Source organism: Ostrea edulis, chromosome 7, assembly GCF_947568905.1.
Source record: "Ostrea edulis chromosome 7, xbOstEdul1.1, whole genome shotgun sequence".
Taxonomy (NCBI): domain Eukaryota; kingdom Metazoa; phylum Mollusca; class Bivalvia; order Ostreida; family Ostreidae; genus Ostrea; species Ostrea edulis.
In genome coordinates this window covers 79,611,545-79,666,048 of record NC_079170.1, presented here as the reverse complement: position 1 = coordinate 79,666,048, position 54,504 = coordinate 79,611,545, and the positions used below count along the sequence as shown (strand labels likewise).

General features: G+C 37.0%; 5 protein-coding genes across 5 annotated transcripts; 1 reads left to right on the top strand and 4 right to left on the bottom strand.

Moving 5' to 3' along the window:
- Nucleotides 1-2,337: 2,337 nt before the first annotated feature.
- On the bottom strand, nt 2,338-4,344 carry LOC125654396 (E3 ubiquitin-protein ligase TRIM71-like). Its single transcript, XM_056145438.1, has 2 exons — nt 4,322-4,344; nt 2,338-4,173 (listed from the first exon to the last, which is right to left on the bottom strand). Exons 1-2 carry the CDS (start codon nt 4,322-4,324, stop codon nt 2,503-2,505), a joined length of 1,674 nt encoding a protein of 557 aa, XP_056001413.1. The 5' UTR covers nt 4,325-4,344; the 3' UTR covers nt 2,338-2,502.
- A 6,840-nt stretch (nt 4,345-11,184) lies between these two features.
- LOC125654403 (collagen EMF1-alpha-like) lies at nt 11,185-19,335 on the top strand. The gene is made up of 8 exons (XM_048884362.2): nt 11,185-12,466; nt 13,055-13,141; nt 13,886-13,937; nt 14,262-14,297; nt 15,633-15,847; nt 16,165-16,345; nt 17,690-17,977; nt 19,021-19,335. The coding sequence occupies exons 1-8, from the start codon at nt 12,305-12,307 to the stop codon at nt 19,296-19,298; spliced, it is 1,299 nt and encodes a 432-aa protein (XP_048740319.2). The 5' UTR covers nt 11,185-12,304; the 3' UTR covers nt 19,299-19,335.
- A 2,528-nt stretch (nt 19,336-21,863) lies between these two features.
- Nucleotides 21,864-25,521, bottom strand: LOC125654399 (LIM domain and actin-binding protein 1-like). Its single transcript, XM_048884359.2, has one exon. The coding sequence runs from the start codon at nt 24,519-24,521 to the stop codon at nt 22,941-22,943; it is 1,581 nt and encodes a 526-aa protein (XP_048740316.2). The 5' UTR covers nt 24,522-25,521; the 3' UTR covers nt 21,864-22,940.
- A 4,908-nt stretch (nt 25,522-30,429) lies between these two features.
- Nucleotides 30,430-30,789, bottom strand: LOC130048799 (uncharacterized). The gene has a single exon (XM_056145858.1). The coding sequence runs from the start codon at nt 30,787-30,789 to the stop codon at nt 30,430-30,432; it is 360 nt and encodes a 119-aa protein (XP_056001833.1).
- Nucleotides 30,790-31,327: 538 nt separating this feature from the next.
- On the bottom strand, nt 31,328-42,589 carry LOC125654404 (testis-expressed protein 264 homolog). The gene is made up of 4 exons (XM_048884363.2): nt 42,290-42,589; nt 40,412-40,633; nt 38,294-38,468; nt 31,328-34,121 (listed from the first exon to the last, which is right to left on the bottom strand). The coding sequence occupies exons 1-4, from the start codon at nt 42,548-42,550 to the stop codon at nt 33,748-33,750; spliced, it is 1,032 nt and encodes a 343-aa protein (XP_048740320.2). The 5' UTR covers nt 42,551-42,589; the 3' UTR covers nt 31,328-33,747.
- Between the last annotated feature and the right edge of the window lie 11,915 nt (nt 42,590-54,504).

Below are 54,504 nucleotides of genomic sequence, written 5' to 3'. Positions count from 1 at the left end.
CGCAATATTAAATTTTGTGACATTTTACACGTGAAGGTATGCAAGCAATTTGCAGTAATTGATATTTAAGAATACAATTTTATCTTTTAAGAAGAGTATCGCAAACGGTACAACATACCCCCGTCGGACAGTCAAATTCAACCTGCAGGCACATTATGCACTCTGAATTGGTATCACACACATTATGAATAGAAGCAGGTCATGGTGCGCAAATCTATCTGACATGTGAACTAATTATGTATTTCTCCGAGAGGGAGGTCAATATCTGTATCCATGATGAGAAAAAGTCCAGGAAATTCTTTGACCTATTTTTAGTCCTAAAGTAGGTCACGATGCATCAATCAAATTGAACTGTAAACTGATTATATATTTCTCAAAGAGGATACCTTACAAAACAAAAGACCCAAGGGCCACATCGTTCACCTGAGTCACCTTGACCCATATCTAAAAATTTTCCCTGTATATATATTCGCATTTAAAACTTTGATCCCCTATTGTGGCCCCAACCTACCCCGGGGGCCATGATGTTTACAATCTTGAATCTGCACTGTCAGAAAGCTTTCATGTAAATTTAAACTATTCTGGCCTAGTGGTTCTGGAGAAGATCTTATGATTTTCTCTAAATATTAATATATATATTAATGGCACCATGATTTCTACAAACTTGGATCTCCACTATGTCAGGAAGCTATCAAGTAAATTTTTGCTTTCCTAGTCCATTGGTTCTTGAGAAGACTTTTAAGATTTTCTCTATTTATTTGTATGCAAAACTTTGGTCCCTATTGTGGACCCATCCTACCCCAGGGGGCCATGACTTTAACTAACTTGAATCTGCACTATATAAGAAAGCTGTCATGTAAATTTGTACTTTCCTGGCCCATTGGTTCTTGAGAAAATTTCTACATGTACCTATATATTCGCATGTAAAAGTTTGATCCCATATTGTGGCCCCAACCTACCCCCAAGAACCATAATTGTAGTAAACTTGAATCTGCGGTATGTAAGGAAACTTTCATTTTTCGAGGTCTGTTGCACTCGCGCAGGCGAGCTGTTCCTAAATATTGTGTTTGAGTTTATAAATAATTTATGTTCGTTTGAAAAGGTGAATTAGAACATAAATTAAAATTTGTACTTTCCTAGCCCAGTGCTTCTTGAGAAGATTTTCTCTATATGTTTGTATATAAAAATTTGATCCCCTATTGTGGCTCAATCCCGAACCCGGGGTTCATAATTTTAACACATATGAATCTGGACTATGTCAGGAATCTTTCATGTAAATTGCAGCTCTTACATGGCTCAGTGATTCTGGAGAAGATTTTTAAATGACCCCATCCTATTTTTGAGATGATCTCCGCTTTGAAGGAGGTATGACCCTTCACATGAAAGACCTTCACCCAAGGATGCGTTTGCTTGAAAATGGTCCAGTGATTCTGGAAAAGAAGAAAAAAATGTGAAAATTTTACAGACAAACGATCGGAAAAGCTCACCTGAGCTTTCAGCATAGGTGAGCTAAAAAGTCCCGTCTCACGAAGGGCTATAAAAAATACATAAGCAGGCCCGTAAGCAGGATTTTTCAAGGGGGGGAGGGTACATAGACTCGCAACGCGAGTCAATCACCTCGCACCGCGAGGTGCCCCTACGGCAGGGGGTCTGGGGTATTTGGTGCAAAATCCTGCAATCTAGCAATTTCCTGGCACTTAATTTGAATTTTGGAATCATGCCTTTTTTACTATGAATTTTCATAAAAAATCCCGACTTTAATAGTCACAATTCAAACAAAATGCCGACTTTAATAGTGCTTAGTAGTTGTTCGTACGAACCCCCCTGGCTACGGGTGTGATAAGGACTGCAACACTTCATGAAGTGCAGGGTGTTTCCTGCAAAGTATGCTGGCGTGAAGCGTTGCTGATCATACCCTCATGGTTTTTTTTTTTACAAAAAATATTTTTTTTTATATTTACATTCTACTTTCATTTCCGTCGCAATATTCCAAGCCATTGAAATAGTCGTACTATATTTATCAAGATATTTATCAAGATTCATACGCACATTGCTGACGTTTATGATGAAATGGCTATAATTTGATTGGTAAAGATCATTGGGAATGCAAGTATTCAAAAACTGCCACATCTGGAAAACCTAAATAATGCGTTGACCTGAATGTAAAGCACAACTTTTACACAATGTTAAATGTATGAGTTCGACACAAATGCCCCTCATCCGGTGGCCAAGTTAAATGTGGGTAAAATTTCACCGAGTCAATATAATTGTAAAACTGCGCCCTATCTCAAATTCACTTGAATATCATTCATCATCTGTTAAAAATTTTAAAAATCAGACAGATCAATATTGTTTTAATAAAAGTGTATCAATCTAAACACAATAATGAAACCATGTTGTAAAATGAAATGGTGGTTGCGTAAATATCACTAAAACATGTATGTATCAAGAGCACTGTGTGAACTCTGTCATTATCTGATGTTTGTATGTGATATCATGTGTTTATTTCATGTACTGAATCACTTTCACTTCTCCTGATTGAAATAACCCTACCCACAACCTCCCCTCACTGTCCACACTCAGTCCTACAGGTTTATCTAGTCCACAATTGTCCACACATCTCAGGAACTGTCCGTTCTGATCCAGGATGTGTAGACAGTCATTGTTGATATCTGCCACAATGATCTGACTCATGGAGTCTGTCACTATATGTCTAGGATAAAATGACTTCTTCCTCCTAGCTGGTGTACCGTCGTATCGGAATCGGACTCTTCCTGACTTGTCCACCACGACCACGGCCTTAGCATTGTTATCAGAGGCCACGATGTCTCCATTGTTGTTCTCCACCACATACAGTGGGTATTTCCCTCTTTTATAGATTGGTTCTCCATCTTCATCTCTCTCTATTTCCTGTTTCTCTGTGTGTCCCTGATAACGGACAATTTTATATTGGCTATCATCAGTAGTAAACATACTGACCAGGATGTCCCCTGACTTAGTACAGCATAGTCTGTCTGGATGCCAGCCCTGTGGTGTGGTTATCAGTGTCTCTGTTCTCCCGTGTCTGACAATGTTCACAGTACTATTGGGGACATCACTGTATACCAGTTCTCCCTGTCTGGTCACTGTGATGTCATTAGGCCAGGTTTTACATGTGGTGGTGACAGTGTCCCGTACAGACCTGTGTATGTCAACACGTCTTATGGTTTTATCTTTACCACTAACCCAGGCTTCATCCACTCCCACACAGGCAACATGGTATAGAGGATTAACTCCAGTAGGAATGGTTGTAATTGATTTGGCTTGCTCTAACAGCTTTTGTAAAGATAAATAGGAGACTTCCTCTGCTAGACTGGACAGTGTTGTCTGTGTCAGGCTAGCCTTGTATTCTTCTAATTCCAGGCTGAGTTCTCTCCCTTGGACTGTGTTGGATTTGAGTGATGGCAGTTTGACATCAATATCAGTAGGCATGCTTTTGTATTCCTCGAGTTTGGATTTGTAGTTAGTGACTGCAGACACTCTGTTTGACTTCAGAATTTCTTTGTTTTGTTGAACTGTTTGGGTCATATCTGGTATTTGATTTTTTATTTTGGATTGGTGAGAGTTTAGAGCAGCCAAAATATTCTCTTTCATGGACTTCAACAATGAACCGAACTTATTGAAAATGGTGTCTACTTCTTGGTGCCAGAATTTTCTATGCATTTCTTCTTCTTTTTTGAGTTCATCAAATTTGGCCATTGTAATGGATATTTTGCTTTCTATTTCTTCATTTTTCTTCTTGTACTGTGGAATAATGGTGGATTCAATTTCTTTGGTTTCCTTTTCAAGTTCCTTTTTCTTGTCACTAAAAATTTCCGGAATATCTTCAATTTTGTGTCCATTATGGGGACCACGCATGCATTTCAGGCAAACTGGAACATCACATTGCTGGCAGTGGGCCTCACATCTCTGGTTGGAGTGAAATTCACACTCCGGAAAAGCCACCTTTCTATCTTTGAAATGAACGATGTCATGTGGTTGGTACTTGAGCTTGTCCACGTGTTTACTAACACAGTCCACACACAAACTGAGTTGACAGCTGTTACAGAACTGCTGGGTAGGCTTGACACAAAGGTCACAGGTGATGACCTCCTGTGCCTGGGACGTGGGCTCGGCCATCATCAGAAGCTGAAACTGTAAGAAATCTCAGATAATTATATGAATTCATGAAGATGATAAAGTTTATCTCTACAATAAACGTGAAAAACAGATTATTATGTAGGGGGTGGGTGGTGGTCAAGGGGGTGTAAACATCTACAGTCCCTGAAACGTTCTACTTTACCATTTTCCCGTTCGCTCGCCGTTCGTTCACCGTTCGCTCAGCGTGCGTTCACCGTTCGTTCAGCGTGCGTTTACCGTGCACTCTCCATTCACAGTTTTGCGTTCAGCGTGCGCTCACCGTTCGTTCACCGTTCACAAAACGTTCAGCGTGCGCTCACCGTTCGTTCATCGTTCCGTCTTTTCATTCTCATTCGGAACACCAAAGTGAAAGGACCAATCTTGATAGCAAGGCGAAAATGAAAATTGAACGTGTGCGTAAGAGTGGAAGGATACTTTCTTACTATATCAGAAATTTAATTTTGAAGTACAAAAGGTCAGGATTATCCACTGTGAATGCCGAAAGGTTCATTTGAGCTTTTGTTAAAGAAATTCTAAATGAGAGACGAATATAAGAGTTTGTCGTTATGAATTTAACCCAAGTACAAAAAATAAGGCAGTTTCAGGTAATGAAAACCCCTTCCCCTGTATTGACAATATAGCATTTGCAAGTTCGGGCAAAAGCACAAATTATTATAATTATTTTGCATTGCTTGACACGAGTTTTAAACAATTCAACCCACCTATTTTGAAAAATAAAAACAAACAAACGATCCTACATAATGTACATTGTACCGTATGTACATGTCAGAATGTCAAATTGATATAGCTATTTTACGCCTATATTTATGAAAGACATTGTCAATAAAATGATATTTACTACGCTTGCCAAATTCGAAACTTTTGTAACATTTGTCCTTAATGCAAAGATGTAATTGTTTATCTGGTACGTTTCTGCATTAGCCTTTAAACATTATACAGATATTGCTCGATCTAAATGCAATCTATGGTCACATTAATAATAAAAATAGTAAGTTTTGTACTTGCATGTGCATAAATTCTTGGATTATCTCCTCGGGTCGATGTAGCTGCGACAAATGAATGACAGAAAATGTAAGTAGGAATATTTAATACTGTTAGAAGTGTTGAGGTGTTGACACAGGGTGTACCGTCCATTGTTTGTTTACTGCACATCTATCTTGACTCCTTTCGGGGGTGTTTGTTAATTACAGGTATCCCAAACGATTGAGCTGATTGAGCTCGTAAAGTTTGAAGCCATACATGAACACCTGTTAATTCTGGATGTCACTACACTTGTAGACTATAGTGTTTTCCTTTTCACACGCATTATTTATATATTATACCCATGCATTAAATGTATCTGTACATGTAATGGTATACACAATGTACATACAAAATTTGCTTTTGTTTGTGTATGACTGTTGCGTGTATCAATATACAATTTGCGATAATTTCATGAAATATATACACAAACGTATACTCGGTACTTGTACAAAAATATATTACATTGAATATATCCAGAACTGTAAAATACGCTGTCCGGTTTATTTTATTTTTTATTAATTGATGAAATATACATGTACATGTATTTTATTACTTGATTATGAAATAAGTAAAATCCCAGGGGAAAATCCGAAACATTCCGAGTAACTAGATCATTTTGCGTTCAGCGTGCGATCAGCGTTCATTCACCGTTCACTTTGCGCTCTGCATTCGCTCACCGTTCACCAAATTGCGTTCACCGTTCACTCTGTGTTCGTTCACCGTTCGCTCTGCGTTCGTTCACCGTTCAAGTGGGAAAGAAGAACGTTTCAGGAACTATAAATGTCCTTACAGTTCTCGTACTCCACCTCCACCCCCTTTGTTCTCCCCAATCGTCTCACTCTCTCTCTCCCATAGCTCCTTCCTTTGCTACCCACCGCTTTCAGCACAATATCCCCTCTCATATAAAGTACACTGTGGACTCGTGTTTGGTCAATGAAACTGAACTGACCTACACTTACCACTACCAATGGCGGATTTCCGAAAAGTGGGGGACATGTGAAAGTCAAGTATTAAAACAAGATGTGTTTGTGAAACACAAATGCCCCCGATAATGGCCAATTCCGAAGATGGCCAAGGTCACAAGGGCAAATATCTTGGTACCAGTAGAAAGATCTTGTCAAAAGAAATGCTCATGTACAATATGAAAGCTCAAATATTAACCATTTAGAAGTTATGACAAATGTATAAAAAAAAAAAAAAAAAAAAAAAAAAAAAAAGTAGGTCAAATGTAAAGGTCAAAAGGTTCAATACCCACGGAAAGGTATTGTCACAAGAAATACTCATGTGAAATATCAAAGCTCTATCACTTATTATTCAAAAGTTATTAGCAAGGTTAAAGTTTTCAAAAAGTAGGTCAAACTTTTATCAGCAAAGTTATTAGCATTCAGAATGACAGAATGATAGACAGGACAAAAACAATATGCCCCCCGATCTTCGATCTCGGGGGCATAAACATACTCGGACATTTGGAGTTTTCACTGTGGCGAAAAGGGGGAACACACCCTTCTTTCGAAATCCGTCACTGTTTGTCCTTTGTTACACCTTTAATCAAGTTTATCCACTGTCAATTTCTCTTGATCTATTCTTAAGTAGTATACGGTCAATCTTAAAAATTGAGGACTTATACCTTTTAGTAAACTTTGGCTTACCGTATATAACCTGTTTGAAGAAATCCAGGACGATCATGGTCATACGACCACCCTGATATTCACTTGGCTGGAAAGTACTTTCGGTTTGATTTCTAACTTCCGGGTTGATATGGTTCGACCTGTTGGCGCTTTTTAAGTGGCGGATCCAGGATTTGTTAAAAGGGGATCCCGTAGGCTCCAGGATTTTGAGTTGTTTATTTTCAGATTACTTATGGGGGTTCTACCTTTATTTTATATTTTAATAAAATCAATATTTTTTATCCTTATACATGAACCTGTTTGTATATACAGTGTATGTATGTATCGTGCATGTTGGTCTACTACTTTGTTTATCACAAGAGGGGGGGGGGGGTAGTTGTTGTTACAAAACGGGCTGTTGTTGTTGTGTTTATAGACCCCTTTTAAAATCCGCCACTGTTTTATCAGTGTGCAATGCCTATCAGCGCTAAAATAAAAACTAATTTATAAGTTTGATGCATGTTGAGTTTTCTTGGTCGTGACCTTATACATACTTGTAAAATCAAAAAGAACATTTTTTTTTCGCTTTCATTAATTTTCTCAGGGATCATTGATGCATTTATTTATGTGAACAAAAAATATGAAGAACAATCTTTAATTTGCACTTGTTCTTTTAACATTGCTTTCCCCTGTACGTTTAATATTAAGGATTTTCTTCTGGGTGGGGGGTGGGGGTTACAGTAAACGCGAATAACATTGATAAAATGTATGGCCATGTATTCTGTATAATGTTGCATCAATGTGCATTTGATAATAACCATGGTCTCATTAATTAGTGCGTGTATGAAAAATGTCATATACGGACATCATGCAGCTCTCCATTTTTATTCATGGAGGGCGTCTCAGAAAATGGTTATTGATAGGATCAACCAACACAGGAAATTCTTATATCCCATCAGAATTGTGAGATTATATAAATCGCTAATCTCTAACGGGATAATCTGGGGTTGTACAAGTAACCTCCCGTTGTTGTTATGTGTGTGTGTGTGTGTGTGTGTGTGTGTGTGTGTGTGTGTGTGTGTGTGTGTGTGTGTGTGTGTGTGTGTGTTTTGTTGTGTTTTTTTTTTATCCCAATATCATTGACAAGGAAAATTAAACTTTTGTAAAGATATTAAATAAAACAAACGTTCATGTATAGGTAATTAGTAACGATAAATGATAATATTAGAAATGTAACACTTGTCCAACAACAGTATCTTTGAGGTGAAGAAAAATGAATTAGGATTAATGAATATCTTAATATATAGATATATATAAAAAAAAAAGAATCCTCCAATTTATGAATTAATTTCTAAAATTAAAGTCACATAGCTAATTGTCAGCTCATCAGGACGTAAGTCATGCGTATACAGAAATTCAACACACGGAATTTAATGCAATTAGAGAAAGGTAATAAATGTCTACACTGTTATATATACAGCTATTGTCAGTTTGACGAGATTCCCCGAGAAGAGCACAACTCTCACGATGATGTCTCTCCGCTTCTTCTCTCTTATCCTCGTCTTCATCGTGTTTCTGAGTGTGTTGGATTGTTCGGCGGCAAAAGGACTCGGATTCCATAGTAAGAAGACTACAATCATTATATTCATTTAATTAGATACAATGTACAATATTCTGCTGAATCTCTGATCTGCCGATTACTACTATAACAGAAAATTTGAGATTGCTTACATGTATGTTTTAAGTATTGGTAATTCATTTAAAGGGGTTGTGTTCAACTGTTGTAGAAGTTTGTAAACAAGTTTGGGAAGATTCTGGAAATGGTTTAAGATATAGATATATTCATACGTTAGAGAAATAATATCAAGCTAGAAATATAATCTTAGGGTAGATGCATCAAATATAATCTTAATCTAGAAATGTAAACGTAATTACTTTTACCTTATCATTGTAAAGGAGAGAGAGAGAGAGAGAGAGAGAGAGAGAGAGAGAATTAACTCGAATTTATTAAATCACAATTTGTATTACAATTACCATTATTATTGCAGGCCTTGGTCAAAGAACAAAAGGCGGTGTTACGTCACAACAGAGCTGGCAGGAGCTAGAAGATCAAGCGCAAAAAAGAGGCTTGAGAAAGCTCAAAGATACGTTCCTTAAGCTGGGGAAAATATACAAAGGCAAACACAGGAATGAGATTGAAAGGGCTCTTAGGGCCCTGACAGCGGTGTCCAAAGATTTGTAAACTCTATACAAGAGACAAACAGAACCCTGCCAGTTATATCCAAAGAATGGCAAGTTGTAAATCTATACAAGAAACAAGCAAGAACAAGCAAGGCTGTGATAAGGATCTACCTCTCTCCGTGTTATCGTGATGTCACGTGATCATCTGTGTGAACTGTGTCGGTACAACACATGCATATTTTGTACAGTATTTTAAATATTGTTTTGAATATGTAAACTGTATGTTATGTATATAATTGAATATATTTTGCTTGAATTAAAAATATGCAAAGATTGCCAATGTATTAGCTTTTGATAAACACGTCATGAGTGATGTTGCATTAAGCAAACAATGCAACATGTTTTTAAAAAAAGAATAATTAACTAAAAGACCCACATTAAAACAATATCCCAACTTGTAAGAGTAGATTAACTGTAGCTTTTCGGGGGGGGGGGGGGGGGGGGGGGGTATGATAAAGCAGAGAGCTATAGATCCACCTTTTCGATTTACTGCGCATTTATTTCTGTGCAAGATCCGGGTCTTCTATATCCGTATATTTTCACGTCACTACTTTAAGATTTTAAATGAAATGTTCACATATCCCCCCTCTACACTTGTGTCACGCCATACCTCCAAACATTTCTCAAAATCTCAGTATGGAATTAGACGCTCTATTGTTTGTCTCGAACATCTCCCAAAGAAATGCAGTTCTGCATAAAAGGTGAAGATAACGAACAGTGATCAACCTCACATCTGATTAATATCAAAATTTATTCAGAAAGCAATATAATATCTATCCTCCTTAAAAATCATAGTAGAAAGCTGCTTTCCATGTATCCGTGCGTGCTGCTCGCTCGAAATACTTTTATCTAAAAGCAACATTACGTGAAAAGATGTAAATAATTATTATGATGATGCAAATAATATAATAATAATTTCCTATTCAATCAAAGTATTGACTGGGAGGATATACTTGTTATGTACCCATTTTATCGACCAAGGTACTGTGGGCAGTATAAATGTACTGATGATAATGCAGATTGAAGTGTTTGTACTGATAACAGGCCTAAACACAAGTACCTGCTCTGAAACACAATAACACGGACGGGATTTTTATTTTTGTCAATCTTCAGACTGAATCAAAGTGTAATTAAATATTAATTATGCAAATATATTTTGAAGGATACATGCTATTTGACACCGTGTTCTCTATATAGAATGTTTCCGGAATCATTGTGACAGATTTTAGTGTTCATCGACCACCAGAAAGCATGAATCTCACCTAGCGAGACCCGAAAACTCCCGAATTATTATACAATTACTAGTAATTAAGATTGAAGTTCATTCGTGAAGGAATTTTTTTTCCGCATTAATTAAAGTATTAATGACTTTCTAATATATTAATAGAAATCAACATTGATAATAGAGCAAATTACCATCAATAGGAAATTAAAAATATATTTGAAACGCGTGAGTGGAATGCATCGCCAGTGGAGACACTTATTAATTTTCCTGTGAAATAATTGGATGAAATGGACAATTAGCTGGTCTGTTAAAACGATGACAAACGATATTCTAATGTTAAGAATTGATCACATTCAACCTGCCAAGTCCACGTTCCTAATCAGTGCCGTATATGTAATAGTGATTTATGGTATACATACATCATAACAATGTGCGCAAAATCCGCCTCACTTTTTACTTGCATACGGTCCAGCGGTCGTGAGTTCAAATTCGGACTGGAGCGAAGGTGGGTATCCACGAAGAGTGGGAATAAATTATTGTACGCACGCATGCAAATACGTATACAGTAAGAACCCATAACACGTGCAATATTCTTGCAATCCCATATTCATAAAAAAGAGGTGGGTGGGTGTTTGTTTCTTTTTTTCGTCAAAACTTCTCGTGCATTTTCGCCCTTTTTCAATGGAGCTATATATAATCTATAAAAAAGAATTCTTTGGATGAAATTGTTGAAAATTACAGCTGGATGTGTCTATCTGGCGACTTCAATCAATCTACTTTAAAAAGGAATAACTCCAGGGGGTTAAACATATCACCGCCATTTTAACGATGTTTCTGAGGGTGAAGATCTTCCAAAAATGTTTTTAAACGATAGGCAGAGTGAATGAAAATACAAATGTTCACTTTACAGAGTTCTACAACATTTTATTTGTGATTTATATCATACATATATTTTTGGTAATTAATTCACTGGCATATAAAACTCGCGCTTGCAAAAAAAAAAAAAAAAAAAAAAAATGCTGGTTATCAAGGGAAAAAACTGAATGCTTGAAAATTCCGGATAGATTATTTTCTAGAAGTTTCTCCGCTTAATTCGTTCGGTTTTTTTTTTATTCTTGTTTGCAGACACGAAATCCATAATGTCGACGTTGAAAATGGAAACTAAATTCAAAATCTTTCTATTCTTACACTTTTGCGTTTTTCTTGAAAATTGTCAGAAATGTCAAGATTTCAGTCAAATATTCGAACAGAAAAAATTGCCCACATACGTCGATCAAAACTAAATACAAATTAACATATAAAGATTTACATGTGTCAATCTAATGTGTCAATATAATGCATCAATCTAATTCTGATGTACAAAAATATGGTTCATACTTTCTAAAACCAGAAACATTTACTGACATAAATACTGAAAATACGTGTGTTTGTGGCAACTGCTGTCTGACGTGCTTTATACAGATTGTTAGGCCGTTATTGGCATTCTGATTTTGACTACGGATACCTCCGTTTACCTGATCAAGATATAGGGCTCACGGCGGGTGTGACCGGTCGACAGGGGATGCTTACTCCTTCTAGGCACCTGATCACACCTCTGGTATATCCAGGAGTCCCTATTTGCCCAACTCTCTATTTCGTATTGCTTAAATAGGAGTTATGAAATCGATCACTGTTCGTTATTTTCACTTTTCATATCAATTAATTTCACGTGCTTCAGTTCAGGCGGCTATCTTTAACAGAATGTCTGTATGAAATACTGTTATTGGTGAAACGTTCTTTTAAAGATAATTTTTTAAGGAATAGTGTGTTCAAATCACAGAATGACAAAACCATGTCGCCAAATCTAAAGTTATGGCCATTTAAGAAAGATCTTACTCTTCCACTAGAAAACAAATTTCAGTCAATTTTCTCTTTCTGACAGAAACATTGCTCACTAACAACGTTCACTATTCTTATCAAAGAGTCGTTCTGTGGTTTAATGAGGCCAACAGACCAAAGATAAAGACTGGAATCGAAATCTACCGAGGAAATGGAGGCGAGGCGCGATCCTTCCCCGTGGCTGCGGTTCTTGTTGTTGATCACGGTGGTTCAGACAGCGTTGTTTGCGGTGGTCATTTTCTATCAATATGGCAACACGAAGGTTCTCCAAAACTCGGACGAGAATCTGGAGAACAAAATCAAACGGCTACAGGTAAACTCTCTGGCCATGTTGTCACTTCCAGATAATAAAGGTATCGCCGAAATTACAAGGTATTCAAAACACCTGTAAATATGCAAATTCAAATATGTCATCTATGCATACCTAACTGTGATCTAAGCATGGCGATGTCGACAAGAAATGCAATACAAAGCAATTAATTGATGCACGAGGGAAAGAAATATCACGGAGTGTTCCCTTAGAATACGTCCTCAGTAACCCTTGCTTGTCGTAAGAGGCGATTTAATGGGGCGGACCGCAAAAACTGAGTCCCCGTGTCACAGCAGGTGTGGCACGATAAAGATCCCTTCCCGCTCAAAGGCCGTAAGTGCCGAGCATAGGCAATGGTGACGTCTCCATCTCGAGCGTTAAACATTATACAACCAACCAATCTTTGCTGTTGCGTATATTGCGCAAATTCTTACCTAGAAAGATTGAACCACCATATTTTCGGACGTTCATTACAGCATGCATCCAGGGGTATTTGAACAAATCTTTCAGAAAAGTTGGTCTTTGCCTACAATGACTATCTGTAGGAACTTGGTATAATGTTTGGTTTTAATGAGATTAAGATCTTTTTAGATGTTGTTGAACTCCAGCGGAGAGAGGCTACATTCACATGTCCAGAAAAGGGCAGGCAACTTCATAGCAGATCTTCTCGCGGCCCAGGTACAGTTCTGAATAAGCTATGAATTGTTTGTGTTTGTATATGTCTATACATAAGTATTTTTCTATACGTATATTTCTTTATGCACATATTTGTATTTGAAGGATGTATAACATTATTATGTTTTATTTATGCATGTACATTTGTTAATGTACACGTGCATTTGTATATATTATATGCAATAGACTAGTCTAGATATATGGCATTATTATGTTTGTCTTTATACATGTACATTTATTAATCTACACGTGCATTTGTATATATATGCATTAAACTAGTCTATACGTGTATATTTGTCTAAACCTGTATTTTTCCTATACGCGTATGTTTGCTATACGTGCATTTGTATAAACATGTGTTTCTCTATACGTGCATTTTCTGTTTTGAATCATCAGTTATATCATTTGCACACCACTCTCCCCATTCTTGTCATACATACAGGTAATTATGGAAATGTGACATGCAGTAGGAGAGGGCGAGGGGTGAACGGGGGATTGAATGGTATTGCCATGTCCTTTTTTGTTAAAAAGTTTTGGTTTTTTGTTGTTGTTTTTTTATTTCATTTTGGATCTGATACCCCTATTTTGGATCTGATACCCCTGTTTTGGCGGAAAAGATGCACAAGTCTTAATCATTTTCCTTGAGATTGTATTGGATCCGCCCCTGACATTAGAAACATTTACTGCACTGACTACATGTCGATGTAAGAATGAACATGATGAAAGTGATTTTCTTTATCTTGGAAGGAAGAGGTGATTGCGCGGCACTGTATTGAGAAGAATGAAACCTGTACCAAAGGTAAGCATTCATGTGTTACAATTATTTTCTGTGTATCCTATTTCATTTCTGTCAGCTCTTATTGTCATTAAAATACAATTATCAGTATTCTGTTAAATTAATGCTTGTGGTTTACTAAGACAAGCTTGTCATTTTCTTATAAATCATTTTTTTCTTTAAATAAATATAGTTCTCCGAAACGTAGCCCTTATTATTTATCTAGATGAGATATTTAATCAACGTAGAAAAATGTATGTAATAATCTGAACATCAGGTATAGACACGTGTTTGTGACTGAGAAGGAAATTGTAATAATGAATCAAACGTAACTATTTCTGTTTTCAGGAGAGGCAGGTTCTCCAGGTTTACCAGGTGTCAAAGGTAAATTCCACTTGCCAACAACAAAAACAATTTAGAACAACAAAAACAAAAACAACAACAAATGTATAAACTTTAATACCGGATATTTACGTACACTTATTCAGAGGATAGATAGATCTAAATGTTCTCTGGATATAGTTTTATCCTGGGTCTACTGTATCGGTGTGGTGTAGATTTAATGTAAAAGTTCTCTGGACGTCATTGTATCCTGGGTCTACTGTATCGGTGTGATGTAGATTTAATGTAAACGTTCTCTGGACGTCATTGTATCCTGGGTCTACTGTATCGGTGTGATGTAGATTTAATGTAAACGTTCTCTGGACGTCATTGTATCCTGGTTCTACTGTGTTGGTGTGATGTGGATTTAATGTAAACGTTCTCTGGACGTCACTAGTCGTACTGTAGCCAATTATCAAAATAGTTATATATATATAAAGCACAAACAAACAATTATAACACCCAACCTTACGTTTACCCCTAGGATCTAAACGATACATGTGAAAATCAATTAATTAATATTTAAAGCACTAAATAATCACAACTAGGTACTGAAAATTTTCGCCCCAGCCCGGGGTCGAACCAGCGACCTACGGCACCCACCGCCTAGCAAGATTGTCAAACCAGTGCGTAAGTCCACTCGGCCACAACGACTTCCCTAAAAAGGAAGCTTTGTTATGCTCCTAAAGCGCTACTTATACACTTATACATATATTATATATATATATATATATATATATAAAGCACAAACAAACAATTATAACACCCAACCTTACGTTTACCCCTAGGATCTAAACGATACATGTGATAATCAATTAATTAATATATAAAGCACTAAATAATCACAACTAGGTACTGAAAATTTTCGCCCCAGCCCAGGGTCGAACCAGCGACTTACGGCACCCACCGCCTAGCAAGATTGTCAAACCAGTGCGTAAGTCCACTCGGCCACAACGAGACTAATGTATTATGATAAGATATTTATATTGTGATTTGCTGCACGTTCAACCCAAGAGCAAAATAATGAACATAGAAAGAACAGCAACATCACAATTTATAAATAACCCCTTATCTTGAAAATACGTCAGTGATGGTATGAACAGCGAACCTATAAGAAAAGTATTCCAGTGTGTAGAGGTGCAGTTCATTTCTTCATATATTTTCAACTATAATTTTAATTTACTTGTATTTTACCTATAACGGACCGATAAATTATTTCTATTTAACCTGTATTTTGATTATAACGGACTCCGATAACTGAGTTTAAATCAAGCTGTATTTTATCTATAAGGGACCGATGAAGGATTTTTAATCAACTTGCATTCAACATACTTTCAGGTAACAAGGGGGAGAAAGGTCTCCCTGGGGATGCCGGACTTCCGGGAAGAAATGGCACTAAAGGTCAACCTGGTCCCCGAGGGGAGACAGGGCAGCCTGGAATGAAAGGGGATCCTGGTCCCAAAGGATTCAAAGGAGCCCAGGGTGACTCAGGTCCGAAGGGGCCGAAAGGGGATCAAGGACCAAGGGGTCCCAAAGGGGACCCAGGAATGAAGGCATGTGTCTTTCTTGTTTGCATAGTAAAAGGGGCTCTTTATAATTTCTATATTTGATATGATATTAAATCCCACAGAATGTACAAATTTATATACATAGTGTACATGTATATAAGTATTTTTAGGCTGTGGAGGATTCTAACAAACCTGTTGTACATTGTATGTTTCTTACTACATTTTAATTCATAAAACACGCATTAAAAAAACCACAAAGATATAAAAATTTATAAAATAATATAATAATGATAATTTTTAGATTTTTTTTTATTTTTATCGTATGATCTTTCGCTATGAATTCGTCAATGTGGCTCATATAGGGACAAAGAGGAGCATTAGGAGAAAAAGGAAACCAGGGACCGAAAGGGGATGATGGAGTGAAAGGGGAGAAAGGCGACCCCGGAGAGATCGGAGGGCGTGGTCAGAAAGGAGATGAAGGGGGTCCTGGACCCCAGGGACCGGATGGACGGGACATCACAAAAGATGGGTGTGCCTGTATTCGTACGTAAAGATCTACATGTATCATCACGTTATATCGAGATTTTACCGGTGTGTACGATTTGTTCTTGTCAAATTCTGCGGAATCAATATGACAGCCATTTTGATTGGTGTCTTTTGGGGGCTGGGGTGGGGGGGGTGTTACATTAATTTTTCATTATTACATATCAATTAGTTTGAAAGGTCATTACCGGAGCCATATTATGCCATTCTAATTAAAGATAACTTAAAGACAGATTGCAGAATGAGCTTACCTCAGTCTATAACCACAATAGACAATCAGATAAGAAGTGCAAGATCAAGTGAAACTAAATAAAAACATTTTTTTCTGTTTAAGTATCCTGTGAGCTGTGTTTACAGTATGTGCAGGAAAATATCCGACAGGACACAAATAGCATATAGTGAAATCAAAAATAGAAGAATTGATCGTTTTATAGTTTAGAAACTCGCTTCATGAAATGTATGTAATAGAGACATCTAAATGAAATACATCAAGTTTTTATTCAGTGGCAGATTTAAGGGGGGGGGGGTGGACAGTCGGTGCCCCCCCCCCCCCCCTAAAATTTTCAAATTTAAGGTAAATCGTGGTATCTTGTTAAAAAAATGTACTAAACGATAAAAGAAGCAATAATTTCTTCCACTCCCGGAGAAATGAATAACAAAATCTTTTGATTTCTTGAAATACTTTATTGGGAGAACTTAATTTTTTCCAAAAACCCTTAAAATTTACGTCATTTGTATTAATTTCACCTTATAAAAAATGATAGAAAATAGTACAATTGACTAAATAGGAGACATATTTCAAGCTCTATAAAACTTGTAAAATCCAGGAGCTTCCGGGGGCTTCGCCCCATGGGTCCCAACCAGGGCTTCGTCCTGGACCCACTGGGGGCCTAAAGGCTCTCCCCAGACCCCCTGCCTCATAAAGTGGCGCCCCCCGTAACCACAATTCCTGGATCCGTCCCTGATACTCGTGTGAAATTTCTATACTAAAGGTATATATTTCTTATATACATGTATATTTAATTCTGACAGTTAGAATTTCATGTAGATTATCATGTTTCGATGTTACCTCATTTATGAATTGACTCTATTCTATGTAGACTGTTTAGAGCTGTGCTATAGCTTAATTTTAGACCAGTTATCAATTCGTTATACCCCATGTTGACTGTTTAGAGCTGTGTTATAGTTTAATGTTAGCCCAGTTATAAATTCGTTCTATTTCATGTTGAATTTTACAGCTGCGTTATTGTTTAATGTTAATAATATCATTAAAAGAAAAAGTTTTAGATTTAGAAATATTTTGCTTGGGAATAACTGCCGAGTGTGCAGGGATCGATTTTATAGAGTACCCCGTGTTCGAGGACCCCACCCCATCAACAACTATCTACATGGCTGTGGGGGAAACTCGGAACCTGAACTGTAATGCAACTGGAAGTCCGTCTCCCACCATTACACTCACTAAACAGACGACAACACGCAGAGGCGTGGGATCACGTGACGAACGAAACCTACTGCAATTAAATGGGAAGTACTCGCTTGTAAATGCAGCGGCTTCAGATTTCGGGACATATGTCTGTACAGCTAAAAACGGACTGGGGACCGTGAAAAAACAAATAAAAGTGGTCAGAGGAGGTATATTTATTGTTTACATGATTTGTAAAAGGTTCCGTCTTTATTGTGTGTGTGTTTCTTATCCCGTTTTTTAAAACAAATATTTATCCTCAGGTTTTGATATATGATCGCAAGCAAATTTCCAGATTGCCACGCATCACTTCGTCAACTTGTGATGATAAAGTAGAATGGCATAGCCAGGAGTTAGTTGTAGAAGGAATAATTGTCTTTGTTTTATGATTACTAGTAAAAGATTTCGAGCTTTCTTACTCGCCGTGATCCTAAAAAACTAGTATAAATTGATACAACGTTTTATTCACTTCCGCTTGCTTTCGGGGTGAATATGAGATTAGATTTTTTCAACATCGGACCAAAATAGAATTGGGAACTCTGCATCTGATACGAATGGCTATCGGTATTTGTCGTTCAATGTAAACTCTCGTAATTTCCAATCACATTTCAAAAGATCCTGCACTCTATTTGTAAACAAAGAAGACCAACTGAGTATCGTTTCATAGGCTCTAGTAGCCGGTTTCGATGATTTGATCCCGTGGGGATCCGGGTTAAAATAGGTTCTCAGTACCCCTTGCTTGTCGGACGAGACCGCAAAAACTGAGGTCCCGTGTCACAGCAGGTGTGGCACGATAAAGACACCCCCCTCCTGCTCAAAGGCCGTAAGCGCCGAGCATAGACCTAAATTTTGCAGCCCTTCACCGGCAGTGGTGACGACTCCATATGAGTGAAATATTCTCCAGAGGGACGTTAAACAATATACAATCAATCAGTATTTAATCAATCAATCAATCAATCGATGATCTGAAGTATTCAGTCATCCCGGACTCGGTGAATATCGCATATTGAATATTTATAACATGAATGTGGTATTCCGCTACATATAGTGCATCATGTTGACCTAAGGAATGTCATTGTTTGTATGATGTTTTATCCTAGACTAATGGTATGTCTCCTGGAAGCTCTGTGGTTGACCCATATTCACAAGTACTGATATATTTACTCTTTTTCCCCATTTTCCTTTAAGATTATACAGATATATCCTGTTTCAGTTACACCAAACATAGCGAAGCAACCCCGAAGTTCTAGCAACAACGTCGGGACATCGGCGGAGTTCAGATGCGTCAATTCCGGTATTCCAACACCAACAGTCACGTGGTACAAAGATGGAAAACCATTGGTTGTTGATTCTCGTCATCAGGTTTCCAGTAATGGTGAAATTTTAACCATCACAAACATTAGAAGATCGGACGCTGGTAACATTGAGTGCCGGGCGGCCAATGCTGTCGGCATTACTTCCTCCCGAGAAGCAGTGTTGACTGTTGTTTGAAATTTTGAAATTAAATGTTATTTGTAAATCACCTATATACATGTGTATGCATGCAAAGCGGGTTCAGAAGTAAAAGAATATGGGAACGTGTGTAAATATAATTATAATATCACCACCACCCCCCAATTTTTTTTTTTATATCTAAATGCACTTTGGTCATATTCATGGATTATAAGTTTTATTCAACATCCTCTAGCTATCTTCCCAGAAAGCCGAACTGCGTAACTCGTCACGCGCTTGTTTCCAAATTCTCATTCATTTATTGAATGAAAAATAATTATTCCTTTTATTCTTTTGATTAATGAAAAATAATTATTGTTGAAACGAAAATGCACATAAGATTTGGTAAACTTGTATAAATGAAAATGTTCCACTTATTGTGAAATGTGAGTGATGCTGAAGAGAATGGCGAGTGTCTGGCCGTTATCACGGGCTGTCTAGAGAAGTGAACTGTTTGGCTGTTCCACTGATTGTCCAGACAAGTGAACTGGGGTAGGGGGTGGCACTATTAAACACGTAATATTTATTTCTAGTTGTTTGTATAGCCGTGGTATAAACTTTGGGAGTAATAAGTACATTGATACTGATCGTGTACAATGGAAAATAGACAAGTCGATTTAATGGTCTGGTGCTAATATTATTGTGTATCGTAGTCCGGGGTTATCTCGCTTACAGCTCGAACTATGTATAGAAAATCTCAAGACACGAAAGGAACCTAAAACTTATACAAGATAGGAACTTAGTTCATTTAGATCGAGGTCTTTTCTTTCTCAATTCTACAGATCACTAAAGATAAGATGTTTCAATATGCAGACTACAGTGTTATTTCAAAATACATTTTAGCGAGCGTATCATGATACGCAAGAGAACCGTTACGTTTTCATGAATAAAACGATTCCCCGCCCTCTTCAATAGTAACCCATCCACACAATGTATGTTACGTGCATGTAACCACAAAACCTTGAAGCGGATGATATGTAACCATGATGCTGTCATCAGCGACTCATAACGTTAACCCCCACCCCCTCCCAAATTAAAAACAACACCCCCTCCAAAAATAAAAATAATAATAAAACCAAACACCCCAACACCCCCACAGAATAATGCTTCAAATATCTGTATAGAATAATTTTGTCAATGACTCGCCAATCTATACAGGGTTTGCACCAGCTTATTTCTATAAACGGTGCCCGCATCAAGTTAACTCTGTACATTGGATTTCCTATCACAGAATCGTCTATAGACTTCCGTCTTGTTTTAAGCGTCATGTGGTACACATTTTCGGTATTGGAAACTGTCGGTATCCTGTCCCTAGCATCGTAGGACGAAGATGTACATTTAAGATATACTGACGTTATAATGATAAAGTTTAAATCAATTTGAGATGCAGCTTCAAAAATTCTGCTTTTAATTTTAGGGTTGCTAGAGACTGGAGATTTTTATGACTTTTCTTTCTTATTTCGAGACGTGTTGCAACATAAACTTTGAAAATGAGCCTGATGTACATGTATGATTAATCATCTAGTCCTAAGATGCCCTGGATTGCATGCCTGTTGGTATTGAAAGAACTAGACGGGAGAAAGCGAAAGATAAATACAAATAATAAAACGGTTGACAAGTTTAGCACTTAAAGATTAAATATCGGAACAGTTTAACAACAAAGAAGTCAGATTTTAACGTCTGATCCTGTGTGTCATTTATCTGTCTGTAATGATATATATTTTGATTTTTAAAAATATATTTAATCCATTGCAGCCACACCCATATTGAGCACAATATAAATCGTTGGGGAAAGTGGATTCAAATTCCTCAAAAGACAGAGAAAAGTTAAATAACTGAAAAAAGTTGGGGTCTCTTTGATTTTCGTCATCGCTTTGCTTTTGAGAACAAGCGTAAAAATATGATCACGTATAGCATTCACACAATATGAAATATAAACCTTGAAATTTAAGACGGAACGAAAACTGATCCGGTTTGCAGAGAAATGAAATAATCTGGAGGGAATTCGAAGTGTTTCAGTCGCCAAATAGGACGGGGTCAAGAAGCAAAGGACACCACTGCAAATCTTATGTAAATTCACGTTCGAGAAATTTTCCCCGTACCTACTGCGTGGCCTGGATAAAACCCCACAGCTTTCTACACGAATATACCGAGGAAATATCTAGCTTTTGTTACTCCTCAGTCCTCATGAAACGGCTATAATTCCTCATTCTGCTAGCACCGCCAGTGTAGACTAGCGAATAACCAAAAGCAGTGCCACCTAGTGGGGACTAGTGAGTCTCTGGTACTGTTTCGAGAGAAGTTGTTAATTACATTTTAATATTTCGGACAAAGCAGTTCTAACATATAGCTGATGATTTCTATTTTTAAAAGTGACGCTGATTGTAAACTCATGGATTCCGACGTAGCTGTTCCTCTGCTTCGATCGACACTAACCCTATATTCATTGTAAAGACAGAAACCAGGCATAAAACTGTATGGTTAAATTCCAGGATTGTGGTAGTACAAAGTTGTAACCGGAAATGGACTTTATGTGGATTGAAAAAGAAAAAAACACAAAACAGCCGTGGTACATACAACAATAATAGGATTTATTTCAGTAATTTTTGTATAAATATATACGTATATCTTAGTAAGTAGTGGAAATGAAACGTCATTGAGTTTAAGCAAGTAACAGGACTGATTTGCCCGAGATAATACGCTTATAAACACTGCACATTGGTGGTATATTCACACTATTGTATTAATTGGGGGTGTTAGCATGGAGTAAACACACATATAATATGTACATGTTTTCACATCAGTGTTTTGATCATAGCAGGGGGATTTCAAGCAACAGGGGCATAATTAGGATGTTGTACAATTTCAAACAATGTATTTCCGTTTTATTCATTTTTGGTTAAATCACATTTCTTTAGCTCGTGAAAATGAATATCTTCCAGTCTTACTAAGCCGATTCCTCCAATATTCACAATTACCAACGTTTGGTCCATTGAATATAATCGTTTGCTATTCAGAGGTTTACTTTGTAAGAAAAATATAAAGATGTATATATTTTGAATTTTGCATACTATAAATATAATGCATAAATGTAGAGTTAGTTTGTATTATGAGGTTTATATAAACAACAAAAGCACATAATAATAGTATAAATGACTTCCGTTATTTCTGTACCCCATCAAACAAACTAACAAGACATATTTTCCTCTAATAAAAAGTAGCCAATCAAAACTCTCCTAATAATTTCAAACATTTCTTTATAGATATGAATATTTCAACAAGCTAGTGATCGTGTGTTGAGATGTTTTGTTTCCATGTGAAGATATTTCGATAAAAAGCATGCTGATTCGGCTTACATTTGTTAAGTTTTAAAGAATGAAACATATCAATCATACTTAATACTCTTTTATCCTAATGCTTATATTCATAGTACATGTATATGTTTAATTATGTTATCACAGAACAGTCTGATAAATTATATAATATATATAAAAAATACCAAATCTCAATCAATATACGCATCCTTTGGCTGTTATGAAGTAAGTATACATTGCGCATTTAAGCTATCATAATAGGGGAACACATTTGTGTATAGCGTAGCAGAAAACAAAGGTTACAATTTCAACAAGTAATCATATAATATCATAAATGGTTAAATGCTGAGGTTCCATAGGAATAGAAGTGGTGAGCACTTCTTCCGGAAATCGGTGCACTTAAATCGAGGCTGGCAGCGTTAATGGCGGACCTCGTCCAGACTCGCTTTGGTTCTACTTCCTCTAGATTCATTTCCCTCGGACTCGTGATTCGCATTGGCTTTGGGTTCAGTGTACCAGCGTCATGCTCTACAGGATGTCCACCGGTGTAACTAAATCCGTATTGGTTTCCGCACACGATGTCTAATTTCGGAATACTAGCTCCTCTGACGTAGATTGGCCTTTGATTCATTCCTTTGGCTTTATCTTCATCGGAGCCGCGAATGTTCGTGTTAACCCGGCCCAGTTTTGGATTGTTCAGAGCGATGTTAATGTTCCGGTCCTCTATGTCCACGTGGGCTTTCTCCTGTTGCGGCTGATGCTTCTTGCAGTAAACATGCTTGTCATTTTTATCGTTAGCGTTTGAACAAAAGTTTTTCAATGTCAAAGCAGTATTACATTCTGAACAACGAAAACACATTTTGTGATACAACACGCGCCTCACTGGTCCAACCTTGTCCAGCTGATAGACTTGCTTGCTACACCGGAAGCAGGGATCAGGCACGTAACTCGGGGTTGTGGCCTCGGAGGATGAAGAGTAACTGGAGGCTGTGCTCAGACTTCTAGAAAATGAGAATTTGTTTCTGTTTGGCGAGAGAGCGGGGACGGTGGGGGAGAGGACCTGCTTCGTGGTTATTGACCTAGATCTGGTTTTTTCCGGAGTGAGGTCAAGGTCTCTTACAATAGGTTTTGAGGCTTTCCTAGTCTCTACAGTAACTTCAGAAAATTTATCGAATTCACAAGTGGTGTCACTGCGTGGCGAGTCCGTGGAAGCGCTTCCGTTTGTCCATGCAGAGATGTCATATGACTCTTCCTCAAATGATGTCGATTCCTCATCTTTTCGGAGGACCGGACGAGAGAGTTTCCGAGCCATCGCAGTAAGTGCTTGAACGTTTGTGTATTTCATTTTCGAAGCATGGTCACCGTCAAATTGACCCTCACTTGGAGATTCCTCAAAAGAAGAAACACGCGGTGGTTTGTGGTTTTCAACGTGAACAGTCTCCACTCGACGACTGTTCCTCTTCACTAGTTTTTGTTCCGCCCGGATCATCCTGTCCTCGATATCCGGCGACTCTGACCTGTCGTCTGCTTGAGGCACGATCTCCTGACTACTATCAGACGACACATGACTGGAATCATCATAACCACTGTCAATTCTGTACTCACGCGTGTGAATCTCGTGCGGTTCGTCCGTAAATTGACAATCAAGATGATCAAGCTTCAGTAGCCTACCAGGGGTGACATTATCACTCGTCTCTCCAGGGTCGTACTTATAACTTAGCGGTCGTGACGGAGGAAGCTGGGTCTCGGATGCGTAAAATGTCTTATCCTCTACGTTTTCGTGTACTTCCGGTGGTAGGTATTCCGGATCACGGGTGGCAATTGTCCGCCGCGGAGTAGGATGCATCACAGAATTGCAGTTCACCTGCCATAGCAGAGTACTTTTGAAAGTCGGTCGATCTTCCTCCATTGTGAATTCAAATCTTACCTTTAATGTTTCGTTCGATATTTTCTTCTACATGATCTATCATGAATGATCTTAGTCTTGTAAACACAAATACCAAAATGCTCGTGCAGTTTGTCCTTAACATGTATCGGGTGCGAGAGAAGAAAAAACCGTCCTCCGGAACACCTCGCCCTCCCCGAAGCTTCTCCTATCGGGAAATCTTTTGATATCCGAACCTCGGTATTCACACGATGCCAAACACACGACAGTTGTCACCATATATAAAAATTCCACCCTACTGCTATCGCAGCCATTTATAATAACATGTGTTTTAGATCGATATGTTGGCGACTCTCCAAATGACTATAGAAGTTAAATCGCGTTAACCCCACGACCATTTATCCTCGGATTTTATAGGTTATACCCCCATTCAAACACAATATTCCTACACGTCGATAGATCAATTAACTCGGACACCCGCTACTGGAACGCCTTTCCTGACTGCCCTGGTTGTTGGATACTCCTGTCTCGTTATCGATTGAAGGACCTTTTCTCTACTTCATTTCTCCTCTTCATTCATTTTTAAATTCCTGACCTTTGAGGTCTTCGTAATACACAGTCCGTGGCCTGTCAGGAATTGGACAGACCGGTTCCCTCCAATATAAACCTGAATCCACAGTCCGGGTCGACCGTCTGCATGAAGACGGTTATTCAATCTATATTATACCTGTTATTTAATTTTCTCTCCGATTGGCTGATACCTGCGCGGACCTGCAGTCTTCGGTAAAATATAGAATTCCTGTATTACAAATTAATCGCATACACACACACATACATATATACTAAAGGTACATATTATCGATAAGGATTAAATCTCCGGGATGCGCCACACCACTCCTTTTGACAGGAGAAAGCGCTCCGATGTCGTCGCCTATGTTTTTAAAAGTGCAGGTGTATATACGCAATTGAATCTATTGTTGAGAGTCTTTCTTTACGTCTGTGTTTTGCCTATAGAAAAAAAAGAAGAAATCCTGTATACATTTAAATTTTCTAATATCATCTACAAATACCGTTGGATAATGGACGCGAGATGTAACTGATGGTCCACATTCTGACAATGGCTCTGAACCCGAGGAAAATTGGCGCAAATTACCGCATAGGAAACAGTGATACTATGTCACGGCTTAAATCTGATTTTCCCCCCCTCTGGTTTGATAAAAGAGGAGCTTATAATTGAGAGAAATTATGTTAATGCATGCAGAAATGTTGAAATTACCGTGCCGAGACTTGCTGTCTCTCAAACTGAATAAAGCGAGACTGAAGAAAAACCGGGTATACATGTACATTGATGAATTATAGAGTAGATTAGTCCTTATCGTATAGCTGTACATGGTTCTATGTCAAATCTGGATTTCTGTCTAAGACATAGTTAAAATATTTTCTTCACCGGGTCAAGTGGCATTAAAATTGAAACACTACTTCTTCAGCGTTTGATTTGCTTCATCTTATCCGCCTTATCGAAAATGAAAACAGTCGATCCACGCAAACTTTGTAACCAAATTAAAGTTCACATAGAACGGTTTAGAAATTGGTCGTTGTGGTCATTTTGAGATAAGGAACATTGATGAAATATTTGAGATCTGTTGGAATAACCTACAAGGAATAAATAAATATTGGGATTAAAAATGGATCATCTCACGTGTCAGTAATTTCTATTATCAATTGAGGGGTAGATCTACCAGAGTTTAAAAATGATATGTTTAAAAAAAAAACAATGGCGGAAAATCAGATTGCCGCCTAGTATCTTATGTGTCATCGGTCTTAAATACTTGATCAAAATCGGAGCGATTTACGTTGAACTGAATGAAACCATGTTTATCCTTTTTTTTTTTTTTTTTTTTTTTGATGAATTCATTGCTCATTTTGCGGTAGATCTATTAATATTGCAGTGTTTACGGGAAGAACAAGCAAAAACTACAAATTCTACGTGACCAGGAGGCGCAAGCCTGGCGTTGATAACATCATTTGAATTTATTTCTCTTCTTTTGATACAGATCTGCTTAAACGATTAATACATGTTGAATAGCGTCAGAAATAAAGGCCACACACATCTGTTTGTACAGCGAAACCTGCAGAAATATTCAATTTATTTCCACGATCTCCAAAATAAGAAATGTTTTCCTTTCTATCAAACCCCAGATTTCTGCAAAGACTGAAAATAATCTCAAAATAAAATAAAACAGTTGGCGGTAGTGATGTATTTTTGGCAAATAGAGAGAACACGACGAGTCCACCTTTCATGTTGTTAAGTTTGAAGGTCATCGAGAGGGCGTTTCTTGATGTAGAATGGGTGCAAACAGAACCATTCATCGGGTCTCCCATTTCGGACTGATACTACGTGCAGTGAACAATAGGTTAGATGGCATCAACTGCGCTGCAAATTGACGCTTTTTGAAAAATAATACTTACGTATATATTCGAGCAATGCGAACGGATCTTTCTATGGCTTTTAAATAATTAAAATACATTTAGAAGCGCACTGGCTGATAGAAGTGGGAAACTTACGGAGAGCAAATTGACACCCTTAACCTTAAAGATGTGAACCTTAAAAAGAAATTAAGATATATATTATTCAAACTATTTTCTAATGAAATCTTGTGACGTCTATCGTGTTTGTTTTGATATAGACCATCTCCAAGACATATCCATCACAGACGATGCGATGGCGTCAATGTTTGCATATCTTTGGACCACAAGTCATGTGCAATAATCATTACATAGCATACTATACAGCTATTACTATCTATAATCATCGCTCCCGTGGAGGATCCGGGTTAGAAGAGGTCCTCAGTACCCCCTTGCTTGTTCTAAGAGGCGACTAAATGGGGCGGTCCTTCGAATGAGACGGCAGAAACCGAGGTCCCGTGTCACAGCAGGTGTGGCACGGTAAAGATCCCTCCTTGCTCAATGGCCATAAGCTTCGAGCATAGGCCGAAATTTTGCAGCCCTTAATCGGCAGTGGTGACGTCTCCATATGAGTGAAATATTCTCGAGAGGGATGTTAAACAGTAATTAATTAATCAATCAATCTATAATGATCGCCATTCGGGGTGATATTAAGGGTATCTTTTTTCACATTATGATTGCATGTAGCAGTGGAATTTATAAGTACCGTAAATGTTCAGCTGACATGCATTAGTCAAAATTTTGTGAGAGTCATAAGAATGCTGAGGACAATTTTCAAATTTATGATTCACCAAAAATGTACATTCAAAGTCCACATAAGGAGGACTTAGCGTACGTAAGAATGAAGTGGGTAGTTTTTGAATCCCCTCTCCTTTATTAAGCTGAAGAGCTGTAAATCAACTACATAGAGAAAGTGGTTCAACACTTCCTCCCCAGAATATACCCACGGTTTATACTATCTAACCAGACGGTTCTTAAGATCGCGCAACAAGACAAACATCATAAACATATAGATTGTGCACCGTCCTAGGCTGAAAAAAGGACTAATGTCACAACTACATGTATATATTAAATATTGAGATATTCATAAAATCTGAAATGTAATTCTGTTTTTAATTGTCATATCAGTAACTTAGATAAGTTCCATTTTAATCTAAGATTCCCAATCTAAAGTTATCTCGACTTTCCGTTAAGAAATATCAAGTTTACACATTCTCTGATATGTTAGCAACACACAATTGCTCTTTGAAAAACGAAACATGTGAATTGAAATCATGCAACCTCCTCAAAGAAAAAAAAAATGGAGATATTTCAGATTGCCATTATGATTAATTCAGACAGTCTCTGTGCACCTGAAACATTTAAAATGTTTATTCTCGAATGATGTAATATTCTTTTTGCGAGGAGCGTTTCCGGACCTGGAGGATTACTATGTATACATGAATGTGTTTGCGAGTTATCTAGAATATGGATGGCTGTTCTTCGGTCCATAGTCCTGATTTACACCCCCCTCCCCTCTCCCCCGTCCACATACTCCGAGGCCACAGTTACACAACAGCCATGTTAACACCTCGGGTTTGCAAACTTCTGCACTAACTTATAGTAATCAAGAGTCTTTTTCACAAAACATCTTATCCCTAAGGTTATCTTTTTGTCTCTAAATCAATATGCAAGAGACGTGTATAATAAAATTACAGTGTTTCTAAATTTCAGTCTTAGTCCTGGAGAATTTCTGTTTGTGAAAATGGCCACGGGTATTTTCAATCATTTGGTTGCTGGAAACAGTTAATTCAAAATTAAACTACATATATACACAGAAACAAAAAAATTAGTTTCATAAGCATAAAGAATAGCAAATATTCTGCAATTTCTAACAAACATTATCAATATATGTCTGCAGGTTAATTGGCGGAAATCTGCATAAAAAAGATACCACTAAAATTTAATTTAATCCTGGATAAAGATGATTAAGCAACTTACATGTATCTATATATCACGTGATTTACTCAAGGTTTGATACAATTAAAAAATTGTAACAGGAAGGTCGTTCTAAGGTAACAATTACAAAGAGGCAATTTACCGTGTCAGAAACAAACAGGCAAATCTTTAACATACAATGCAATGCTAATTAAGAATATAAACAAATTACTGAATTTTTAAATACCTTTTAAATGCAGTATGACGGAACAGATTTTAATCTCGTCCGCTCGCGAGTTAAATTTCATCGCCCGTTTAACCCACTCTAACCAAGTCTTTCATTTCACCATCGATATGTTTAAATAATATATCTACCCAAACATACAGTTTTGTTTCTAATCTTGAAATAATATTGACATTACGTTTTTTGCGGCTTTTAGAATTGCGACAAAATATTTCTCTTTTATTGCAAGCTACATTGAAGAACAGATTGGACTGCTACCAAAGTTGATCATACGAAATCAATATTTCCGCAAGATATTGTTTTAGCAGAAAAGATGGATCTAAATAAAACTGCATTATTTGATTTAATAAAAGATATTCATATTTTAAATCTTAAAAAAGAAAAAAAAACCGCATTGCTTGATTTGATAAAAGGTATGCATGTTGCAATTGCAGTGTACAATGTATTTTTCAATTTAGAAATTTATTTGATAAAGACATTCCTGTTGCAATTTTTAGATTTAAAAAAGTGTCTTGTTCTAATTTTGATAGTCGTCAGATTCAGCGTACAATGGTGTATGTTTTTGTGTGTGGAAGTAAAGAACACGAAACGAGGGAGATACTACATTGTAATTGCTGTAACATAATGTACATGTACAGTGTATGCATATCAAAAATCAATATTTTTGATATGAATATGATTTTCATCTTATGAAAAGTTTTAAAACGCGTTCTTATGGCATGATAAAAATGGTTGAGAGAGGGAAAAATAAGGGGAAACTCGGGAATATACATTGTATACAGACATTCCAGGCTTCTCATCCTAAAATCACGAGAATCCGTGCGACACCAGAAAACCGGACTCTTTTTAACAGTTCCTCGAATGTTGGTTACCAAACTTTCAGGTCTTTTTTCTCTCCCCTCCTTTTTTTTCTTCATGTTGATTGAAGAAAAATTGTTTGAATAAGGAATTAATGTCTATTTTGTTCAGCAAATGGCTAATAAATCAATTAAAAATAGCTAGGCACCGAGAGCTCATTCGGATCAAAACAGTGAAAGTGCTTGAAATGTTCCCGACTTCCGTGTGCATTTACCAAGTACTTATCAATAAAGGCACGCCTACCTTTGTACAGTACTTTAGAAACTTGATCTATTTTGAAATCAAGATTTCTCCTCTAGTGAGCACTTCTCATACCCTAATATCACATGCTCTTTAGTAACTTCCTCCCTCTTTTCTCTTCTATCTCCTCCTTCCCACTATTTCTTTACCTTCTCTCTTTCCTACCGCTCTCTTCTCTCCCTATTTCTTTACCCCCCCCCACCCCCGCTATTTCTTTACCTCCTCTCTTTTCTCCCCCTCTCTCCTCTTTTTTCCCTCTCTCTCCACTATGTTTTTAACCCCCTCCCTCTTCTCTTTACCCTCTCTCTTTTCTTTCTCCTCCCCCTCTCTCTTCTTTCTCCTCTCCCTCTCTCTTCTCTTTACCCCCTCTCTCTTCAATTTTACCCCCTCTCTCTTATCTTTATTTCCTCTCTTTTCTCCCCCTCTCTCCACTATTTTTTTTTTACCCCCTCTCTCTTTTCTTTCTCCTCCCCCTCTCTCTTCTTTCTCCTTTCCTCTCTCTTCTTTCTCCTCTCCCTCTCTTCTCTTTACCCCCTCTCTCTTCAATTTTACCCTTCTCTTTTCCATGTTACCCCCTCTCTCTTCAATTTTACCCCCTCTCTCTTCTCTTTACCACCTCTCTCTTCTCTTTACCCCCTCTCTTCTTTCCCCCCCCCCCTTTTTTTTTTACCTCCTCTCTCTTCTTTCTCCTCCCCTTTTTCTTTACCTCCTCTTTCTTCCCCTCCTCTCTCTCCTTTCTTTCCCTTTTTCTTTACCTCCTCTTTCTTCCCCTTTTCCTCCTCTCTCCTCTTTCTTTACCTCCCCTCTCCTCTTTCTTCCCCTTTTCTTTACCTCCCCTCTCCTCTTTCTTGCCCCTTTTCTTTACCTCCTCTCTCTCCTTTTTCTTTACCTCCTCTCTCTCCTCCCCCTCTTTCTTTACCTCCTCTCTCTTTCCTTCCCTTCCCTTTCTTTACCTCCTCTCTCTTCTTTCTCCTCCCCCCTTTTTCTTTACCCCTCTCTCGTCTTTCTCCTCCTCTTTCTTTACCTCATCTCTCTTCTTTCTCCTCCCCCTCTCTCTCCTCCCCCCTCTTTCTTTACCTCCTCTCTTTCTTCAAACAGAAGAATATCCGATTATACTTGTTTTTATTCTCTTTAATTAACATAAACAGCGAAAAAAAATTGCTCCGAGATACACAGACGATGTCTCTGTGATATTGAATACTGATTAAAGCAGCTTTGTTCATGTGTTTCACAATATTCACAGGACAAGAAACAATTCAGGTAAATCTTACAATCATTGAAATCAACAAGAGCTGTCCTAACCACACTAACCCCCCTTCCACAGAAAACAGCCTCACATGATAAACCCTAAACTGGCTACATCCGAACAACCGAATATTTGAACACTACATTTCTTGTGACTAACCTTTTGATGAAGCTCAAGTTATCAATAACAAACATTAAACAAAATTATGTCCTATACAAATATTTCAATCCTTATGTCCTTAAAGCATTGACAGGTCCTCATGACACATCTTCTAACCAAAATTAGACTTCAGAATCTGTTTGTGTTCATCTTGTAGTAAGATATTGATAGACAAACTCACATTTAATTTAAGTAGAACATCTCTAGCCACAGACAAGTCTTGATGATTTATCACATGTAATCAGCTGAGAAAAGACCTAAATGATACCTTGAAGCAGAGTCATTGAAGCATAAAATGTAGGTCAGAAGCAGCAACTGGACCGTGGGTAAGAAGAAGCATTTCATGATGTGTCATTAGCAAGTATGATTTGTCATTAGCAAGTATGAATTGAATTTTGCTGGCCATCAGGTGAGAACAGCCCTAAAGTCTGTAAAAGGTTGTCCATGATTTTGTCTACAGACGTTCAGCCGGACGGGCAGAGAGTGCTTGTTGTCGGACATGCTGATTCCAAAATACACCCCCCCCCCCACCTTACAACTTGATGATGGGTGTATAAAAGCTATCTGAAGATGTAAAATAAGTTAACAGACATGTATATAACATTCTAATTTATCCTGAGGATGATAGGCCAATGAAAACATTGGTATAGTCACAAAACAAAAATCTCAATTCAAAAATCTGCAATCACAATGTACAAATCATTTGTGCATGTACATGTAAAATATCAACTGATATAGGAATAAGAACACATTATCACTGCTTTTTTCAGCAATGTGCATTGTTGACCACACTGTGTATAGATAGAAAATTCATCACTAAAAGACACATACAAACATTGTGACACAAAATGCATGAAAGAAAGAAAATGCCCTATCACTACAAGTTTTTCATATAAATCCAAAAACAGAAAAAAAGAAAAAAATCAGGAAAATGACAGTTTATAAGAGACTTGTCTAATTGGACCTCTTCTTCAATGCTACAAATCCTCTCCCCCAAAAGACATGATATAATGTTATCACACACCTTTAGGATTGTAACATGTGAGATTAAGGATTATCAGAATTAAAAAGTCACAGGAAGCTCCTAATAATTTAATCCTTACAGCTTAAGATCCCACAATACATAAATCAATTCTTAACATTTAAGACTACATAATTACACTTCACATCCTTATTATCATGCTGCAATTTGTGATTAATACAATCTTGGACCCATGTCAAAACACGAAGTTAAATTATTGCTTATTTAACATACAGCCAACTGATTTAATACCTGTTCTTTTCTTATGTAGGCCTATATACTGTTACATTCATGTTTAATTCCCCTTACCCCACCGTCCACAATAATACCTGTAGTATATAATATGTATATATATATATATATAGAGAGAGAGAGAGAGAGAGAGAGAGAGAGAGAGAGAGAGAGAGGGGGGGCATTTACATACCTTACTTTTTAGATTTACAAGTAAATTTTGATGATCATGATGTAAAAATATCAGGCTACTCACACAAATGGAATGAAAATTACAAGTAATTGCCTTCATATCAAATACTTAAATAACACAAGCATTAAAAGGAATTACCTCACATGACAGAAGAAAAGGCTGATGTTCTGGTCGACATTAAATTCCCAATAAGGCTGTGTGCACTTCTAGTTACTTTCTATCACATTTACTAGTTACATATATCTTTAAATGAATCAACATATACCAGCAATTAAACCTAATCACATTCATTTATATTGATACACTTTAAAGTCAATACTCCTCATCATCAGCGTTTCATAAATACTTTGAATTTACAAACACTGTTTACTAGAGATACATAAACCATGCAGACTCAAATATTCATACACACAGTAAAACAGGGTTATAGCGACCCTCCACGGCCAGTGAGCCACAGTTCGTTATAACCAAACTTCATTCTAACCAATACAATTTTTGTTATTTTCCTCTCATAAGGGAAAAATATATTCCTACACAATAAGCGTGACTTTGTCGTGAATGTGTTCGCTATAAGTGTGTTTTACTGCATGTTATAATCAAACATTGATGCATTTCTTATGCAAATAATTCATCAAATTGACTTAAATCACTATGGCTTTGATCAGCAACATTTTGTTATGATGAATTTTGCGGCAGAGGGACGTTTTCCATCATGATTTCCTCAAACGATGAACCAGAAGCATTCGAGGCCTTATCGCATTCCTCTTCCTTTTGTGGACATTCGGGAATCTGGGAGGAGCTTGTTTGTTCGGAGTTAAATTCTGAGTCCTGAAACGTGCGAGGTTCGCTAACGTCCGGTGTACTCTCATCGCGAGCGACGTCCTCTAACAATTTACGTGGAGTGAACTCCCCTCTGAGGAGCTCTTGACTGTGACATGTGTCGGGAGTAGGATAAGTTGTCTCCCTTTCTACATCCTCCTCGCTGTCACTGTCTGATATAGGTACATCGTCGTCCATCACGCTGCGACTGAATGTGGTCTCTCGTGACTCTGTCAGAGATTAAAAAAACAGTAAAACATAACTGCCTTGTAGCTGTGAGAGCATACTATCATAATATGAAATGAATGTTAAGCTTGATTTCCTCAGTAAACTACAATGTATCATAATGTGAAATGAATAAGACTACATAATGTAGCAAAGTGTTGTAATTTGAAATGAACAAGCTTGATTTCCCGAGCATGCTGTCAAAATTTGAAATGAAAAAGCTTGATTTTGTGAACAAGCTGTCAAAATCTGAAATGAACAAGCTTGATTTCCCGAGCAAGCTGTCGAAATTTGAAATGAATAAGCTTGATTTTGTGAGCAAGCTGTCGATATTTGAAATGAACAAGCTTGAATTCCTGAGCAAGCTGTCGAAATTTTAAATGCACAAGCTTGGTTTCATGGTATTGCTTCTTTAACAAGATGCCCACAGGCCTTATCGGCCACCTGAGTACTAGTGAAAAAGTATCACTAATCCCACGGGCTATGAAATCTAAAAAAAAAAAAAATTCCTGTTCTGATTATATAAGCTAAATTCTAATATTCAGTAACAGTATAAAACAAGATGTGTTCTTTAAAACTTCAATGCCCTCAAAAGTGAATTAATACACTGATGAGAAGCTTTACATAATATAATAGGCATATTAACATCAAAAGATATGAATAATTTGGACCCATCTTAGAGTCAAACCCTGGGTTGTGAAATTCACCAAATTTTGTACATCCCTTTCTGCTTTTCCTAAGTATGCATTTAGATTTTATACAGCAAATAAACACTTCATATACCACCCTGGGATCAGAACCCCCAACGCGGAGATCATGAAATTGACAATTTTGGTATAGGCCTTCCTGCTCTACATCATTATGCATTTAGTTTTTCTTAAACATGTCCAGTTCTAAAGAAGAAAGTTCTTGAAAATTGGTTAATTTTGGTCAATTTTTGCCTCGCCCCTGAGGCCCTAGGGTGCAGCAATCCTGAAATTTATGAAATGAAAAGAATGAAAACAAGTCGGTCCTAATATGACTAATGAATCTCCTGTGGGTCTCATCAATATCGAGACGTATTTGATAAATTGTATAGCTGAAGACCAGAAAGATTGCTTGTTTCCTTTTTTTTTTTTATATATGTCTCTTCGAAAATTTTTCACTCATATTGAGAAATCAACAGCTGTAGGTGAATTTAGACCTAAGCTTAGCGCTTATGGTCGTAACAGTGAGGATTCTTTAACGTGCCAATGCCTGCCGCGACACAGGCCCTGTATTTTAAAGGTCATCTCTGAAAGACCCGTGATTCTTGAGGATTTGGCGAATTAGCAATTATTACCTATGTTTACATCTTAGGTTTGACATGACCATGGCACGAGCAGGGCTACATTCTAAAGTCCCTTTACCTTAAACTTTTATCAATACTCATGGTGTAAAAAGGAAGAAATGCAAATCTGAGCATCACAATAGAGCCCTTTGGTCACCATCTTGATTCTACCATTAACTTGGGAGAAATTTCTCAATAACAGGAGGCATGGTGTGCACTAATGTGAATCTACACTAATGTGAATCTACACTAATGTGAACCTACACTAATGTGAACATACACTAATGTGAACCTACACTAATGTGAACCTACACTAATGTGAACCTACACTAATGTGAACCTACACTAATGTGAACATACACTAATGTGAATCTACACTAATCTACAATAATGTGAATCTATACTAATGTGAATCTATTCTACATGTGAATCTATACTAATGTGAATCTACACTAATGTGAATCTACACTAATAAGAATCTACACTACATGAGGATGCTTCCATATTAATTTCATGTATAATTGTACCCTTGTGGTTCTGGAGAAGGTTTTCAATAAATTTCCTATATCTGTAATTCTTCTGTGGAATTCTTCAGCTCCCACTGAAGCCCTGACACTAAGGTCGAGGTGTGAACAAACTGGAACCTAAATTACATGAGGATGGTTGCATACTACTGACCTTTGTAATTTGACATGGTGTAACTTGTGGCCTTTGAGAGGGTTTATAAAGAATTATCCTAGATATTGGGTGTTATATAAATCTTCATACTTTACCCCCCCCCCCCCGACTTCAGTGTGGGTAACTGCATGAAAAACCTGCACATTAATTTGGCAAATTGTACACTGTTTTGAGAAGAATTTGAAAAAAAGACATTTCCTTATATCCTTACTCAAAACTTTAAAATCCTACTGTGACCAAGCCCTGGCTTTGGGTATATTGATTTGAACAAATCTGAACATTTCATTATCAGTCAAATCTAGGTCTTCATTGAGTATAAACAGTATTAAATACTGACCGAGAAGTGAGTTGTATTGACCTCTCAGTATAACATCAAGATAGTGGTCTCAATATTTTAGTCAGAAAAAGCCTCCTCCCTGAATTCCTTCTGTGTACAGATTTCTACTGGCAATGTCCAGAGACAACAGAACGTATACTGCTAAAAGGGGGATAACCCCTATAACACTGTCTGTATGAGGCAATCTCATAGTACATTGACCTTGTTAAAATTCTTCATACATTTCTTGAACCTGCTTAAGGCATTATTAAATCCCTTGTTTAATGTTTTACTTGTCTATCAGACAGATCACAAATATTCCGCTTTAATGAAAGTGATTATTTCATGGACCTAGAAGTCATTGAACTGCTAGGCTTGACAGCCATTTCATAAACAAAACCTATTTTCCAGATTCTACATGTAAATATTACTTGTAATGGGTATCAGCATGCATTCATAAAATCAGATCACTCAATCAACAAACAATGGATGCATTCAGAAGATGTAGGTAACCAATCGTCGTGAATACAGAGACATAATATTTAATCACACAACAGTACTTTTCCCAGGTTCATAACACGGGTTCGGAAAAACGATGTGAACTCGTAGCACAGGTTCATAATCATGCAAATTAAATAGGTCATCATTCATGCACCAAATAAACAAAACAATATGTCATCCTTTGAAATTGTTAACAATGATGGCAAAAGGCCTTGTTTTGTCACCAAGGTTGTTCCAAAAGGATTTTGTGGCTTTTGTGACATGAAAATAATTTCAAGTTTCTTGAAACCGTGACGTTGCGACAATGTTACAATCGAATTAAAAGCAAAAATTTCTGTGGCATTCGGGTTGTGAAATAGACAGTAGATCAATATGTGCATTTAATAATAGTTGTGTGATAAATCGAATCTTACACTCGTGCTTATGATATATGAAATTTAGCAAGGCTCAGGAAATATTAAATCCAATAATGAATTTCATAAATTTCATATTCCATATTAAGCACTCTTTCAAGATCCTCTATATTTGGACATGGTGTGAATGATTACATGTTGCCTAAAAATAACCTCTACCCAGCCAAGTAGAATAAGAAAATGAAAATAATGTACATGCATTACTCTCTGAGTACTTCAGTCTTGTACTGGAAGAATATCGTTCTTGTAAGTCAAGTGTTGGATATGCAATTTCTCGAACAGGTACAGTGAGAGGTATGTTTTTCTGTATTTGTTTACAATTATGGACAATATATGTGCCCTATGCTCTTATGCGGATCCAAATTGGGGGAAAAAGCATTTTGTTATACACCCTGATTTTTTCCTAAATAAAACTTAATACAATTTAGAACCAACATTTTAACTGTTAAACCAACTCTCACACTCGTGGTCTATTACGAACTGTTGACCGGGCAATAATCTGTCTTATTTCTATTGGCTATGTAAGTCACATGATTCTCAGTTTGTTATTTTGTTTATGTAATGGTGAGATTCATAGATTTGACTGATAAAGAAATACAGAATATATTAGATGAAAAGCAGAGCAAAAACACCAAAAAAAATGTAGTTCATGATTATCAATAAGGATATTGGGTACATTTTCTTTTAAACTAATGGATACATTGATATATGTTCACAATCACACTGTCTTGTTAAAAGTTCAAAGTCAACAAACCATGTGCACCTAGAAAAGAAAAACCTAAAAAGAATGAATGTGTTTAACAAAACAGTTATAGACTGAGTCCTTGGACAACAACTGTTTTGTTTGACCCTCGATCCGAGCCTTCAGGCAACAGGTCCATCCTAGGGTCAAACAGAACCGTTGTCTGAGGACACAGTCAATAACTGTTAATGCTATTCTTGTATAATTATATTTTTTACCTGATACACTCTCATCCACAGAACTATCATCTTCATCGTCTCCATCCTCTGCCCGATCCTCGGTCTCCTGGACCTCGGGTACATAGAACTCGTTCTGTCGGGCGAGTGGAGCGATGAAGTACATGTTTTCCCCATCGTACACCTCCAAATACGGATGTGCACATAACTTCCGTTCCTTAAAAAAAAATCCCAAATTTTGTTCGATATAAATATGTAACATATGTCAGGTTCTTTGAACATCTTTCATCAAATATGATAATCATACAATAAAGCAGGTTTTTAATTCATATAATTCATCACCTAATCAACATCGGATGCTCAACATGAACATCATAATATACAATCATGTCTAAAGTAAACAATTATATTTAAAAATCATCAAACTCTTTTCGACAACCTATTCCCCCGTTTTAATGTTTAAGGGGATCTTTATACAGTGTATACTCACTTATAAGTTGACCTGCATATAAGTCAGTGACCTTTTCTTTGGAATATTTTTTAGGACTTTGACACAGACCCTCTGGTAAGTCATCGTCGGATACCCACAGGTGATCTCGTCTTTTACTCAATGAGTTAAAAACGAGATCACCCGTGGGTATCCGACAACGCTGATAAGTCAGACTGAGTCTTACATTAGACTGTCATCAACGTCATTACTATTTTTTAAACAAGAGTTGTGTTTCTTTGTTGTATATAAGTCTCCATTTAATCATATGTTAAATAACTGAATAATTAAGAATATAATTCTGTTAAAGGTTCTTTATTGTTTTTTCATCATAGTAATTGGAACTAAAATTTCAACATATAAAACTTGGAAATTTAATAGAAAAGTCTGAATTATGATAAGTTTGAGACGTTCAAACCTATATTAGAAGACAGTGGATATTTTTTTTCCGGATTGGATTTTTTTTTTCCAATTTTTATTTTGATTCAATTAATAAAACTGCAAACTCCTGTGCTGTCTTTAACTAGGAGTTGCTCAATGTCTGGTAAATTGTGGTCATTTGGTGTAGTTTACTTAATAAACAAAAGTATCAACCTCACTGTGCAAGCGCCTTTCATTGTTTGACAATGACGATACCGCCGTCTGTGTTTATTTAATGGCAGGTGCCCCCTTTTTATGAATATTACAGATATTAAAGAAAAAGGCATATCCACACAGCAAATTTTAATATGCAGTGAATATTTAGTGCACTGTTTAAATGCATTGATTAAAATATACAGAATACAGACATACATTGCAAACTGGGCTTGTTTTTTCATGAAAAGTTTGCATGAAAAATATTATTTATTATAACCCAACTTTTAACAAACACATTGTTTGTTTGTTTAACATATAAAATGATGAATTAAATATATTTTCATAAATAAAATCACATGTGTTTATTCAAACAATCACTCGTGTTGATTGGCTACTGATTAAACTGACATTGACACTTTAGAAATACAGTCAGATGATGCAAGTTGTGCAGTAGTGTACATGTGCGTATACGTCTGACATGATTAAGACTTCAGAACCAAAATTTGAAGTTCCCCAACCCCCAATAAAACAACATAAAACAAGTTATATGTGAGTATATCCTGTAATATTTCAGGATATAATTAGTGAATATTCAAATACAGATAACAAAGATAAGTTTTTAGCATTGTGTGCCAGCTCATTCAGTTCCCATATATTTCAGGGTTGTGGTTAGCTCATCACAAATGCGAGTTAAATTTCATGTGGGTGATTAAATACTGAAAACCTGGCAGCCCAAGTGGCAAACAAAGTTTTTCCCAATTCAGTCATATGTTTTGTTTGCATTTGACTCTTTGACTCTCCTATTTCATAAAACAGTTTACTAACCAAGATCAAGCATGAAAATAAGATGTGTCAGTTAATCCAAGGGGCTCTCAGAGTCCCAGAGTTGCTGAGCTTGAGGGAGAGTGTGACAATGATATTGAGAAGTGAAAGTGAAAGAGAGGAATCTGTATTTTAAAGATTAAAAGGGATATAGAGGAGAGAATTTTAAATGCTAGGAGAGTACAAAATAAAAATAACCCATCATCAAAATTCCATAATCTGTTGATTCTGAAGTCAGAAGAATATAACCACAACAGAAGAATCCCTGCTCTGACCTTCACATAGTTGTTCATCCTAGGATACACTCTCCAGACAGCGATAAGTATGGACAGAGCGCTCCTGTACGGGAATGATGTGTTGACAGCATAGGATACTGCCGGTAGCTTGGCGATTTTGTAGCCGTTCTGAGTGAGCTTTTCTTGTACGGCCATGTCAATTTCAGATCCGTCTTCAGATAATATCGCACCCACGATATAACGGAGCTTATGTGCTTCCACCTACAAACAATAACATAAGCTTTTTATTCAGAAAATAATCTAAAATGTTGACAGATGATCAGTGAGAGTAGACTGATGTTAGACATATCTTGTAAATTGAAATAAGAACATGTCATGATGGAGTAAACAATGGTATAAAAAAGGCCTGAAACCAGCACACTGGAAAACTGGAGTGTTAATGGAAATTTGTAGGTTTTGCCTCGCCCAATACAGATTTCCATTTCACACCCTCAATGACTCCATATTATGTCCCAAACTGACTGTGTAACGAATTTATCCTACTGAAGACTTTTGGAATTTTTTTTTAAGATTTCAGCAACATATTTGCTAAATATTATTCAGTTATTAAATTAAATTTCATATATATGTATCACATTGAAAATCATACAATCACAAATTTATATGATAACATCACGGTTAAAAATATTAACAATAACATTAAATAAACAAATCATGTATGTTGAAATTGATTACATATATACATTGAAAGCTACGGTAGCTGTCAGATCAATATTCTCTTGCAGAAATGATGTATTGAAATTTCGGGGCATCATATGATACGCAAGTACTAGTTGCCAAAATCTCTGAGCGGAGACGATGTATTGAAAATTTTGGGGCGGCGCCATGTGATTCATTAGTGATGTCACAGTCATCAAACGAATACACCCTCCACACAGAGAGGTAATATAAGAAATTTCAGGGTGTCATGTGATCAACTTTATCCAATCAATCACCTACAAATTTGTCTAAAGTGGTATAAACTGCATTACGAGGATAGGTCTTCAATTGTCAGAGTTCCCCACAATGAAGACACAGTGTTTATAGTGCAAGATGTGGAACAATCACTCTTAAATAAAAAATGGGCATCAATTTTATGTGCAAGATGAGGTAGCAATGCTTGGAAGATTCATGCCAATTCCTATTCTGTATTTATTTTTTTATGATCCGATATCCATTCGGACCCACAATTTCCGTCCTAGCTCAATCTGTTCAGTTGCTTATACACATCTGCAATTTGTCAACCATGTGTCATAGTGGAAGTTCTCATTTCTATTCATATCACTTCTGTAACAATAGACATTTAAACAATTAGCACAGTCTATGCCGGCCTACTTCTGTAAAGAGAATAGCCTTTATTATATCTTTGCATACTCATGTAATTTACATTTTTACTTTCAATGATAGATATTCATTCTGCTGACTTTAAGGAGGTACTCTACATTGTTATAATGGCTGACTTCCTTTAAAAACATGGAGGAAAAATCAACATCAGCAATATTTGACTTCTCCTTTTCAATTTAGATACCTAGCCGAGAAGCTCAGTAAGTTGGCATACCGACTGCTAAACTGTAGGTCGCAGGTTCAAGTCCAGCAGGGATTTTTATTTTTTTAAAAATCAGACTATCTTCTACTAAAACTGTATTTTTTGACAAAACAGAGTAAAATTGAAACATTTCCACTTCAAAATATTGTTGTACATATCCCCGACTTTTCATCTACATCAAATTTCTCTGGTGTAACATACCTCCTTAAATTATTCGGGGGGGAGGGGGGACAATGACGTCATAGACGATTTAGCATAAAAACCCAAGAACCCAACAATACACCCACTTCCTTTTTTTCAGTAAAGACGGGGAAAATACCATGAAGTCTCACCACATTCGGGTCGTCATAATAAATGCCAAGGATTTTGTAGCCTTGCGGAACCATTCCACAAATTTGTGTGAACATGGGACCACATTCCTTGTACGGACCGCGATAGGACATATATGCAATGACAGCCTCTCCTAGCGGGGGTTTGCCTGTCTTAATTTCAAAGCTCTCAAACAAGCCTGACAGCAGCAGTAGTGCCAACAGCGTCACCACCAGACAGAGCGCTAACACCCCAATACCAGCCAGAAGTAGCCATTCAGCCATTGTTTTGGTCTTTCGAGTTCTCTCTTGATGAAGGTGCAATTGTATGATAAAATTCCAAGAGATCCCGAGAAATAAATAAAAACTGGTTCTTAAAATTTTCTGGTTCTCATTCTAAGGTGAACAACTCTTACTTCCTTATCCCAGCAAATTACTTGAAACGAACTTTTTTTTAATTACTTATTAAATTTTTCGATTTATATATTTTAAACTATAACATTGTTATCTAACTATGCAATGTTGTGATAGTTGGACTTTTGTTTTATCATTTGTTGACAGCCAAAATTTTGACCTTCTGAATGCAAGAATAAAAGTAATATTTTAGCCTTAAATCTGTGTTATGTAAACAAAGACTCGAGTCTTTTTATGTATACTTGTACAAACAAGCAAGTGAAATATTGATTTGTAATATATCTATATATGCTCTAGAGCATCTTAATTTTGCGTAGTAACAATTTTTAACTTTTAGATGACACATTTTACCCTCAAAATACTTGAAATGTGAAAGATATAATAAACCTTGATCGATATTCATTTCTGTTGAAATTTTCGTAAATAATAACATACCACAATCTTTGTTTACAAAACAAATAATAAACACTCTAAAATGAGTTTCTGTGATAATGTATAACCTTAATTTTTATGTGAAATCTTTTAAACACAGTAGACAGTAGATTTTGATAATTAAAAGTGAAAAAGAAAATTTGGGGGGAAATCGTGAATCAGTCCCTTTAATTAATTAACAAAGTTTTATCAGGGTTTTCTTGTTTTTGTACAAAATAAATGTTTTTATTATAGTTATAAATATACACTCCTATGCCAATGAGATATTTTTTTCGGGGGTGGGGGGTTGCTGGTCACTTTCACAGCTAATGCCACTTTATGTCAAATAGATAGTTGAAAGATTTAAATTTAATTAATGAAAACAATAACCTTCATACACGTGGGGACCTGTTTGTGTCCAATGTATCGACGTGTTCGTCATTGTTGAGAATGAAAGTTTCACCAAAGCATTGAAAATTGACACTCAAAAATTAGTCATCGAATGTACATGTATACTGCACGGTATAATGTAAGGTAGTATTTAGCCAAGGCAACGAGCAAATGACAAAAAGGATTAATGATGTCACACACATAAATGTACATATCATGTCAGTGGACACATTTTCTCCATCCATAAAGCGGGGGAGTGACAGAAGACGACCAGGAATTTATTTATGTCGACAGGTGAAAAAACACCTCACCTTAACATTAGGCAGGTGTGGAGAATACCGCACTGGGAATGTAGGCATGCATATCTTACAGACTAAATTTACAATGCATCCATTTGATGTTTATCTGCTGAAACATTTTAGAAACTTGATATTTTCATATTAGTCATTCAAAATACATGCATTCATGCACATTAAAATATATCAAATTTGCCATAATCCAATGCACGCAATAACTGTCCATAGAGCATATTTTCTACAATGATATTCTCTCTCTCTCTCTCTCTCTCTCTCTCTCTCTCTCTCTCTCTCTCTCTCTCTCTCTCTCTCTCTCTCCCCCGCCCTTGATCTGGGACAAACACTCTACTGTAGGGATTATATTTATATGAAACCATTAAAAATACTGCAAACTATTTGGAATTTTCTGTTATGCACATATTTAACTCCGGTTCTAAAAATGTATGTGCGGAAAAAAGATATCCGTACAAAAAGGTTATACGGACATCTACATATTATTTTTACTTCAGCACTCCGTTTATGATTGTCTTAATGCCGATTATACACATATTTAACTCCTACTCCACAAGCGGAACATAATTACACCCGTGAAAATGCTTACATAGGGTGTTTTTCGTAAGCCATAATTTGTAGGACTTTGCTTCAGGTAGTACCAGCCATCATCAGGCTGTGACATACTTTCTTTGCATTGTATGTATAAAGGGTCTTCACTTCAAATTTAGACAGGAGTTCTGTGTGTAAAATATTTCCTCAAATTTGACCAAGTTCAACAACCTGTAAATATCTAAAACATCAAAGAAAATTAAAATTGTTGAGAATCAAAATCCTTGCACTATCCACATCTTCAAGCTATTTACAAAGACCCTAGCTTTTAAACTGTGAGGAGTTAAAAGGACAAACCATGTCGTTTACTTAATACCGATATGAATTGATATTTCCTCAAAACGGACTAAGTTCAACAACTTGTAATTTTCTCAGAAATACAAGAAAATCAAAATCCTTGCTACATGCACATCTTCCATACCCATACAAATACTCTGAAAAATAAGAAGGTTCTCACTTGAAAAATTTGGGGAAAGTTCACCGGATAAATCATATACTCTGTGTAATGTATTCTCAAAACGGATTAATTTCAACAACTTGTAATTTAAAAAAAAAAAATCAAAATTCTTGGCGCGCACACACACATCTTCAATGCTCATACAAACATTTTGTAAAACAAGATGGTCCTCACTTGAAAATTGTGGGAGAAGTTCGCCGGACAAATCATGTACTCTCTTTATAACAATAATTTTCAAATAAAGGGGCAAAACTCCTGCAAGTGAAAAAACCTCGAGTGGGACGTTAAACAATACAATCCTGCAAGAGAGATCGAAATGGATCAAATTTTGCAACATAATCTAGAGTGATCCACAAAAAAGTTCAGCTTGATATGTGACAAAGAAATGAAATTAGAAACAGAAAACCCCTAACGGACGGACAGACGGACGTACAGACATCGCTGTACCATAATACATCCCGTCTAAAGATGGGCGTAAAAAGCACATTTGTAAAAGAACAAAAAAATCGTATCAAATGGTTACGGGTTCCTGAACGTGTCTTTTTAAAATTCAATATAATCCGCGGGGATTAAATGAAAGATAGTGAAGGTATGCGGAATACACTTAAATTATATCAAATAAAAACGAAATACAACATAAACGAAGGAAAAATAAGAAAGCTTAAATAACGCAATTACAGATTCAGAAAAATATTATCTTTAAAAAAACCTGATATAATAATTGTTCATTTAGAGTTTTACTTTTGAATTGACACATTGCATAGATTATCATTGTTCAACGAGAGATTACACGCTATTTTCAATATTTTCGCTCAGCGTAAATTTATGTAACAGGCAACAAGCATTTCGATCCAATTGATAATCGTTAAGAGCTTTCGTGTTCGTATTGAAGTGAAAGTTTCTATGAGGATTAATATGAGAAAGTTTTACAAAGATTTCCACAGAGATATCTATGATTGTATAAGCGTTCTACACAACAAAAATAATGAACCAATTAACTTGACTAATTTGACGTACCACAAATATTTCTCCCTGCATGACATTTTGCATGTTTTACCAGCATTTAATTTAGACGTTTGAAGACTTTAAGTTTTGATTACAGGCTCGTAATTTTCGCAATTACCTGCAGTATGACTTCGGAAGCGACTACAAAATTACGGACACAATTGTATATATAATCCAGAAATAACTGTATAGAAAGATCCACACAAGTAGTAGTATATAATGAATAAACATACATGTATGTATATCACAGAACCGATTGAGTTCACTATTTTTTTATTTTTTATTTTTTGCTTCTACATGGATATTTTAAACTTTTATACTTCTTTCATAAACCACCATGGATAGGAAACATTCACTGAAAATCAAAATCTCTCTCTCTCTCTCTCTCTCTCTCTCTCTCTCTCTCTCTCTCTCTCATGTAATAGTACCACACTGTATTTGAAGCAGTTAACTATTGACTGGTGGAATGCATGTATTATTTCGACCTGATTCTATAAAATGCTCTCTATCCATGGCGATGATTTGAAACCGAGAAAACAGTGGACAGCCCAAGGATTATAAAACATGGTGGGTTTTCTTAAGACAGCGTAATTTTAAATGACCCAGTCTCTCGTTGCTGCGGGGTGTACATTATGATGAAGGTACAGCCATATGTCACTTGTTGACAAACCACATAAACTGTATTCCGAGTCAAACATTCCAAATTTCCTCTGAACTTTTCCCCCTTACAACCATCATCGCACGCCCTCCGGGCTGCATTAACCGAGCGACTTCATACAGACACCCAGGACAAATATTAATGGCGACATTAAACAAACTAAAATTAATGTCGACATACCATACACTATATACAAACATTTTATCTACGCATACAACACCTGCACATTCAGGAGCGAGGTATTTATATATAGAATCCTATTTCACGGTTACCTTGACGCTAAGTACGAAATGTACATCTTTTAAAGTTATGCATAATTACATTGTTATATAATACAGGATTTTTGCATCCTTGTTATGAACAAGGGCACGTGCCCTTGATCACTTAAGTTTATTTCACCGTGTAATTATCATAACTTCCCGGAACATTGTTTTGATAAGGAGTGCCTCAGATATCGTGGTATTGCTTTCTAAATATAATGACGAGAAACATATACAAATACCAACAGAAAGACGTTCAATGATTAAAAATGTATACATGAATATTTATCCTGAAATTTTGGACACTATTTTCAAATATATGATAATAAAAAACAACAACTGGTCCGTGTTAAAATCTCCCGGAGTCTCGAGTTGAGATGTAGTGTTGAATTCTGTTAATTATTCTCTGTTGAAACCATTTGGGTTTGCAATTTTTAGCTATATGTATATTGAAAGATAGTACTAGTATATGGATATTTTTCCATTGCCTGTTATCTATATCTAAAAGCTGACTCCACCTTATTGCGCCTGTTGTCACAGAAGAGTTTATGTTTCAAATATCGTATAAGAATTTTGATTTCTTATGTACTACAATACATTGTAAATGTTTGTTCTAATAACGGATTTGCATGTAGTAACCTTTTAAAGTTACCGTCTGTACCTGACTTTTTAACCCAAATCTTTAAAACATGAATAATACTTGCATATTCGAAGAAATTATTCTTCACATTAGGAAGATAAATAACACTAAATTTCTTCTAACTAAAATTAGTACCATTGTCCCCCATAATATCATTATACGCGGGTACGTCCGATGTTACTGTACCCAGTGTTAAGAACGCGTCTACATAGGTATAACATTACACACGGGCCTCGGTTTCATCTGACAATTATCATACAAGTTTATAGATATTCTAAATATTTTGATTGTCACTGACTTAGAATGACAGAGTAAGTATATATGATACAGGGTGGTAGCTTCCATTGTGCACATATTGCGTGGGTCGAACTTCTAATATTGCTTGACATTACGATTAATGGTGGCAGGGTTCTATGTGACATGTTTAAATAGAGCAGACATTATGCCATCAGATAAAGGTATCGTTTTCAGATTTGTATACCCTACCATTTGTAATAAAGTGGAAGCATTTTCTTCTAACTGCATGTATAATGTGACATGTTTGGTCTGATACTTTCGCATATATAGTTTATTGCGACTTATATCGAGACGACACCAGCGGTAAGATAAAGTGCCTCAAATTCGTACTTAGTGAAAGATCCCTTTGTTGTCAACTACTGCTATAGATTTGCGATGGTGGTATATCGGGAATTTTTCACTCATATGGAGACGTCACCACTGCCGGTTAAGGGCTGCAAAATTTAGGCCTATGCTCGGCGCTTACGGTCTTTGAGCAGGGCGGGATCTTTATCGCGTGCCACACCTACTGTGACACGGGGCCTCGGTTTTTGTATCATCCGAAGGAACACCCCATTTAGTCTGCTCTTACGACAAACAAGGGGTACTAAGGACCTATTCTAACCCGGATCCCTTCGGGGACTGCTATAGAACTTAAGCTTTTAATTACAAGGGCTCATACGAAAGACCCATTGCTCTCTCTTATAAGTGCCGGTCAAAGTAGCAACCACTAGTTTTAATTTACATGCATTAGATTTAACAAAGGCACGAGCGGGGCTCAAACCTATAACATCCCGGTTACAAACGCTCTCTAACCGACCGCCGTCAAAAATAGAAACACAGGACGCAACCTCTAGCAACTGCCTTGCCAATCTAATTGAAACTGGATGTTAGATCCGCTCGCATACTCGCATACATTTAAGAAATGAAATCACCTTTGAGCTGTTCATGGTCAGTATGAACGGATTTGGATTTGAGGCAAATTCTCTGTGAATCGCTAGCGCATAGCTAGGGTTCTCAAGACATTGAGCGGACCATATAATCCTACATCTAGTTTGACCTTTGACAATATGACCTTAAAATCAATTAGGGTCATCTACTCCATAAGATGTACAGTTTAATGTCTGCCAAGCAAAGTGCTTCCAAGATACTGAGTGGGCAGGATATATTCTGATGTCCAGTTTGTTCCCTAACATTTGACCATGTGACCTCAAAATCGATAGGGGTCAACTACTCTTTAGGATGTACCAGTCTATAAAGTTTGATGTCTGTTAAGCAAAAGCTTCTCAAGATATTAAGCGGACAGTATATTCCTATGTCCAGAGTGGATTGACCATTGCTTCTTTTATCTGAAAATCAATATAGGGATCCTCTACTACTCATAAGCAACCCACACATTAAAAATGATTACGATCAAATGAATGATTCTCAAGATATTGAGCAGACACCATGTGGTCTACTGACATATAGGTGCAAATAATATGCCTCTCAAGATTCTTTGAAAGGGGGAGGGGGTAAATATAGATACATGTATCAGCAGTATTTGTATATTCCTTTTTAGATGGGTAGCTTGGTTAACGAGACGACTGACGATCTGTAGATCGCGGGTTTTAAATGATATTAAAGGACCAGGGATTAAAAAAATCAGATTATTTTCAACTAAATCTGCGGGTTTTTTTTAGGGGGGGGGGGGGTGACTAAATGAAGTAGAATTTGAAAGTCCCCAATTTAAAAATATTTTTGTACGTATCCTCCACTTCTCATCCATATCTCTGGTGTGTGTTATTCCTCCTTAAATATCCAATGATGTGATGACAGAGATGGCGGGGGTATTGTTTTTGTTTGTCTGACCCTTTGTCTGTCTTAAACTTCTATCTAGGTCACATTCACTGATACACTTCATACTTTGTGAACTGAAAGGTCAAACCTATATGACTGAAAAAGATCAAAATTATGACTGATCGAGGTCAAAGTGATTTATATCAAACTTTGCCACCACGTGGGGCTTTTCTCGGTAGGAGGTATTCTGTCTTGATTGAGTTATGCCATTTAGATTCTGAATTAGTACTGGGTGGTAATTACATGTAGTACTTGTCTATGATACACATGTGCATATAAACACGACATGGGAAGTTTTATACAGACCACCATTCTGTAGGAAGTTTATTGATTGAATATTGTTTAACGTCCCTCTTGAGAATATTTCACTCATATGGAGACGTGACCACTGCCGGTGAAGGGCTGCAAAATTTAGGCCTATGCTCGGCGCTTATGGCCTTTGAGCAGGGAGGGATCTTTATCGTGCCACACCTGCTGTGACACGGGACCTCGGTTTTTGCGATCTCATCCGAAGGACCGCCCCATTTAGTCGCCTCTTACGACAAGCAAGGGTGTACTGGGGACCTATTCTAACCCGGATCCCCACGGGTAGGAAGTTTAAAATCAAAAAGGACATTGCTCCTGATACAGGTACTTAAGGTTGATCAATCCTCATGTGATGTCATAGGTTTTTGCAAAAATCTTAATAATTTAAACTTTGCGCATGATAGAAATATATCTTTCTAAGGAATGTTATTCACTGGATATAATAAAATATCTGGTAAACTGATAATACTGAAAAAGTTAATATTTTCCATAGATAATCAATTATTTTCGATTAAAAAAATATCGTCAAGGGCATAACTCCTCTGCTGGAATTTCCTCTACTGGATGTCTATTATACATCGGTTTCCCTAATATCCACAATTAATCTATACATATTTATGAATTAGCAGTTTTTCAAAACTGTTGATATTTAAATTTTGTCATTTCAACAAGTTTTTATCTATTTTTATTATCTGTTTAACGAAAATGTGTGATTTTCTGATGTTGATGTATACTTCTGTTTTTGTATGTCTGACATCTTTAAAAAGATGGTGACTTATACATTTTCTTTGGTTAGTAATTGAATTAAACTATACTGAGTGGAAATTAATAAAGTTTTTCCACTTTTAACCATTAATATTGATAAGTCACATGAGGATGGAGCTACCTTAATTCAAATTAGCTGTATGAAGATTTCGCTGACAAGAACCTATTTCAATTCCATGTAGTTCAATATTATTGTTTCACACCACCCAGTACAGAAGGATCTTTGTGATACAATAAATGAATAAATACATAACGTATGTTTACCGAATCTGCACCGAAGAGACGAAATTTCCCGATACTTCGGATTACTTAATAAGTATCGGGAAATTTCGTCTCTTCGGTGCAGATTCGGTAAACATACGTTATGTATTTATTCATTTATTGTGAAACAGCAACATGTGATTTTCAAGGTCAGTGTCTATAGGGAAAAGTATATGATTGCTCTTAGAATTACCTCCCAAGTTAGTTCAGTTTATACAATTGAAATATTCAGATTAGCCCTGTAGGACTAGTGAGGTGTAAGTAGCGATGTGTACATAGCGTCCACAAACCAATACCACCCAGAGCAGAGTCCGTACGTCATCGGAATGTTATTAATGATCTGCTCATTGAGACGTACTGTGTCAACTTGCTACCCCCAAAAGAAAACACTAGTTCATTCACAGTTAAGTGGTAGTGGTCAATCGAAACGTTTGTCCAGGTGTGGCGTGAAAAAGTAATCCTAACTGCGAATAGGGATAACAATAAAACCAAACAAACAAACACACGTTTGACCTTAATTGTTTTCTAAACATTGTGGGGTCAGTCTGTAAGACAAGGAGATTCTGGATATTGACCCCGGCGTTTGCAGTCCGTTTATTTAGATATGTACATGCATGTGTAAAATTTACATACACCTAGTGAAGGCCTTGTACCGGCAGGTTGTTGGATGTTGGATCCCAACCCTTTGTTTGTCTAACGACCCGTCGAGAATTTTTCACTCATACAGAGACGTTAACAGCTGTACATAGGTGAAGTAACACAAATTTAGTCCTATGCTTAGCGCTCAGATTGGTAGCAGTGATGGTTCTGTAACATGCCAACACCTGCTGTGATACGGGACCTCTGTTGTATGGGAGGTGGTGCGTTCGTGGTTCAGTAACATGCCAACACCTGCTGTGATACGGGACCTCTGTTGTATGGGAGGTGGTGCGTTCGTGGTTCAGTAACATGCCAACACCTGCTGTGATACGGGACCTCTGTTGTATGGGAGGTGGTGCGTTCGTGGTTCAGTAACATGCCAACACCTGCTGTGATACGGGACCTCTGTTGTATGGGAGGTGGTGCGTTCGTGGTTCAGTAACATGCCAACACCTGCTGTGATACGGGACCTCTGTTGTATGGGAGGTGGTGCGTTCGTGGTTCAGTAACATGCCAACACCTGCTGTGATACGGGACCTCTGTTGTATGGGAGGTGGTGCGTTCGTGGTTCAGTAACATGCCAACACCTGCTGTGATACGGGACCTCTGTTGTATGGGAGGTGGTGCGTTCGTGGTTCAGTAACATGCCAACACCTGCTGTGATACTGGACCTCTGTTGTACGGGAGGTGGTGCGTTCGTGGTTCAGTAACATGCCAACGCCTGCTGTGATACGGGACCTCTGTTGTATGGGAGGTGGTGCGTTCGTGTCCTACAACTTCAACCCTAAGAAATTAAGAATAAGTACTGATTGTTCATTCACCAAACGCTCGGCGTTTAGAAGTGAGACTTGTGGATCTCTCGAAAAGAACCTAAAAGTCACATATTGCAGCAGGCGTTCGCACACTATATTGTACATTAAAGTACCTTCACTGCTACGCTCCTGGACGCTAACCATAGGTTTAAATTTGTGGTACTACACCTACGTTGATGGTGTCTCCATAAGAGAGAGAGATTATCGAAAGTACGTAAAACAAACAAACACGCATTCAAACAAACAAACAGCATAGGGTCATCGTCAATTCACCGACATTCTCGATATAATTCCCGATAAAAGTAAAAATGCAATCTTATGCATGGTTATGTGCATTTTGCGTTTGCGTTTGAATTTATCCCTGTTATCATGTTTCGTATGAACATCCTGAAGGGATCCGGTTAGAATAGGTCCTTAGTACTACCCCTTGCTTGTCGTAAGAGGGGATTGAATGAGGGTGGTCCTTCGGATGAAACTCCAAAAAACCAAGGCTCTGTGTTATAGCAGGTGTGGTACTATAAAAATCTCCCTTGCTCGAAGGCCATAAGCGCTGAGCATATACCTAAATATTGCAGCTCGTCACTGGCAATGTTAACGTCTCGATATCGGTGAGAAATTTTTGAGCTATATTTGTTAAACAATATACAACCAACCTACAACCCTGTTATCAAATTACAGTCACCCCCAGTTTCTCCGCCTCCTCAATATACAGATTCCCTGATTTAAGATTTAAGAAGTCATGTTAAAACCGATGGTAAAGAATCCATAAAGATTAACCACCCATAATTCTAATAATGTGCAAGTCTAATAAGATGAGTTTTTCAATGTTTTTAAAAGTGTTCGAATTCTGACAACGGCGGAGGGTATCAGACAGAGAGTTCCAGAGTGTAGCTGCTGCCACACACAAGCGCCTGTTTCCATATGTGGAGGTTCGACATCTAGGTCTAAATAAATGTCAGTGAATTAACGCCTACCTCGACAAGGGATTCGCGGTAAATTTGAGCATTTAGTCTGCCGCATCTTGAACGACACAGTGCCAGGTGAGAAAGAATAACTCAAATGTTCGTGTAAAGAAACCAAAACATTTTACAGATAATCATACTAGTTAGTATTTGTGATATCGGATAAACTGATTATATAGAATCTTTTAGAAATGTTTTCAACTGAAAAGGGCTTGGTGCTATATCTCCATTTTGAATTTCTATTCTTGGTGTATATAGCGACCAAATGATACAAGTTTACAAATATCTACCATTTACAAATGATCGCAACATCAACTGACGTATGGTCACGTGTACGCATAGAAGACAGAGATATGCAAGCTTTATTCACACATGTATCTCGCCATAAATCAACGATTTAATGATGCGCGAAGAAGACATCACTTTTTTAAAAATAAAAAATAAAATTCGTTTTAAATGTTTTATCTTGTTCTATGATTATTCGATCGTGAACTTCGACAGCACCCTGATCTTTCACCAAAGACTACAGCCACATTCTTCAGGGTGCCTGTGAATCCACGCGAAGTCCTCAGATCAGTCATGTGATAAGATACTTTCATCTCATCACATTAGACAAGATTGTTGGCAGTTAAGTGAAAAATCATTACCATGTTTATACAGTAAATAACAAAACCGTCCGAATGACCTCGTGACAGATCGCGGGGTCTCGTTTCATTGGGATGATGTATTAGAGCATGTTTTGTTACAAAGATCGTGTTTCTGTCACGCAAGTCACTGACTGGAAAACGAAAACAAATTTATTACGTTCGGTCTTTCGCCTGTTTGGCTATTCGTCGTGTTTTATTAAATTCTTATCTCCGACGTAGGCACAACAAAAACAGAGCACACAGCCATCCGATTAAAGTCTGTTGTGACCAGTTTATTGTACGATATTGACTGCTAAAGAGACGACAGTATATCGATATCAATTTTATATTATTTCATATATGTAAGCAATGACTTGCCAGTGGCGATATCAGCGCCGATGCGTCGGGTGCACGAACCAACCCTTCACAAATATGATTTTTTAAAACTAGAAATATGTCCAAAACACTATACATGTATATATATCTCTATATCTATATATATACACGTCTTATTCTTTTTAAGTTAAATTCATGGGGGCTTCACCCACTGGTCCCCCACCAGGGCTTCGCTCTGGACCCCCAGCTTTTTATTTCTCCCCATTATAAAATTGTTGGATCC

What these genes read in the sequence shown, in the direction of transcription:
- LOC125654403 (XM_048884362.2), top strand. Translation starts at nt 12,305, where the DNA reads ATGGAGGCGAGGCGCGATCCTTCCCCGTGGCTGCGGTTCTTGTTGTTG. An exon ending in ACAAAATCAAACGGCTACAG is followed by an intron (nt 12,467 to 13,054) that starts GTAAACTCTCTG and finishes AGATCTTTTTAG; the next exon opens with ATGTTGTTGAACTCCAGCGG. An exon ending in AGGTTTACCAGGTGTCAAAG is followed by an intron (nt 14,298 to 15,632) that starts GTAAATTCCACT and finishes ACATACTTTCAG; the next exon opens with GTAACAAGGGGGAGAAAGGT.
- LOC125654399 (XM_048884359.2), bottom strand. Translation starts at nt 24,521, where the DNA reads ATGGAGGAAGATCGACCGACTTTCAAAAGTACTCTGCTATGGCAGGTG.
- LOC130048799 (XM_056145858.1), bottom strand. Translation starts at nt 30,789, where the DNA reads ATGGAAAAGAGAAGGGTAAAATTGAAGAGAGAGGGGGTAAAGAGAAGA.
- LOC125654404 (XM_048884363.2), bottom strand. Translation starts at nt 42,550, where the DNA reads ATGGCTGAATGGCTACTTCTGGCTGGTATTGGGGTGTTAGCGCTCTGT. An exon ending in ATTATGACGACCCGAATGTG is followed by an intron (nt 40,634 to 42,289) that starts GTGAGACTTCAT and finishes TATTGTTTGTAG; the next exon opens with GTGGAAGCACATAAGCTCCG. An exon ending in TGTGGATGAGAGTGTATCAG is followed by an intron (nt 34,122 to 38,293) that starts GTAAAAAATATA and finishes AATCTCTGACAG; the next exon opens with AGTCACGAGAGACCACATTC.